The sequence below is a fragment of the Nelumbo nucifera genome, chromosome 4 (genome assembly GCF_055504915.1).
Source record: "Nelumbo nucifera cultivar China Antique chromosome 4, China Antique-T2T, whole genome shotgun sequence".
Lineage (NCBI taxonomy): Eukaryota > Viridiplantae > Streptophyta > Magnoliopsida > Proteales > Nelumbonaceae > Nelumbo > Nelumbo nucifera.
The window spans coordinates 79,212,328-79,283,848 of NC_142652.1; the positions used below are offsets into that span (position 1 = coordinate 79,212,328).

The following is a 71,521-nucleotide window of genomic DNA, read 5'->3' on the forward strand; positions in this document are numbered from 1 at the left end:
TGAACATCCCCTTCTGTATTGTCATTTTGTTCGGCCAATTTGGTTTGCCTCAAGTTTGAACCTCAGAATGGATGGAAATAATCCAATAACTATAAAAAATTGGTTCCTTTCCTGGCTTGATAATAAAAGCCTATGCAAACAAGAGAAGAACTTGTTATGCTCTCAATTCTTCCTAATTTGCTAGGGCATTTGGCTTCGTAGGAACAGGTTTGTTTTTGAGAATATACTAACTGATATCCACCATTCTCTTGAATTCATAAAAAGCCTATGGAAGGAAATCCTGGAAACATAGCAGAAAGCGGAGAACCCTCCCAAGTCTCAAAGTCTTAAATCTTAAAGAGTTGGCATCACTAGAGGCTGCAATAGCGATGTGGCTTCTCTTTGGACAGGCGAAAGCTTTGTCACAGGGCATTGTGCAGGTTCTAGCAGCCTTATTATTGACTATTCTGGAAACTTCTTAGTAGCGAAGGCCTCAACAAGTCCATAGATCTCAGCCCTTTTTGCAGAAGCCAATGCTCTTTTAGAAGGTCTTCGACTAGCTACATCCCTCAATCTTACTTCTCTACAAGTTTTCTACGACTGCAAGCAATTGGTGAAGAGTTTAAGCAACCCCTATACTCCGTGTTCGAGTGACCTGTGGTTTATCAAGGAAGACATAAAGCAGGAATTAAATCCTTTTGATTTAGTTATCTGCTCTTTTGTTCCTAGAACTTTAAACTCGGTAGCCCATGCTCTTGCTAGCAGTGGTACTCCCATTGGCGAATGGGTGGGCACCCCCCAATTTGGTTGCTAGATGTTCTATCTGTTTTTGTTGGAAATTTAGATCACCTGCCCTATAATGTTTTGCCTATTATAATGAAGTAATCTTGTTTATTACCAAAAAAAAAAAAAATGGGAAAGAGGGAGGGGGGAACGACAACACCTCTAACCAGAACAAGGAGAGAGGGTGAAATGGCGGCACCCCAGTACCCATTTTGGATCAATGATGGATGCGGTGCACCCCAGTAATAGTAGTCTAATATCGGGCATGTCTAAGAACCTTTTCAAAATTTGTACAGACGGTAATAGCAGTTGTAAAATTTGCAAAATTGTTTTTAACTAAAAAGGGCACCAGGTTTAGTGTACTGAATAAGATGATAAATATTGACAAGCTCATAATAAAATGAGTGATTTTATGATCTAATCAAGATGTTTTCCAGAGATCAAGGGACTTCCTCCTATTCAAGTTCAAGATACTGGTTTTCATCCTTCATGATTTTCCTGGAACAACATGGCATGGGCAATCGCGATTCTATCATATAACTTAGAAGAGGAAATATTGGATGAAGCATAGCTTCATTTTAAGGATTGAAAATTCAAAACTTATTATTCTAATCAAGAACATGTCAAAAAAAGTTTCAGGTCATTATGAGTTTTTGACTAAAATAAGATGGGATTCACTTTATCCAATAAAATCCAAGGTTCTTTTGGAGCAAAAGAAAGAAACAATTATCTATTGCCTCTTAACTTAAACCAACCCTCCGCACAGTGATGATGTGCAATGCCAAGTTCGTCTTTGCAACCGCAACCAAGCATGATAAGATTTGAAACCTCGGCTGGGTGATCAGAACCTGAACTTAAGTGACAGATCCTGCAAACTTTCTCTCCTTCCCAATTTTCGCTACTCAGCTCTCCATCCCTGCATTGCATGCTTCTCCAGCTCAAGAGCTTTTGTTCTCCGTTCTTCTGGTGATACCTTACTTGTCGGCTCAAGCAGTCAACAAATGACCAGAATCCATGTGTAGTTATCACAGGAGATTATGTTTAGTGAATGAGATTTTCTTCATGGTTTTCAATAAAAAATTATTTGTTCATTTTTGTATTTCTACCGTTGACGTGAATACTTGAATCCATAACCAGCTTGATATCGGAGGTGGTTACTGTCTTACTGGTTAGAGATTAGATACCAATCATAAGAAAATTAGATGATAGGCGAAAGGCATTTTTATCCTTTTACATGATACTTCACGTCCGTTAACGGTATTGGACCAACTTGACACTTTTTGAAAATTTGGGTATTGTAATGACACGTTTGAAAGTTTGGGTACTAACTTGACACTACCCCCAAAGTTCAGAGTATTAAAGTGAAATTTTCCCTATTTTCAAATGATCGTAAACTTGTATTGGGTTTGCACATGTGTACAAGCTCACCTGAACAAGAATGAACAGACCCAAACATGGCAACGTATAAGAGAAATAGCTAATATGAACAACCTCCCATGGATGGTGACGCAGCGTGGAAGCAATGAGAACCGGAGCTGGCTATGCAAGCACCGGGCGTTCGCTAGCACCTAGCGAATAACACCGATTTCTCTAGGAGAGAGAAAAGGTGGCGAAAACTTAAAGAAGAGAACTCAAGAAAATCTGAAAATCTGAAATATGAATTGATGAATAACTTTGGGAAAATAGCAGTATTTATAATACATTTGGAAATTGTAAAAGAACTAGGAAATAATAACTAGGATAGATCTAAACATCTAATTTGATAGGATCGAACTCTCTTTGGTTTGATCTCGTCCGTCCGATCTCCCTAGATGCATGGATCTTGGACTATCTTGCTAATCTTGATGCTTCTTGGAGTCTTTCTTGATAATCTTGGAAGAGTCTTGTTCTATCTTGGAAGAGTCTTGCATTATCTTGCTAATCTTGGAAGAGTTTTGCTAATCCTGGATTCTTGGATCCCTTGCTTATCTTGAATTCTTGGATCTTAGTTAATTTATCCTTATCCTAGGAGCTGCCGCCCCTAGGGATGGGGTGGGCCTTGTGATGGGCCTCCATCAGATGGTGGTGGGAGACTTCAATGCTATTAGGTCCCCCAGAGACAAAGTAGGGGGAGGATAGTAACCCCAAGTCCCCAAGCCAAGTAGCAAGTTTCAACAATACGATTAAGGATTGTAACTTAGTTGAAATGGAGATGAGAGGTAACCATTTCACTTGGCCAAACAAACAAATCTATGAAAAACTGGACAGAATTTTCACTAATATAGAATGGACCACATCATTCTCATGTGCTTATGCTGAAGCACTCCCATAACTCAGACCACAACTCGATCCTAGTCAATATAGAAAATCAAGTAAATATTGGACTTACACCGTTCAAATTTGAAAGAATGTGGGGAGAGAATGAGGATCTCAGGACAAATTATAGAGAGGAACTGGAGGGTAAAAGACTAGGGGATCAAGGGAAATTTAATTCCTTCAAAAAACAGACAAGATGGCAAATGAGATTAAGCAATGGAACCAATCCGTATTTGGCAATGTAATACAAAAAAAAAAGAAAAAAAGAAAAAAAAACAGCCTACTGAATCTGCTAGGTGAAACCCAAGTCTAGCTATAACAGAACCCGTGGAGAAGGGACCTCGCCCATAATTATCCAACTTCCTTATGTAGGTCTAATATATTTTCACTGCCATAAAAGTTACGGAAAAATAGGGAGAGGCACAATGTAGATTTCTGAATTCCACTACAGAGGTATAAACATCCAAAATGTCAAAAACCTACACTTTATACATCAACGCCTGCCCGTTAATTGGCATTAATTCCGAGATCACACCCACCCTGACTGTACTTTGAGCCTAAAAATTCTAACCCTGGGCTGAACAGTCATTCTCCCAAGTTATCATGGATTTCACAGCCCATTACGCAGCCGTTACATTTAATTAATCTGAATTAAAAATATATTTAGCATGCACGTCAGTCCAAGGGCCTATCATACCATGTAATTTGCCTATAAACAACTAGTTTATCCCAAGGTTTTCGAACTGCCGTTGACCTGGATGGTCGGACCGTTTGGCCCAGGAATCGTCCAGGCAACCAGTTCCGTTTTACCTCAAACTCGGTTTTGGCTGAAAAATGTTGAAAAAGTCAACAACCCATTGGTATGGGCTGTCGAATCATCGACCTGTCAACCCGTTCAACAGTTTTTACCGTTTTTTATTTTTAATAATTTTTTTTTATTTTTTTAATTTATTTGTCAGAACAGGCCATCCATTCAAACCAGATGGTCGGACCGTCGACCCAAAAACCGGTGGCCAGAACAGTTCCATTTCCGGGTCATTTTTTAAAATGTTGGTTTATGCAACTCTTGTATTTTTATTTTTTTTCATCCTACATACGAGCAACTCTGTCCTATAGTTTGTCTTTTTATTGGGTTCCAAAATAATATTCCTTTCGTTTATTTGTAGGGCTGCAACTTGGGCTGGGTTAGCATAAACCTAACCCTAAAAAAGTCAGGTTAGGTTGGGTTGAGGCTTTGGCCAACTTAACCCATTTTAACTTCATATTTATATGCATAAGTATTATATAATATTTATTTATGTATGTAAACTCTTATGCATAGATATGTAAAAAGACATGCCTAGTATGCTTTTGAAAAAAAATTACCTTAAAATTGTTGACATACACATATACATACATGTATATAGATAAATACATACATAAATACCTACATTCATGCATTAACAGTTGTACAGTTGCGCATATACATATATACAACATGCATATATATGCCACATATATGTACATATGCATGTGATATATATATATGTATATATGTATGTATGTATGTATGCTAACAATTTTAAGTTTAAAGGCAAAATTTTTCAAAAGCATGATAATCATGTCCTTTTACATATATTCTAAAATATAGTTGTCCATGCCATGATCCTCAAATTGCTTCCCAACCACTTTATAATTTTGTGTTTTGTTTCAATTTTTTAAAATAAGAAATTAAATATGGGGCTGTTTAAGCTCACCACAACCAATTCAATTAAGAAATTGAATGTAACATGAGCAGCATTTTAGCACCAGCCCATACATTGTACGGGTCTCTTCTAATAATAATAATAAAAAAACTGAATTAATCTCAATCCTTTGACTATAGGAAATAAGAACATTTGGCAAAAAGAATTAGAGATTGGACCAACCCAAACCCAACCTAAACTCAAAACGATATCAACCAAACCTGAAAATTTTTGGTTGAGTTAGGGTTTAGGGCTCTAGAGCTTCGGTTGTGTTAGGATTGACCTCAACCTGAACTAACCCGGCTCGACTTGTACCCTTATTTGGTTTTGGTAATGTTGGGTCATGCCCTCCTTTTGGTGTTTAGCTCTTGGGGTAGTTCATATTTCATAATTCTGGTTTCTTTTATTTCTTTGGTTGTTTGCTCTAGTGTTTTTATGGATATTGGGCAACCACCTCTAGTTACTGATGAATCAGTTTTTCATGCTAAGTACATCGTTATTTGGTCTGCTTCTAAGTGGCCGATGACTCAGAGGCCGAAGTGGAGAACTTTTGCTGGATGAGGACCTGGATGACGGGTTGACCAGGTCAAGCTGGGGGGATATTAGGTGTCGAGCTGACTGAGCCGAGCTGGGCAGGCTAGGTGCCGAACTGACTGGGCCGAGCTGGGCAGGTTAGGTGTTGAACTGACTGGGCCGAGCAGGGCAGGTTAGGTGTCGAACTGACTGGGCCGAGCTAGGCATGTTAGGTGCCGAACTAACTGGGCCGCACTGGGCAGGTTAGGTGTCGAACTGACTGGGCCGAGCTGCCTATTAGGTGTCAAGCTGACTAGAGTGTCGGGCTACCTATTAGGTGCCGAGCTGACCAGAGTGTCGAGCTGCCTATTAGGTGCCGAGCTGACCAGAGTGCCGAGCTACCTATTAGGTGTTGAGCTGACCAGAGTGCCAAGCTGACTGGTGGCGAGCTGGTTTGATTGTTGAGCTTCGTAGTTCTTTAGAGACCTGTAAGGAATCAATGTTAGATGACTCAGAGTGGCTAACCTGGCGGGGTCGCTCCGATGATTAAGTCAGTACTCTCATAGTAGACTGCGAGCTAAAAATCACAAAAGTATGAGAGCTATAATATGCTTACTTGCCCCCTTCATGTCATTGGGGTTGGTGCCTTTATATAGGCATTGTTTGATGTGGGTTTCACACACCATATCCGAGATTTTCGAGAGGTCGCCTAAGTGGTCCGAGATTCTCGGAGGCAATCTCCATGCACGTTGACCACTCTCCAGATCATTCGGTACGGGGACCAACTTCCAAGGATCGTGGAAGTGTTGGGATATGCATGCTGAATTTTTCGACGAGCACGTCTCGCAGGTCGCCAGGTCGGCGCCTGTGCCAGGTCGCCAGGTCGGCCCTTGTGCTAGGACGCCAGTTTGGCAGCTATGCCAGGTCGCCAGGTCAGCGCCTGTGTCAGGTTGCCAGTTCGGCGCCTGTGCCAGGTCGCCAGGTTGGTGCCTACGCCAGATTGCTAGTTCGGCACCTGTGCCAAGTTGCCAGCTGGGACACCATCATCTTGGCTAAGGAAAGTTGTTGCCTAAGTGGTTCCGGATGTCACTTAGTTGTTCCGAGATGCCACATGTCACAATGTCATTGGAGGGCCAAATCCACCCTCATCAATTGCCCCCACTCTCGAGCTGAAAGTAACTCGGCGAAGGGAGTAGATTGCTCCTTTTGGCCTGGAATGACTAATTCGATGAGTTCGTAAGCGTTGATCCAATTTGTTTCTCAAGTTGGAAGAGTCCAAGTGTTTGCAGCCTTAGGGTCTGGGAGCGACTCACAGTCCACTCTCCTTACCCTTGATTTTGCCCATGCCGAAGAGGCGACTGGGTCTTATGTGGCGTCGAGGTCTTTTATTAGCTTGGTACTTTATCCCTTGGGCTCTGGGAGCGACTCGCAGTCCACTCTCCTTACCCTTGATTTTGCCCATACCGAAGAGGTGACTGGGTCTTATGTGGTGCCGAGGTCTTTTATCAGTTTGACACTTTAGCCCTTAGGCTCTGGGAGCGACTCGTAGTCCACACTCCTTGACTTTGCCCATGCTGAAGAGGCGACTGGGTCTTATGTGGTGCCGAGGTCTTTTATCAGTTCGGCACTTTAGAGCTACGGCTGCGCTGCATCAGCCTCGTTAGTGACGCCGGTCACCCACTCCTACAAGAAGCTACTGGGAGTTTGACCTACGGGGGCTGCACTACTAACTTTAGGTCATCAGCTTGCACGGGAGCCTTGGAAGGCTCGACCGGCAGGGGCGTCCGTGCAGTCCGTTGGCTGCCAATTCCCGCGGAAGCCACGAAGAGCTCATCTTGTAGAGGGTACCTCGCGAAGAGGACTGATGAGGCTTTATCCGAGTTGAAATAAAGTCGGCAGAGCTGCTTAGTCTGTTGGCCATAGACTTCCTACATAGTCTTTGAGTTCATAAAAATTGGAAACTAGAAAGTGATAGCTTTAGTTTCTAAAAGGTGAGAACTTAGCTTTCTGGAAGAAGAGGACTTAGCCTTTCAGAGGATGAGAACTTAGCTTTTTGTAGCGTTTCCCACAGACGACGCCAATTGATGAATCAATTTTTCGTGCTAAGTACCTCGTCATTTGTTCTGCTTCCAAGTGGCCAATGACTTAGAGGCCGAAGTGGAGAACTTTTGCTGGATGAGAACCTGGATGTCGGGTTGACCAGGCCGAGCTGGGGGCAGATTAGGTGCCGAGCTGACTGAGCCGAGCTGGGCAGGTTAGGTGCCGAATTGACTGGGCCAAGTTGGGCAGGTTAGGTGTCGAACTGACTGGGCTGAGCTACATATTAGGTGACGAGCTTACCAGAGGGCCGAGCTACCCATTAGGTGCCGAGCTGACCAGAGTGTCGGGCTACCTATTAGGTGTCGAGCTGACTAGAGGGCCGAGCTGCCTATTAGGTGCCAAACTGACCAGAGTGCTGAGCTGGATTGATTGTTGAGCTTCGTAGTTCTTTAGAGACCTGCAAGGAATCAATATCAGAGGACCTGTGGTGGCTAACCCGGCGAGGTCGCTCCGATGATTAAGTCAGTACTCTCATAGTAGACTGCGAGCTAAAATTCACATAAGTATGAGAGCTAGAATATGCTTACTTGCCCCCCCCCCTCATGTCATTGGGGTTGGTGCCTTTATATAGGCATTGTTTGGCGTGGGCTTCACGCACCATATCCGAGATTTTTGAGAGGTCGCCTAAGTGGTCCGAGATTCCTAGAGGCAACCGCCATGCACGTTGACCACCCTCCGGATCGTTCGGTACGTGGACCAACTTCCAAGGATCGTGAGAGTGTTAGGATATGCATGCCGAATTTGTTGGCGAGCACGTCTCGCAGGTCGCCAGGTCACTAGGTCGGTGCCTGTGCCAGGCTGCCAGGTCGGCACCTGTGCCAGGTCGCCAGGTCGGCGCCTATGCCAGGCTGCCAGTTCGGCGCCTGCGCCAGGCTGCCAGTTCGACGCCTGCTAGGTCGCCAGGTCGACGCCTGTGCTAGGTCGCCAGCTGGGACACCATCATCTTGGCTAAGGCAAGTTGTTGCCTAAGTAGTTCCAGATGTCACCTAATTGTTCCGAGATGCCACGTGTCACAATGTCATTGAAGGGCCAAATCCACCCTCATCAGTTACCAAAAAATGATTCTTTAAAAGAATGAGTTGAGTCCCTGAAGGCATGCGAAACACAACTTTCTTTCTTTTGTTAATAGAGTAGATGCCTGTGTCGTTTATTTCACCAATTGATGATGTTGGACAAGGTCGCCAGGTAAACCTTTTGTTTATAGGAATACCGATTACGCTGGGCTTGAACTTAAAGGAGAGATCAATCATCTATCCGTGAGCGTGACTATTCAAGCAATTCAAATTCAACGAACCAGCTTAGCTTGATTATGATTGGAATACCAATTGGTAATTACTGCATACCTGGGTCACACTTGTATGTTGTATGTGTTTGACCATGGGCCCCCTGGCCCAGCCCGAGCCCTACAATGATCAAAGAAAGCATAATAATATGATGGGAGAATTCTCGATTAGTATCCTATATATTTTGGATCTAGTGCCATTTCCATCTCCAAACTTTAAAACATGACAATTCAGTAATTGAACTTTCATAATGTGTCAATTTAGTATTTACCATTAATCAGCTACTAAATAGCATTTGAAAAGATATAAATGTTCTTTGAGTGTCATCAAATTTTCTTTATCAATCATCCAAAAGTTGATAAAAAAATGAACAATCCCAAATCTTTGCTTCTTCTATTCAAGAAAGTTGGGGCTACTAAAATATCCACTGAAATGTGACCCCAACTTTCTTAAATAGAAGAGGCAAGGATTTAGGACTATTTATGTTTTATCAATGTTTGGATGATTGATCAAGAGAATTACATGACACTCAAAGGACATTTATATATTTTCATTAATGGTAGGTACTGAATTGACACATTTTGAAAGATTGATTATTAATTATCAAATTTTAAAGTTGAAAAATCAAAGTGAAAGTGACACTAGGTCCAAAATATATGATACTAAAAGAGAATTTTCCCTAATAACCAACGTGGACTCACATCACATGACATGAGGTCATGACTCATGAGCCAAACCAACGGTACATATAGCTGATGTTAACAATATAAAAATAGGTTGAAGATGCATCTTTTGTCATGTTTCTAAATTTTCTAATAATAGGATTTGCCTTGAAACTTGAAAGGGAATTCTATGTTTTGTTATGTATAAAAAAGAGAAGCCAATCAGGCAGCCCATGGAATGTATGGCACTATAGAATGAGAAACCCTACAAATAGGCAACTTTGAATCAACTACTATATTCGCTTCATTCCACGTCAGACGCCACAACTAACATTATTTTGACATATATAAATAGATAGATTTTCAGAAATCGGACTGGACGTGAAGGCTACGTTACATGCTTTTGAGATTTAAATTGCACCAAAAAGTAAAAAGTTAGGCCCAACAATGGATTGGATTGGATTGGAACTGGGCCAACTGGGTCGTTTTTTTTTTTTTTTTTTCCTTTTTCTTTTCGTATTAGTAAGAAAAATGAGTTAAATCGAAGAGTACAACAGCTGAACAGGTGGTGATGCGTGAGTCGTGACGCAACTTCCTAGTCCTAATTCGGCACTGATACAGACACGCTCACACGACGGGACGAGCAGGAGCTCCGTTTCGCGGCGTTTCCTTTCGAAGCCGTGACACGTGTCCTCTTCCCACCCGTGGGATCGACCTCTCCATCGAATTTCTTGCCATCTCCTCCGGCCAGCTCCATGAACATCTTCTGAAGGTCCTCAAAGCTGTCTTCCTGCGGTTGATACAAATAACTGAATAAGAATAAAACTTCAAATCCCCAATTATGTCCTCGCACTCGGCAGACGGCAGTTATTATTTCTTTCTTTTTATAATAATAATAATAATAATAATAATAATAATAATAATAATAATAATAAATTTAATTTAAATAAAAAAAGAAATATACCTCGGCCCTCACATCCTCCATCATGGATAACATCTCTTGCATAAAATCACAAAACCCCTGTTTCCAATTTTGCCCAAATTCAAATAATTTAACGAAATTATGAATTAAAATTAAAAAGAAAGTTTTTAGTGTTATAACAGCTAACAGGAGACAATAGGAGCCAAAGCAGAGGGGTTAAATTTGTGAATTATGAAGGGTAAAAGAAGGAAGTTAAACGCACTTGGTCCTCCTCTTCCAACGGATCGTACAGTCCGGCATCGTACATTGACCTCTTCCCTTTATCAGACAAGACTGCAATCCAAAACACCGTCCACGGACGTTATTTTCTCAACAGCAATAGCAACGCTTAAAACGTTGACCTTCAGAGGTCGGCCATGCCTTACCGGAATACGCCTCTTGTATTTGCTGAAACCGCCGTTTTGCTTCACCGGCGGCCGTTGGGTTTTTGGTCCACCTGTCAGGATGCCATTTCTTGATTCACACACCCAAGACCAAGAGGATCAATCAGCTCATAGAATTAGAGAAGTTGTAATTGAACAATTGACCAGGAAGAGAAGAGAGGAGATTAGAAGAACAGAGACCGACCAGAGCAAGTTTTCGATATGCGCCACGGATATCAGAGAAGGAAGCGTCCCTAGGGATCCCGAGAACGGAATAGTAACAGAAAGTGTCGGATCCTCCCGTCCGATCCATAAATATTAAATACGGCGATGACAAAATGAAATGAAATCGGGAGGGAAACTTAGAGCATTAATAAGGAAGGCGCCCCTGCAACAGAGAGGACGAACAAGACAAGAAGAGATGGTTTGTTAACAACAAATCCGAAAATAGGGATAAGAGAAGAAGATATGTAAGTTGAGAGAGTTGGGAGTGAAAGAACAAAAAGGCAAAGATAGAGCTGAAGGGATATTATATATGCTAAAGTCATTATTGGTCCTCATCTCCATGGGTCTCTGAAAAATATCACTCCACTTGTTGGACATGAGGAAACTTCGAGAGATATCAATCAGCAAGATATTTTCTTGCTTCGCATACATGTGCCATCATTCACGTATATTATTACAAGTCCCACAGAGGCTATGTTTGAAAGGAGTCCCAGTATATATACACTATATATATTTGTATTTGTACTTCTATCAAACTCATATTAACCAGGCTTGGATCTGCTACCCACTGTTTATTCCCACATCTTAACCCACAGCCTAGGGGTGTTAATTGGATTGGATTCGGTCCAATCCGATCCAGTCTAATGTGAGTCCATTATAAATGGACCAGGTCCAATCCAATCCAATGAATGTTTTGGATCGGTCCAATTCAATGTCTGGGTCGTTTAATCTGTTCAAATTCATTTTGATTTAGACTGCTTTCAATCTAAACTCGGTTCGTTGACACATATATTCTTATCTTATATTGATGGATTAGATATTGGCTTGATCAAACCCAATCCAATATAATTTGTTACGGACGGACCAGGTCCAATCCAATCTAATAAATATTTTGGACCGAATTGGTCCAATCCAATATGTTTTGTTGGTCCATCCAAATTGACTTTGGACTGGACAGGGTCCAATCCAATACCGGTCCATTGACACCCTTACGCACAGGATATAACAGTTGTGCGTTGGGAATGAGATCAGCTTCTATCAGGGAAAATCTATGCCCACACCATTCTAACAGCATTTTGCAACTTTGCATTGGGAATATCTCTCCATGAAATAAAACACACAAGTACGGAGATATTCTCAATGAAGACAATAAAGGCTGTTCGAATGGGCTTTGCCCTGACTGAAGCCGAATTCATTGCAAATATCAGTCTTTTTCATTCATAGGGAGATATTATCAATAGTTCAATACACAATGTGGTGTTCTGTGGATATAGATGTGGGAACAAGTAGTTGGTAGCAGATCTCAAATGTACATTCACCAGCAACCAACATGGCTTATATTTTTACTTTTTAGGCATCTTTTTGGGTTAATATAATGTTTATTTTTAGACATCTATAGATTATCTATCCTACATATTATATAGTCTGCGGTTTAGCTGCCCAATTGCCTATAAAGCCCTATATAAAATAATACAAAATATAAGGATTTATACTTTACATATCTGTATTTATACTCCTTCCAAATTGAGCATATTTGGAAAATGAAATGCAGGTTTTAGCTCTCCCTCTAATAATAAATTCATACAATCAAACTATGCATATAGAATACCCTTACCCCCTATGAGCACTAAGTTTTTAATTACAAAAAGAAGATAAATCCTTAAAATAAGGAATGTCAAATGCAACATAAATGTCCATATACGTGTTGAAAAATTATCATTTCGATCCTAAGGTTGTGTAGTTCTATAGAGAAATAAGTGTTAAGATGACATTATAGGATAATAAGATGACATTATATATATGTTTTACCCTCTACTACCATCCACTTACATGTCTGTAAATCTATACTACTTTAAAAAGCATGAATAGCCTTATGAATATTTTCTATATTTTTTGAGGACAAAATTTACCCTTTCATATTTAAATTTATTGATAAAAAATGAGGGCAAAAGAGTAATCAATTATTGATATTAAATGAGTTGAGAAGAGACAATTATAAGATATTCAATGCATTCAATTTCCTCTCCTAAAATCTAACAATTAAGGTGTTAATTTGCGCTCACCTTCATCGAATCATATATTTAAGGCATTTTATTTCTTCTCATCATTAAATTCTAATAATTAAATCCATTCATAATAAATTAATAATTCCAATAACATAAAAACATACTTTTAAAATCTACCTGAAAAAATAGTGTTTTCATCTAGGTGGTGGTAACAAATTAAATAATTTTAGGTTAAATGGGTCAATCCATGTTGCTACAATTAAATAATAAAATTCAAAATAGATAAAATGCAAAAAATATAGAAATTCAAAAAAATTGGTACATTTTTAACATCATATATTTGACATATTAAAAAATAATAAGTATGATAAATAAGAAATGTTTTTATTAATGATGGAAAGGGAATATAAAATTTAAAACCAATTATAAATAGAACTATTTTTCCATTCTCTCTCATTAAATCTCATACTAAAGTATATTCTCTCATTAAATCCACAAAATTAATTTTAATAGTATAAAAATAAATATTTTGAAAAATAATTTGAAAACAAATCTAATTTCTTCCCTCCCAGTGGTGGATAAGCAATTCAACCATTTGGGGTCAAATGGGATAATAAATAATGTCATAATTAAATAATAAAAAATAAAGTAGATAAAATATATATTACAAAAAATAAAAAGAATTTTATATATCTCTAATATTGTATATTCATTATATATATATATATATATATATATATATATATATATATATATATACACTAAATAAAAATACATATGAAATGTAATAAGTAATTTTGTTAATGATTAAAATGGAAAGCCAAATTTAAAATAAACCTAGAAATGAAATGAAGTCATAGTCAAGTAATAAAATTTTTAAAAATTGAAAATTTAAAGAATAACAAAAAGAAAAAAAGAAAAAAATTGGGCACATATCTAATGTTATATATTCATAAAAATAAATATTAGGTACATCTCTAGTATTACACATTCATTATATTGAACAAAAATAAGTATTATACATAAGAAATAATTTTATCAATGATGGAAATGTAATACAAAATTTAGTGCTAATATAGAAATCAAACTATTTTCCTTTTTGGGTTGTGGGTTAGTGATATGGGTCAAATGGATTTATCGATGATATGATATGATAGTTAAATAATAAATCTTTAAAAAAAAGTACAAGTAATCAAAAGAATATAAAAAAATTACATATTAATTATATCAAGCAAAAATTAAGTGTGATAAGTAAAAATTATTTATATAATGTATATGAGATATAATTTAAAACAGATCCTAAAGCAAAGCTATTTTCTTATCTAGATGGTGAGTCAATGATCCAACTTTTCAAAAAAAAATCATGATGTCATAATTGAATAATAAATATTTAAAAAAGATAGAACACAAACAATGAAAAAGTATAGAATTTTGTTGCATTTGAGAACATTTATAATGTTTTATATTCATCATAATAAATAAAAATCATTGTTAAAATAAAAAATGCTTTTATTTATGACAAAAATGGAATACAAAATTTAATAATAATAATAATAATAATAATAATTCTTATTATTATTTAAAATTTCCACATGCAATGCACATGCACATTTACTACAAGCATTTGAGTTTATTTTTAATCATATTGTTACTTTTGTTAATTTTCAATTTTTATCTTAACTATGATATATCTAAAATTTAAGTAATTAATATAAAAAAAAATTCTCATGTGCAATGCACGTGCTTAATTACTAGTGCCCATATAAGTGAGAATACAGGATAACCATCACAGATTGCCTTATGACCTCGGATCTATTACCTACGAGATGTTCCCACACCTCTACCCACTAGACATGACAGCTACACATGGGGAATATCTCCCTCTAGAGGTGTAAACCGTGTCGTGCCGCCTGTGGCCTGACACAACCCGACACGGCGGTCCGTGGGCCATGACACCCGTGGTACGACCCAACACGCCCCATATATATTATTTATATATTTATATATTATATATAATATATTATATAAATTATAATTATATAATAATGTATAGTATATAATATATTAATAAAATAAACAATTGTTTTCAATTTTATTATACTAATTTATTTAATTATTGTATATATAAGCAACTTGATGGTGTGCGATCCGGTCGGTCTTAGCTGCCGGTAACCTTGCCTCTGACAGAGCTGAAGATGCCTGAAACAGGGGAGAAACTGGAGGTTTCCGGGGAGAAACCCGGTGGGAATAGTCCGAAGCTCAAGTAAATACTCTTTGAGAAGGCAAGGGAAAATAGGGGATTTCAAGACCAGAAAGCACAGAAATCGCATACCTCTTTCTTTGGGGGGAAGAAGGCCTTTTATAGTCACCTGGTGCACTTACTTCCAAGTTCTACCAAGTCAGGTATAACCGCCTCTATGGGGGGCAGGCATAACCGCCATTGTCCTCTCTGTCAGGGCTGTCTCTGCCACAGCTAAGATGGCAGTGGTAGGTGGCTGTTACAGCGTGATTGCCATCTGTCAGACCCAGACCAGTCAGACGTGCTGCCTCAGAGTACGGAGCCGTCAGATATGGTTTCACAGTTGTGCGACATGGAGTCGAGGTGCCGGAGTGATGCACGAGGTGAAGTCTTGAGTTCAGATGAGAGTGTCCTCAGCTCGCGTCACTTTCCTTAGTTCGGTAGTGTTTCCCTTGGTGAGTCCCCTTAGCCTTTTCAATTTCCTTTCCTTTCCTTTTGTGATGTCTAGTTCGAGTAGCTCGGGTAGCTTAGATAATCTCTTAGAAGGGCATGAGGCGGAGACCTCTGGCCGGGTAGACTCTTTTGACAGCCTTCTGGATGAGCCCGAGGTAGGGCCTTCAACCCGGGTCACCCCAGGTAGCCTAGAGTCCACTTCTAGTCGGGTTCGGATGTCGGACACGTTCGGACCTTCCACTATGACGTCTGAGAGACTTCGGTCCCTTGTTCGTCAGTTCAACCTGCCTAGGGAGTATGCATATAGCTTACCTTCGGGCAACTTCCCTTGGGAGCACGGTCCAGATGAGATTGTGGTCTTCCGGGAGCAGCTCATTGCCGGGCTGCGCCTTCCTCTCCACCCCTTAATCATCGAAGTCTTGTACCACTTCGGCGTCTCAGTCAGTCAGCTTCATCCGAACTCTATTCGCAACATTGTCGGGACCATATCCCTCTGTTGTGAATATGTTATTCCTTTGGACTTAGAAATTTTTTCTGCTCTTCTTATGCTCAAAAAACAAGCGAGCTACCTTCCCGAGTACAGGCGGGCTAACTACCTGTCTCCTCGCCCAGGATTCAAACTTCTTCACAAACTCCCAAACAAGGACCCGGTGTGGAAGTGGGACTACTTCGTGGTCCGAAGTGCCATGGGGTGGCCGTTTCCTACTCATTGGAGGGCGGCTGTTCCTGATCCCGACGTCATGTTAGATAAAGACATGGCGGAGACCTTTCTGTCCTGGGCCCAGGTCGGGCTCGAGTGCGGAGAATTCCTCTCAGAAGCCAAGCTTATTCAGGCCGGTCTGAGTCCGGGTAGGCTTCTTTACTAAGTTTTTCTTCTTTCCTTTTTTTTTTACTGATGCCGAGCTCCTTTTGTAGGTATCATGGAGGCAGAGAAGACCCGCGGTGCCAACTTACTTGACGGAATGAAGAGGAGGAAACGGGTCACCAAGCGAGCTCGCGTGGAGTCTTCTCAGGCCATGGAGCCCGAAGTCCCAAGCCAGCCTCCAGTCATCAACCTGGACTCTCCCAGGGAACCCGAGGCGGCGGAGCCTATCCCTGAGATGGCAGCGGAACCCAGCGCTGCAGAGGCTCGGGAAGCTGAAACTACAGAGGCCTCTCGAACTCCAACAGTATTTTCCAGCTCGGGGAGCCAGGAGGGGGTCGGTAGTGTGCTGACTTCGAGCTGTGCTCTCCATAAGAGCCAGAAGGCTGTTTACCCAAGTGAGGTCGCGGCATGGTCCGAGCTCCCTCCCAGCCACATCGGCGCACGTGCTGCGTCTCACGTTATGGTGGTAAGTTGACGAAGTTTTCTCTTAGTGCTTTTTTCATTCATTCTTTTACTTTTTGCCGAACTCACTATTTGCTTGGCAGGCGAACTCCTCCATCCATGCCCTGATTATCCAGTCAGAGAGGAACCTGAAGCGGGCACAAACTGCCGAGGAGGCTTTGGGGTCAACTCAGGAGCGGGCCCAAACTGTCGAAGAGGCTCTGGGATTAGTTCGGGAGCAGGTCCATCGTCTTGAGGGTGAGACTTCGGCTCAGAGGAGTGAATTGGAGAGAGTTCAGAGGGAGAATGGCGCCCTGAGACTCGTCGTGAAGCACCTCGCGACCTCAAAAGGTGGCCTGGAGCACGAGGTGGAATACCTCAAGGCCGACATCAAGGAGAAGTCCGAGATATTCTTCCAGGCCCTTGAGGATACCAAGGTGAAGGTTGTCGATGACTATATAGCGTCGGAGCGCTTCGACGACCTGATGGTGGGCTCATACTGGAGGGGCTTCAAACTGAGCCGGTGGATGATAAGGCACGCCTACCCCGAACTTGATATTCGTGCCATTACCACCTCGCGTATTACTCCGGAGATGGCTGTTGCGGCTGATGAAGATCTGGACTCTGACGACGAGGTTGACCCCCCAAAGTGATGTATATCGGGCCTGTGAGCCCGAAGTGATATGTATCGAGCCTGCGAGCTCATTTTCCTCCTTTTTTCTTTTTTGAACACTGTAAAGCAAACATTAGTAATGAAGTACTTTTTTTTCTGCTCAAGTGTTGTGCAATTATTCTTTTTTTTTCGAAGTGACTATATTGTCGAGCTGCATAGAATTAGGTCCCTGAAACGAGGGATTTCCTTCAGGCGGGTTAACATAGTAGGGTTATATGCCTGATCTGTTCTCCGCCTAGGTAAAGGAAACATCAGTTCAGTAGGCCTAGCTTGGAGCGAGCTTTACACCCCGAGTTTCATACCCATGCTGCCTGCTCTCTTGGCACTAACACAGCCTGATGAGGTCCCGAGGTCATCCTCAGCTCGGCGCTTTAGCCCTTAGGATATTTTCCTAGGTTTTTTGCCCCTGCCGGAGAGGCAACTGGGTCTTGTGGTGTCGAGGTCTTTGTTACCTCGGCATTCTGGCCCTTGGGCTCTTGGGGACGGCTCACAATCCGCCCAGTTCAATAACTTAGAGGTAATATCGCTTTAGGTTGACGATGTTCCAAGCTCGGGGTATTTGCCTACCCTCCAGGGTCTCGAGTGGATCGATCCAGCTCGGCTCTGCTTGGGCGACAGAAGCGACCTCCTCTGCCCCCCTGAGAATGCTAGGCCGAGGTAAGTCCTCTATGTACACAGTTCTCATGGTGTTGTCCCTAGTGCTGGCTAATCGGGACAGGGCATCGGCCTCAGCGTTTTTTGACCTCGGGATTTGCTCGATGAAGTGTAATTGGAAGTTAAGCAGAGCCTCCTTTACTTTTGCCAAGTAGGCGATCATAGTTGGCTCGCGAGCTTCGTATTCGCCTGTAACCTAGTTGACCACAAGCTGGGAATCGTTGCAGATAACTATGTGTTTTGCTTTTACCTCTTGCGTCAGGGCAAGCCCGGCTATCAACGCCTCGTATTCCGCCTCATTGTTGGATGCCGCGAACTCGAAGCATAGTGCGTACTCCAGTTTTGTGCCACTTGGGCCATGAAGAACTATCCCGGCTCTGCTGCCTTGCTGATTTGAGGAGCCATCTACGTGAAGGATCCATGGCTCTTCATCCCAGTCCGCGCTTGGCCTAACCAGGAGAGATACCGAACTGGGTGTGACCTCACAGTGCTCGGTCTCAACCGGCCTAGGAGCACCGAGCTCACCCGAACTAGGAGCCTCGTGCTCAACTGGGCTAAGGACCTCGGAGCTAAATGTGCATTCTACAACAAAATCCGCCAAGGCTTGGGCTTTGATAGCAGTTCGTGGCTTGTACTGGAGGTCATACTCACTGAGTTCGATGGCCCATTTCATCAATCGACCAGAGACCTCGGGTCTGAACAATGCTTGCCTCAAGGGTTTGTCGGTGAGGACGATAATGGTATGGGCTTGGAAGTACGGACGAAGTGGACCCGATCTACTTTTATAAGTACCGAACTGACCACTTCGTCGCTTGCCGAGAGGTACAATTCTAAAACATCGCCTTCTTCGGGCCGGGTCAAAACTGGGATACTGGCGAGGTATCTTTTGAGCTCGTCGAACGCGAGCTGGCATCTCGGGTTCCACTTGAACCCTTTGCTTTTCATTGCCTTGAAGAAGGGTAGGCAGTGGTCTGCCGATTTAGACATAAAACGACTCAAAGCGGCTATTCTGCCATTTAACCTCTGAATCTCTTTTACCTTTCGGGGTGGTCTCATATCTAGGATGGCCTTTATTTTGTCCGGGTTGGCCTCAATACCGCGTTGGTTGACGATGTACCCTAGGAACTTACCTGAGGTGACACCGAAGACACACTTGTTTGGGTTTAGTTTCATGTTAAATTGACACAAAATTTGAAAGACAGAATGCAAATCTTGTATTAATTCATGGGAAAACTGTGTCTTGACGACCATGTCGTCTACATAATATTCTATCTTTGTGCCAATTAAGGGTTGAAACAGCCTATTCACAAGCCTTTGAAAGGTTTCCCCAGCATTTTTCAGTCCGAAGGGCATAACCTTGTAGTAGTACAGGCCGAACTCGGTTATGAAGGCGGTTTTTTCCTCATCGACCGGGTCCATCCTGATTTGGTTGTAGCCCGAGTAGGCGTCCAGGAAGCTTAGCAACTCGTGTCCTGAGGTTGCGTCCACTAGGCGGTCGATCCTAGGGAGGGGGAAGCAATCTTTCGGGCAAGCTCGGTTCAGGTTGGTGTAGTCGACGCACATGCGCCACTTGCCGTTCGCCTTTTTTTACCAGGACGGGGTTGGCTACCCAGCTCGGGTAATGAACTTCCCTTATGAAGTCTGCTGCGAGGAGCTTCTCGACCTCCTCATCGACCGCCCTCCAGCTTTCTAGGGCTAAGTTGCGTTTCTTTTGTCTAATGGGCCTAACTACAGGGTCAATATTGAGCTTGTGAGTTATGAGGTTAGGGTCTATGCCGGGCATTTCTGCTACGGACCAAGCGAAGACATCTAAGTTACTGAGTAAGAAGCGTACCAGTTTGGATTGCAAGGGCTCTTCTAGGGAAGCACCGACCTGAAGTGATCTGGTTGGGTCCTCTGTCGAGATAGGGATGGGAACAGTCTCCTTCGTGGGTGCAACTCACTCCTCGTTCTGTTCCACCGGTCGCTCTAGTTTGAGGTCGCTGGTTACCTTGGCTTTTCCCTTGAGGGCGGCGACGTAGCACTTGCGGGACACAAGCTGGTCGCCTCGCACTACCCCAATGTCGAAGTTCGTGGGGAACATCATAGCTAAATAGTAAGTGGACACCACGGCCTTTAAGGCGTGGGTGATCAGCCGACCTACTATGGCATTGTAGGGGGAGAGGGTCGCAACCACCAAGAAGTCGTGCCTAAGTCTTACCGTGTTAGGCCACGTGCCGACCAGCGGGGTGTTCGCGGGTTTCAAGTCACTCTATCGGAACTAGAGTTTGTCGAAGGTCGCTTTAAAAAGGATGTCTGTCAAACTGCCGGAGTCGACGAGTACGCGTCGGACTTCGAAGTCATTGATTTTTACCTTTATAACAAGTGCGTCGTCGTGGGGGTAGTTAACCCCGCGCGCGTCGTCCTCGGTGAAGAATATGGGGTCTTCCGTCCTAGGCCGCTTTGGGGGATTTTGTTCTTCTCATGCGACCTCACGGGTTGATGCCCGAGTTGCTGCTGAGGTGCATCCTTCTACAATCGATCCTCCAACGATCAAGTGGATTGTTCCCCGAACTGGCGTTTCCCCCGGGGGCTGCTTTTGCGATTGTTCTGCTGGCCGGCTGCTGGACTTGGGAGCATCTCTGTTGTGCTCCCCCTGCCGACTTGTCTTATTATTATTATTATTATTATTATTATTATTATTATTATTATTATTATTATTATTGTTGTTGTTGTTGTTGTTGTTGTTATTATTATTATTATTATTATTATTATTATTATTATTATTATTATGTACAAAATTTTTTAGGTACCCGCGATGGATAAGTTCCTCTATCTCATCACGGAGATTATTACAATGTTCGGTGCTATGACCGTGGTCTCTATGAAAACTGCAGTACAAGTTTTTATTCCTCTCGTTCAGGTTCCCTTTCAGACGCGGTGGCCACTTCACGTACGGGGCGTCTTTGATCGTCATCAGGATCTCAGCCCGCTTCGTGTTTAAGGGCGTGTAGTCTGCCAGACCTGCTATGGGGGCTCGGAACGGCTGACTTGGCTTCGTCCCCCGAGCTGAGTCTTTCTTTCTCCTATCATCTTGGTTGGAGGGTTCGCCTTCCCTCTTCCTTTTTTCATACCCGCTTTCAGTCCTTTGGTTGATCTCCTCCTCTGTTCTTATGAATCTGTCCGCGAACTTGAGGAATTCCGCTATGGTTGCGGGCTGGTTGACCACCATGTGCCACTTGAACTCCTTGTGCGTCACACCCCTCTTGGCTGCCGCGAGCTGTACTGTAGGGTCTAGGCGTGGTATCTGCAAGCACGCGTCATTGAACCGCTTGACATAGCTTCAGATGGACTCTCCTTCCCTCTGGACTATCCCGAGGAGGCTCTCCTCGGTTCGGGGGCACCGCTTGCTGGTGACAAAGTGCGCGGTGAAGACTTGCACAAACTGGGTCCAGCTCCTTATCGACCTGGGGGCCAGGTTCCTGTACTAGGTGCGCGCCACTCCCCTGAAGGTGGTAGTGAAGGCCACACACATGCAGGACTCACTAGCCCTCGCCAGGTGCATTTGGGACTAGAAAGCATCGATATGGTCATTGGGGTCAAAGGACCCATCATACTTGTCTAGTGGAGGGAGCTTGAAATCTTTGGGCATGGGAACCGCGAGGAGTTCTGATGACAGGGGGGATGGGACTGAAAGAATAGGGGTAACTTTTACCTCGTCCGAGCTTGCTTCTTCCTTACCTCGGAGCTCGGGCAGGACGCGGGTGGTAGTTCGGTGACTTCGTCGGCGCCTCCGCTGCTGCTTGGAAGGCTCGGTATTGGCGGTGCTTGTCTCGGTGTTGCCGAGCTCAATGGGCTCGGACTGCTGGTGGTAGTCTGCGGCTAGGACGCCGAGGTGCTGACTTGATTGGCTGGGAGGTTCCTGATCTGCCGGCGAGCTGCGAGACGGGGGTAGTTAATCTTTCCCTCCTGTCAGGGGATGAGGCTTGACTTTTGGAGGGGTTCTAAGGCTAGGAAGCTTCCCTTCAGTGAAGGCACCCGCCTTGAGGAGAGGGCTTGACCGGCTTGTCAGCAGGGTGTCGAGGTGGGAGCTGCGGTTGGTTCTGAGGCAGTTGGGGGAACTGCTGTTGGTAGTGGTACTGAGAAATGCGGTGTAGTACTTGTTGCTGATGGAGTTGGTGTTGCTGAAACTGTTGCATTTGGGCTTGCATGGCCCGCATGCATTGCATCAAGTCATCAAGCTTATTCTGGCTGGTCGCCAGAGGGACAACGGTCGGTTCGGCGAAGGTTGTCTCAATCAGGAGGGGAAGGGGGACATTCACAGGTGCCACTGTGCTTGGTGCATTAAGGCTTGGGATTCCGTCCGCCGAGAGGGGGACGGTGAACTGTCCGATGCATACAATGGCGGGCTGGGGGTGTTCCCCTACAACATTCAGGTCGGCGTTGTGCTTGTCACTGCTGGAGGAAGCCATGGATGCTAAGTTTTCTTTGGGAGAGAGATAAAGGTTAGAGAAGGCTTTTTGAAATTTTCCCACATACGGCGCCAAATGATGGTGCGCGATCTGGTTGGTCCTAGCTGTCGGTAACCTTGCCACTGACGGAGCTGAAGATGCCTGAAACAGGGGAGAAATGGAGGTTTCCGAGGAGGAACCCGGTGGGAATACTCCGAAGATCAAGTTAATACTCTTTGAGAAGGCAAGGGAAAATAGGGGATTTCAAGACCAGAAAGCACAGAAATCACATACCTCTTTCTTTGGGGGAAGAAGGCCTTTTATAGTCACTTGGTGCACTTACTTCCAAGTTTTGCCAAGTCAAGTATAACTGCCTCTGTGGGGGGCAGGAATAACCGCCACTGTCCTCTCTGTCAGGGCCGTCTCTACCACAGCTGAGATGGCGGTGGCAGGTAGCCGTTACGGCGTGATTGCCATCTGTTAGACCCAGACCAGTCAGGCGTGCTGCCTTAGAGTACAGACCCGTCAGATATGGTTTCACAGTTGCGCGACCTGGAGCCGAGGTGCCGGAGTGATGCACGAGGTGAAGTCTTGAGTTCGGATGAGAGTGTCCTACTATCCCGAGGTGCTGATATATGGCCCGGACTGACCCGAGGTGGGCTTGTCCGTGCTTTGCCCCTCGAGGGCTTCGTTGTTAGCCTCGGAGTTCTTTAGGGAGAGCTTGGGTTTCACCTTCCAGTGTGGGTTCCTTTTGGGGAGCTCGGGCCTCTTCTTGGGGAGCTCGGGAGCTCGGGCCTCTTTGGGATATGACCGTGCTATGCCACAGTGACGAGCTGGCGTTCCTGCCAGGTCACCCCATCTTCTTCCATGTGTCACACAGCCAAGGGGTCGGGCCAAATCTACCTCCATCACAATTGTATACATCAAAATTCATATAAAATTAAAATTTTAATTTTTTCAATTTTTTAAATAAATAGCTATGGCCCGGTCCACGTCCCGACTTGGCCCATGGACCAGCCAGCCCGTAGCACGGCAAGACACAGCACGGGCCTGCACGGGCTTGAGCCATACTGGGATGACCTCCAAATTATCCCAAAGGAAGGCAACACAGCCTGAGACGACCCATGGGCCAGCATGGCACGACCCGCTCTTTGCACGAGCCACCCCCGTCTTACACCTCTATTTCCTTTGCCATTCATGGGGAGATATTCCTAGTACATGTTGGCAGTGCTCTATGGTCTAGATGTCGGTACAACTTGGTAACAAATCTCGAGTCCTACCTTGTTGCCTTGGTGGAAGTTATTGGGTCGGGCCAATATCTTGCTAAACCTATCACAAACTCAACTATGGGCCTCATAATTGAGACCACTATGACTTTGGGCCGACTGGACATGGCCCAGCTAAGCCTGAGTTGAGTTGCATCCAACTTAGCGTCCTGCTATTGGTCTTGCCATCTGCTAATTCCATATTGGGTTGCTACTTCCTTTTGTTGTGAAATGGTGTCAGCAGCATTATTATCAATATCAATATTACCACATCGGTATATATATATATATATATATATATACATTTTTCATTGAAATTTCTCAAATTACAACAAACAAACGTTAGGAAAAGGTATACTATATATCTTATATGCCACCGGTTTGTGAGTTGATGGTTCGATAGTCTAGTTCGAACGGACGGCTCGTTCTGACAACAAAAATTATGGAATCGTTCTGGCCATTTGCTTTCAGGTCAATAGTTCGACTGTCCGGTTCGAACGGGCGGCCCATTCTGACAACAAAAATTATAAAAAAAAAATTGAGTGTGTGAGGTCCAATAAGTAGTATCATACGTGTTATGTCATTCGAGCATGTGATTCATACGACCCAAAACGGAACTGTTCTGGCCACCGGTTTTTGGGTCGACGGTTCGACTGTCTAGTTTGAACGGATGGCCCATTCTGATAACAAAAATAAAAAAAAAATAAAAAAAAACGGCCAAAAACCATTGAACGTGTCGACGGTTCAACCACTCGGGTCAATGGATCATTAACCGATTCAATGTTTTTTGGCCAAGGACTAGGATTGGGGTAAAGTGGAACTGGTTACCTAGATGCTTCCTAATTCAAAAAATAAAAAAACGGTGGTTCAAGTATAAACGGAACTGGTTGCCTAGATCCTTCAAAATTGAGTGTGTGAGGTCCATTAAGCAATATCATGTGTTATGTCATTTGAGCGTGTGACTCATACGACTTGAAAACAGAACCATTCTGGCCACTGGTTTTCAGGTCGATGGTTTGACCGTCCAGTTCAAATGGATGGCCGTTCTAACAACAAAAATTAAAAAAAATAAAAAATGGCCAAAACTATTGAATTGGTCAACAAGTTGACGGTTCGACTGCCTGGGTCAATGGGTCATTGATCGATTCAATGGTTTTTGGCCAGGGACCGGGATTGGGATAAAACAAAACCGGTTGCATGGACGGTTCCCAATTAAAAAATTAAAAAAATGGCCAAAAACCATTGAACAAGTCAACGGGTTGATGGTTCGACCTCCCGTGTCAATGGGTCTTTGACTAATTCAACAGTTTTTGGCCAGGGATTGGGATTGGGGTAAAACGAAACCGGTTGCTTGGATGGTTCCCGAGCTGAAATGTCCATCCATCTGGATCAACGGCGGTTTGAAATCCATAGTTTTTTTTTATGCTTTTGGATTTTCACTATTCAAATGTTTCTTCTACTGTAGGCTTTATTCGAGCATGCGCGGTATGCTCTTTTTTTTTCATTTTCATTTTCTGCTTTTGTTTTTTTTTTGTGTTTGATCTTCTTCAAGTTCCTCCAAAATGGTCTAGGGTTTACCGCCATTTTATTTCCTCCCTTTTGTTTTGATTGCATTTGATTCGCGCGACGTGGATGAGTCAAATATTCCTATTTTTTCATATTCATTTCGAGAGATATGATGTGATGAGACAGGAGACAGGATATTCTCCCACCTCTGCAATGGTCCGAACTCTAACCACCTTTCATCTCCGACAAGGTTTACGACCTCCGATAAGTACTCACATCCCCTTTTACGCTATTTGGTGTTTTATTCCACCAAAAATACCCTTCTCTTCCTTCATCAATTTCGACCTCAAATCTCAGATGACAAGGAGATAGGATATTGTCTTCGTCTTCTCCCACAAAGGTATCCTTGTCTTTGTCTTCTCAGACGGCAAGGAGACAGGATTCCGTTTCACACATCACTCATGTTTTTTTTTTTTTTTGCATTTTTTTTTATCAAGAACGTTTTTCCTTCCATGTGTTTCAAGTGCTTAGCGGACAAGGATCATGGGTTTGTCTCTAGAGACTGGAGTTCTCATCCTCATCTTCTACAAAGGTTAGTTTTCATCCTCACCTTCTTCCCATATCTTCTCCATTTGCTATTGGGTTGCTAGATCTAAAACCCTTTTTTTTATTGCCATAAACCTCTATTCATAGTATAGATATACTAAACCGAAAGTGTTTTGTTACATATCTAACATGAATTTAATTTTTCATTATTTATTTATCCTAACAAATGCATATCTGCTCTGGGATCTGCCAACTCTCATCAATCAAACGCTGGAAGCAGATTCTGTAGGATAGTGGGTCTCAACAAACAAACATAATGACCAGAAATGAGAATAAAACTTTCCTTTCTCATCCCATCCCTTTTCATCCCACTATTTCTTGGCAACCAAACAAACCATTAAACATGGCGAGTATGGGAAAGAATGGATTTTGGAAGACTCTAGAATTTTGAATAAAACAACAGTACAAAATTAGAATCATGGTTTTTAAAACCGACCCAGAGACCGAACCGGTCAGGGGTTTGGTTATCGGGTCGAACGATCGGCCCGTTCTAACAAAAAAATCAAAAAATTAAAAAATTAAAAAATAAAAACAGTCAAAACCGTTCGAACGGTTAACTACCCGATTCAACAGTTTGTTGACCAAAATCAACGTTTTTTTGAGAAAATTCGATTTTGGAGGGAAATGGAACCATTCACCTGACCGGTTCCCGATTTTTTCGGTCCGACCGTCTGGTCCTGTCCGATTTTGAAAACCATGATTGGAATGAATAAAAAATGGCAATGATGTCACCAATTTATACTGTCATTATATAATTTTGTTATTAATTTGAAATCTATTATAATTATTTTAACTTTTTAAATTTATTACATAATTTCATTATTTTAAATACTTAAAATTTAGTTATGTTAAATATTTATAATATTATTTAGTTATAAATTGAATAATCTGTAAAATTATAATTTCTATTTTTATTACATAATTTTGTTATGAATTTCATAAAAATACAAAATTAGTAATAATTTGAATATTATTAAATATTATATTTTTATTTTTAATAAATATTTTAAAAACTTGTTACATAATTTAGTTACAATATTTAAATAGTTCTTAACTTTTTTTAATTCAAACTTTCGTTAGACAAATATAAATGAGAGGTATTAGAGATAACTTTGGAGAAAATAATGGATGTGTTTTTTTTTATGAGACAATTTCTTAAATCAATGCCTGTTTTATGGGAAAGTGCAAGAGAAAATAGAAGGGAATTCGTAATTGGAGTGGGACTCTAATAAAGGGGATCTTGGTGCCATGTGGCTAAATGTTCAGATCAACCTCCTCCTTCATTTTCACACAAGTGGTTTATTTATTTTCAAATTAAAATATAAAAAAGTATATAACGAGTCATGATAAAAACGATTTTATGTTTTAGCTTTTCTAGAAAAATCCATTATTACTCTCTTTAGTTAATAGGGTCTCATTTGTTTTTCAATAAATAGGGGAGGGTAAGTTGGTTAAGATGAGAAGTGATTAATTTACTCTCTAGTTAATAGTATTACCTTTTACTCACTTGGTAAGCAACATTTCCGCCTATGGGGAAAATTGCTAACACAGGATCAGATAACATTGTTGCTTCAATAGTGACATTTTTGTGGATGAAACCAGGTTTTAACAACCGACTCAGAAATGGAACTGGTGTAGCGCGATCTGGTCACTCTTAGCTGGCACTCACGTGGCTCCTGAGAGGTACCTGAAACGAGGAGGAAGAAGAAGTATCCCCGGGGGGTTTGCCCGGTGGGAACGCTCTGACGATTAAGTCAATATTCTGTGTGAGAAGCAAAGGGAAGACAAAGGCTAAGAGTGCAAATTGCGCAAGTGGTCCGAAAGATACCTTGTTCCTTGAGAATAAGCCCCTTATAACAGAATTCCGTTACATTAGGCCCTCTGGCTTCTGACAGGGTAGGTATAACCGCCGCTGTCAACTTGCCACAGCCGTTACAGGCAAGGTTGAGGTGGCATGCGCAGGGCCGTCGTCGCAGGGTACGTGTCTGTCAAGTGTAAGGCACCTTCTAAAGGTGGCAAGCGCGACGATGTCTGACGAGGGACATGGTTGCTGTCCCCAAGTTTTGTCGGGTACGGTGGTCGGGCAGGAGATCTTTCGGCGGTATGCCAAACTACCCTTCCGTGAGTTACCCTGTGCTGGGCTATCCCATAGGCGGCGAGCTGCCTGTGGCAAGCTATGCCGAGTTGTCTGGCCCGAAGTGTTTTCACCCCGGGGTGTCTAGAGGTGGGTCGGTGAGCTCCCGTCGGGGAGTGGCCCGAAGTCCATCGGGAGGAGCTCGGGTATCGAGAAAGGTCAGGGTACCTCGACCTCGGGGCACCCCAAAGTGCCTTAACCCCAGGGAGGAGATGTAGGCAAGACAGCTTCTGGCGAGTAGTTTATCCGCCCAGTTGCCAAGCTCAACTCGGTGAGACCCTCCCCCCGAGTTGTGGTTATGTCAGCTGCGCTGTCACGCTGAGTCACTGTTTGAGCAAGGTCACGCCCACGTGTACGCGTGCTGCGAGGTCGGGCCAAATCACCCTCCATCAATTGCCCCCACTCCCTACGCTGGCAGCGATGACCCAGCGCGGGGAGGTCATGACGGGCCGGGTGGATTTGGCATCGGTATTTATGCCGCTTTGTCGTGCTCTCCGTTCAGCTGGACCGGCCTAGCACCTGGTTCGATCGAAAAAAGACTCAAGTCGCGTCCAGATCATGCACGGACTTCACGCGACTTGGACTTCGCGGCCGTAAAAAACGCTCAAAATCGTTTTTGCCTCGATGAACCCGTAGCTGTGGCTATAAATAGGGGGACCCTTGGCCATTTTCTTCGCCACAAAGCTTTCGTCGTTAGCGTTTGAACTCGCGCCAGAGGTCTCTTAGCTCGGGTCTTCCAGTTCGTCCTGTTCACCCAGTCCGGTTACATTCCTTTGGTGAGTCCTCCCGAGCTTCCTTTTCCCTTCTAATTTGTTTCTTTCCCTTCAGTCCGCTATGTCGTCTAGCGTAGACAGCCTCATCGACGAGCCCGAGGTGGGTACCTCGGCTCGGGGTGTCCCTTCTGCCGCCCTGCCATCCAATGTATGAGTGGCTTCGGGTCATCTGGCATCCACTTCCCACCGAGGTCGGGTGCCAGATTAGTTCGGCCCTTCCACCATAACTGTGGAGAGACTCCAGGACCTCATACAGAAGTTCCATCTTCCTGGGGGGTACTCTAACAGTCCTCCTACCGGCAGTTTCCCATGGGAGCACGGTCCTGATGAGATCATGGTCTTCAAGGAACAATTAGTAATCGGGCTCTGACTTCCTCTCCACCACTTAATTTATGAGGTGCTGATGCACTTCAACATAACCTTGGACCAACTTCACCCGAATTCCATACGGAATATAGTTGGGACCATTTCTCTTTGCTCCGACTGTTCTCTTCCTATTGACCTAGACATCCTTAGCACCATTTTGGCCATAAAGAAGAGTGCTTCGGGCACTCTCCCCGGGCACAGACAGTCTTACTACCTGTCTCCCCGCCCGGGGTTCAAGCTAATGCACAAACTCCCGAGTAAAGTCTTGGCCTGGAAGCGGGACTACTTTGTAGTTTGGAGAAGCACGGGGTGGTCCTTCCCTACTGACTAGAGGGTGGCTGTTCAAGACCCCAGTGTCATCTTAGATGGGAAGACCAAGAAGGCACTCCAGATGTTGGCTCAGCTCGGGTTAAATTATAAAGACTTCACATCCGAAGAGAAGCTCATCCAGGCCAGCTTGAGCTCGGGTAAATTTTGCTTTACTTCGGCCTTTTGCACGTATGCTTACTTCAGATTGCTAATGTCGTGTCTTGCTGCAGGTCCCATGGAGGCAGAGAGAATAGATAACCGGAAACTCTTCCGCCAGATGAAGAGAAAGAAATGCGTAGCCAAGAAGGCGCGCGTTGAGTCTCCGCAAGCCTCAACCGAGGCCCAACCTCCGTAGACTTCAGCTCCGGGGCCCGAGGTGCTAACGGAGCCTGTCATCGACTTGGAAGGAGGGGCTGTGCCCCAAGGGCCCGAGGTTGTAGCGGAGCCTGTCGTTAGGCCCACCGAACCTGCTGCCAAGCCCATTGAATTTGCTGCTGAGAGCGATGCCGAGGCTTGTGCTGTAGGGGCTGCTACTGGGGCTCATCCTGCCGAAGCTACCGCTGAGGCCTCTGAGAGTTCCACTCGCGATGTAGAGATGACGGCGTCTAGCTCGGAGGGTCAGGGGAGTCAAACCGTCCTGAACCCCCAGTGCAGCCTGGAGAAGAGCAAGCTGGCTACATACTCGGGGGAGGTTAGCGAGTGGAATGATCTCACTCCTGGTCAGCTCGGTGCCCGAGCTGCCACCCATACTATGGTGGTGAGTCTTCTCTTTTTTTTTTTGGTTTCCCTCTTGACTGGTTTCCCTTTTGCAGGTGAACACTGCCATTCACGCCTTGACCCTTCAATCAGATCGGCACCTGAGGCGGGCTCTAGAGGCTGAGAAGTCATCCCGCGCAGCCCATACTGAGTTGAGGGCAGCTCGCTGTCAGGTCCACCGCCTGGAGAGTGACGCCTCAGCTCAGAAGAGCTTCATCGAGGTGTTAATGGCTGAGAAGGGGGAGCTGTCCCGAGACAAAGATAAGCTGAGGGTTGAGGTAAACAGGCTCAAGGTCAGTCAAGAGGCCTTAGGGCTTGAGGTGAACAGCCTCAAGTCTGAGTGGGATGCCCTGAAGCTCGAGATGCAAGGCCTCAAGGAGGCAAAGGGGAAGCTGGAGCACGAGGTGGAGTACCTCCAAGAAGATATAAGAGAGAAGACCGCGATCTTCGAGGGTGCTCTCAAGGAGGCCAAGACTTAGGCCGTCATCGACTATGTCAAATCTTCAAGGTTTGACGGCGTGATGACCGAGGCCTACCGCAAGGGCTTCAAGCTCAGCCAGTGGCTAATCAGGCACCTCTACCTCGACCTGGATACGAGCGCCATCACCACTTCACGGATCACTGACGACATCGTGCGTCAGACAAAAGATGATCCAGATTCTGAAGATGAGGGTGTCGAAGATGAAGCAGAGGATGCTGGCCCAGTTACTGCCCCCGAGGAGGTCCCTAATAGAGGCAACGAGCTTCCGAAGTAGTTTGCTCCCTGTATTTGTAAACTTAATCTTCTCCCTTTTTCTTTCTTGTAATCAAAACGTTCTTAATGGAATTCGTGTAATGAATCTTTTGAACTTCCGAAGCTGTTAACCTATCGAGTTGAACTTCCGAAGTGGGTGTTCCTTAATGGCCATCGTGGCCCCAAACTGTTTAGTAGGGGTAACCTTGTGTACGTCGGGGTGAGGGACATAGTAGAGCGCATGCCCGACCTGTCTGCACCCGAGGTAGGTTGTCGTCTGTTATCCTTAACGGGTCCAACCCTTGCATGCCAGGGCGGGCTATTTTTTGTAAGGTTCGTGCCCGAGCCGCCTGCACCTCAGGCGCTGTGAGTACTTAGTTCATGCTGATGGGGCAACTTAGTTTTGTATGCTGCCGAGGTTTCTTCATTAGCTTGGCGTTTCAGCCCTTAGGCTGGAGGAGTGGCTCGTGGCCCACTCTCGGAGTCTGCCCATGCCATAGAGGCGACTGGGTTCTGTTGTGCCGAGGTCATATTAGCTCGGTATTCTGGCCCTTAGGCTTTGGGAGTGGCTCGTGGCCTACTCAATTCTTATAGATAGTATTGTCTTAGGTTGACAATATTCCATGCCCGAGGTACTTGTTTCCCTTCGAGGGTCTCGAGCTCGTACGTTCCTTCCCCAAGCACTCACTTCACTTGGTAGGGACCTTCCCAGTTGGACCCGAGCTTGCCAGCGCCGGGCTCAGGTGCCATAACTTTGCGAAGGACCAGGTCGCCAACGCGGAGGTTCCGCCTCTTGACCCTGGCGTTATAGTACCGAGCTACTCTCTGCTAATAGGCTGCGGTCCTGATGTACACGAGGTCACTTACCTCGTCGAGTAGATCGAGGTTGGTATGTAGCTCATCTTCGTTTGTCTGATCATTGTATGCTTCTAGTCACAGCGTAGGTACTTCGATCTCTGCGGGGATCACTGCTTCGGTGTCGTAGGTGAGATTGAAGGGTGTTTCTCCCATGGCGGTCTTCTTCGCGGTCCGGTATGCCCATAGAACACTGGGTAGTTCATCTGCTCACAATCCTTTAGCTTGGTCCAATCGTGCCTTTAATCCGCGGAGGATGGCTCCGTTCGTGACTTCTGCCTGACCGTTTGCTTGAGGGTGTGCGACTGAAGTAAAATTCTGTCAGATTCCCATGTCTTGGCACCAGTCTTGAAATTTGATGTCCTCGAACTGCTTGCCATTGTCGGAAATCAATACCCGTGGTAATCCGAAGCGGCACACGATGTTCTCCGAAAAGAAGTTTTGAACATTTCGGGATGTGATCGTTATGAGAGGTTCGGCTTCTACCCACTTGGTAAAGTAGTTCATTGTGCTACTACTAAGAACTTCCTTCCACCCGTTGCTGGCGGGAATGGCCCGAGTAGATTGATGCCCCACTATGCAAAGGGCCACGGGCTGGTGAGATACTTGAGGTCGGCAGCGGGTTGGTGGTGAATATTGGCATGTCTCTGGCATTTGTCACATTTTCTAACGAGCTCAATAGCGTCTATCTTCATTGTTGGCCAATAATACCCTTGTCGAAGTGCCTTTTGGGTGAGGGCCCTACCCCCCAAGTGTTCGCCGCACAGACCCTCATGAGTGTCACGGAGTACGAGCTCAGTTTCGGTAGGTTGCAAGCAACGCAGGTAGGGGAGCGTGTAGGATCTCCAGTATAGCCGTTCGTCTATCATGACGTATTTGGCGGCCTAGCGTTGTACCCTTCTGGCTGCATTGCGATCTGCAGGGAGGGTCCCGTTTAGCAAGAAGCTCGCGAGCAGGTCAATCCAGCTCGGCTCTGGTTGAACGACGGGAGCGACCTCCTCTACCCCCCCGAGAATGCTAGGCCGAGGCAGGTCCTCTATGTACACGGTTCTCATGGTGAGGTCGCTGGTGCTGGCTAACTTGGACAAGGCGTCGGCCTCGGCGTTCTCCAACCTAGGGATTTGTCTGATGAAGTGTAACTGGAAGTTGAGCAGGGTCTCTCTGACTTTGGCTAAGTAGGCGACCATGGTCGGCTCGCGAGCTTCGTACTCGCCAGTGACCTGGTTGACCACGAGCTGGGAGTCGCTGCAAATAACGATGTGCTTGGCTTTTACTTCTCTGGCTAAGGCTAGTCCAGATATCAACGCCTCGTACTCTGCTTCATTGTTAGATGCCGCGAACTCGAAGCGTAGCGCGTACTCCAGTTTTGTGCCACTTGGGCCGTGCAGAACTATTTCGGCTCCGCTGCCCTGTTGGTCGAGGAGTCATCTACATGAAGGATCCAGGGCTCCTCATCCCAGCTCACGCTTGGCCTAGTTAGGAGAGATGCCACACTGGCTACTACCTCACGGGGCTCGGACTGAACCGGCCTGGGAGCTTCGGGCTCACCCGAACTGGGGACCTCGTGCTCAATCGGCCTGGGAACTTCAGAGCTGAATGTGCACTCAGCGATGAAATCTGCTAAGGTTTGAGCCTTAATGGCAGTTCGCGGCTTGTACCAGAGGTCGTACCCGCTGAGCTCAACGGCCCACTTCGTCAACCGACCAGAGACCTCGGGCTTAAGTAAGATTTGCCCCAGAGGTTTTTCGGTGAGGACGATAACAGTATGAGCTTGGAAGTGCGGGTGGAGCTTCCGAGCTGCAATTACTAGTGCGTATGCTAGCTTTTCTATCTCTGGGTATCTCGTCTCTACTCCCTGCAATACTTTACTAACATAATAGATGGGTCGTTGGACCCGATCTACTTCCTTTATTAGTACCGAACTGACCACTTTGTCGCTCGCCGAGGGGTACAACTCTAAAACATTGCCCTCCTCGGGCCGGGTTAAGATCGGCACGCTAGCGAGGTATTTCTTGAGCTCGTCAAACACGAGCTGGCAGTCTTGGGTCCATTCGAACCCTTTGCTCTTAATTGCCTTAAAGAATGGCAAACAGCGGTCCGCCAACTTGGACATGAAGCGGCTCAGGGCGGCTATTCGGCCATTCAACCTCTGAACCTCCTTCAAATTCCAGGGTGGTCTCATATCTAAAATGGTCTTAATCTTATCCGGGTTAGCCTCAATGCCGCACCGGTTAATGTTGTATCCTAGGAACTTGCCCGAGGTCACACTGAATACACACTTGTTTGGGTTCAGTCTCATATTAAACTTACACAGAATTTCAAAAACAGAATGCAAATCTTGTATTAATTCATGTGAGAATTGAGTTTTGACGAGCATGTCGTCTACGTAGCATTCTACTTTCCTGCCAATTAATGGCGCAAACAACTTATTTACAAGCCTTTGAAAGGTTGCCTCTGCGTTTTTCAACCTGAAGGGCATAACCTTGTATCAGTATAGACCGAACTCCGTGATGAAGGTAGTCTTTTCTTCGTCCGCCGGGTTCATCTTGATTTGGTTATAGCCCGAATAGGCATCCAGGAAACTTAGCAACTCATGCCCTGAGGTCGCGTCCACCAAGCGGTCAATTCTGGGGAGCGGGAAGCAGTCTTTTGGGCAAGCCCAGTTTAGGTCGGTGTAGTAGATGCACATGCGCCACTTGCCGTTGTCCTTCTTTACCAAGACGGGGTTGATTACCCAGCTCGGGTAATGGACTTCTCTTATGAAGTCAGCTGCGAGGAGCTTCTCGACCTCATCGTCGACCGCTTTCTACCTCCCCGGGGCTAGGTTGCGTTTCTTCTGTCTAGCGGGCCTAACTACAGGATCAGTATTCAACTTGCAAGTTATAAGGCCGGGGTCTATACCGGGCATCTCTGCCGCGGACCATGCAAAAATATTCAAATTTTGAAGTAAGAAACTTACCAGTTCAGATCGTAGAGGTTCCTGGACGGAAGCCCCAATCTGAAGCATCCGAGATGGGTCTGCAGCTGAGGTCAGAACTGTGACTGTTTCTTCTGTGGGCGCGGCATGTTCTTCGCCCTGCTCAGTAGGCCGCTCCAGTTCGAGGTCATCGGCCACCTTGGTCTTTCCCTTCAGGGTGGCGACATAGCACTTGCGAGACTCGAGCTGGTCGCCCCGCGCTACCCCCACACCGAAGTCTGTAGAGAACTTCATTGCCAAATGGTAAGTGGAGACCACCGCCCGTAGGATATGGGTGATCGGCCGACCTTTTATGGCATTGTATGGGGAGGAGGTCGCGACCACCAGGAAGTCGTGGCTGAGTCTGACTACGCAGGGTCATGTGCCAACTTCCACAGGTACTGTTATTTTCCCAAGGGGCCGGACTTCTTCTCTGCTGAAGCCCACCAAAGGAGTGTCCGCAAGTTTCAAGTCACTTTTCTGCAACTAAAGCTGGTCGAACGCAGCTTTGAAGAGGATATCTGTCGAGCTGCCCGAGTCAACGAGTACGCGCCTGACCTCGAAGTCGTTGATCCTCAGCTTTATCACAAGTGTGTCATTGTGGGGGTAGTGGACCCCTCGCGCGTCGTCTTCTGTGAAGAAAATTGGCTCTTCTGTCCTCGGCCGCTTCGGAGGATTTCGTTCTTCCTGGGCGGCTTCACAAACTGACGTATGAGTTTCTGCTGAAGAGCAACCCGCGACGATCGAACCTCCCACTATAATGTGGATGGTGCCCCGGACCGGCCTCTCTTCCGGAGGCTGCCTCTGTGACTGCTCGGCCGGCCTGCTGCTGGGCTCGGGAGCATCCTTACCGTGCTCTCCTTGCCAACCTGCTTTATTATTATTATTGTTGTTTTGTACAAAGTTCCTTAAATATCTGCGACGGATGAGTTCTTCAATCTCGTCACGGAGATTTTTACAATTTTCGGTACTATGACCGTGATCTTTGTGAAAGCTACAATATAGATTCTTATTTCTCTCATTGGGATTTCCCCTCAAACGGGGTGGCCACTTCACATACGGAGCGTCCTTGATCGCCATCAGGATTTCTGCCCGCTTCGTGTTCAGTGGGGTGTAGTCGGTTCGGTCCGCTACAGGAGCTCGGAACGACTGACCTGGCTTTCCCCCCCGAGCTGCATCCTTTTTCTTTCAGCTGTCCCCTTGGCTGGAAGACTCTCCTTCCCTCTTCCTCTTTTCGGGCGCGCTCCCGCCCTTCTGGTTGATCTCCTCTTCGGTGGCTATGAACTTGTCCGCGAGCTTAAGAAATTCAATTATGGTCGCTGGTTGGTTGACGATCATGTGCCATTTGAACTCTTTGTGCATCACGCCTTTCTTAGCTACTGCGAGGCGCACGACGGGGTCCAGGCGCCATTGAACTGCTTGACGTAGCCCCGAATGGATTCTCCTTCTCTCTGCACTATGTTGAGGAGGCTTTCTTCAGTTTGCGGGCACCGCTTACTGGTAACAAAGTTGGACGTGAAAGCCTGCGCGAACTGCGCCCAACTTCTTATTGATCCGGGCGCCAGGTTTCGGTACCATGTGCAGACTACTCCTCTGAAAGTGGTGGAGAAGGCCACGCACATGCACGACTCACTTGCTCTTGCTAGGTGCATTTGCAACTGGAAGGCATCTATGTGATCATTTGGGTCGAACGACCCATCGTACTTATCAATTGGGGGGAGCTTGAAATCTTTAGGCATTGGGATTGCCAGGAGCTCGGGAGATAGGGGGATTGAACTGAAAGGATGGGTGTCTTGACCTCGCCCGAGCTTACCTCTTCTTTGCCTCTGAGCTCGGGTAGGTCATGGGTGGCAGACCGACGAGCTCGGCAACGGCGTCTCTGCTTCTTGGCGGGCTCGGCATTCGTGCTGCTCACTTTTGTACTGTTAGGAATGGTGTGTGTAGGAAGCAGCTCAGGCCGCTGGTGATGGCTACGGACAGAGGGCTCCTGCTTGGAGCCTGCGGCCAGGATTTCGAATCGGTTTTCTAGGAACGGGGTACCAGTCTTTGAGGGCTGAGGCGACGTGGGCCTGGAGAGCTGAGGTCCTCCCGACCTGACTGCCCGTGGCGAGGTCAAAGCGGCCGGTCTTTCTTGTCTGTCGCAGGAGGAGGCCTAGCTCCTTGGAGGGTTCTGGGGGGCCCTCCTTGGCGAGATGGGTGCTCCTCCTGACGGCGAGACCTAGCTCGCTGCGAGACTGGGTGCCGAGGGGGAAGATGCGATTGTTGAAGTTGAGGTTGAGGTAATTGGGGAAACTACTGCTAATATTGATACTGGGAGACCTGGTGCAACATAGGTTGTTGATAGAGCTGAAATTATTGGAACTGTTGCATTTGGGCCTGCATGGCCCGCATGCACTGCATCAAGTCCCCCAGTTGACTCGAGCTGGCCGCCGGGGGCACGACCGAAGGTTCGGTGAAGGTCGCTCCGACTATAGTAGGGAGCGGCGCGACAACGGGTGCCACTGCAAGAGGCACATTCAAGCTGGGGATTCCGTCTGCCGAGAGGGGGACGGTGAACTATCCAATGCAGACAGTAGGAAGCTGGGGTTGTTCCCTAGAATTATCCATCTCCGTGCTTCGTCCGATGTTGCTAGAGAAAGCCATGAGTGTTGAGTTTCTAGAGAGTAAAGAGACGTGAAAGTTTGGAGAATGGCTTTTCGAAGCGTTTCCCACAGACGGCGCCAAATGATGTAGTGCGATTCGGTCACTCCTAGCTGGCACTCACGTGGCTCCTGAGAGGTACCCGAAATGAGGAGGAAGAAGAAGTATCCCCGGGGGGTTTGCCTAGCGGGAACGCTCCGACGATTAAGTCAGTATTCTGTGTGAGAAGCAAAGGGAAGACAAAGGTTAAGAGTGCAGATTGCGTAAGTGGTTCGAAAGATACCTTGTTCCTTGAGAATAAGCCCCTTATAACAGAATTCCGTTGCATCAAGCCCTCTGGCTTCTGACAGGGCAGGTATAACCGCCACTGTCAGCCTGCCACAGCCGTTACAGGCAAGGCTGAGGTGGCACGCGCGGGACCGTCGTCGCAGGGTACGTGCCTGTCAGGTGTAAGGCACCTTCTAAAGGTGGCAGGCACGACGATGTCTGACGAGGGACATGGCTGCTGTCCTCATGTTTTGTCGGGTACGGTGGTCGGGCAGGAGATCTTTCGGCGGTACGCCGAACTACCCTTCCTCAAGTTACCCTGTGCCGGGCTATCCCATAGACGGCGAGCTACCTATGGCAAGCTATGCCGAGCTGTCTGGCCCGAACTGTTTTCACCCCGGGGTGTCTAGAGGTGGGTCGGTTGCTCCCGTCATGGAGTGGCCCGAAGTCCATCGGGAGGAGCTCGGGTATTGAGAAAGGTCAGGGTGCCCCGAGGTGAAGTGCCTTAACCCCGGGGAGGAGATGCCGGCAAGACGGCTTCTAGCGAGTAGTTTATCCGCCCAGTTACCGAGCTCAACTCGGTGAGACCCTCCCCCCGAGTTGTGGTTATGTCAGTTGCACTGTCACGCTGAGTCACTGTTTAAGCAAGGTCACACCCATGTGTACCCGTGCTGCGAGGTTGGGCCAAATCACCCTCCATCAGGAACCGTTATAATTACTGGTTTCTGGGTTAGTGGTTCAACCGTTCGAGTAAATATGTTTTTTCCTCCTTTCTTTTTTCCTCCTTTTTTCCTCCTTTCTTTTTTTCCTCCTTTATATATTAGAGTAAATATGTTTTCATATAAAAGTTTTACTTGAGAATGGAGAAGAGATTGTGGAGTTGTTGGCTGTGAAAGGAAAAAAGAAAGGAGGAAAAAAAGAAAGAAAGAAAGAAAGGAAGGAGAGCAAGGAAAAAAAATAGAAAAGGAGAGAAAGGAAAGAAAGGAAGGAGGAAATGAAGAAGGAAGAGGAGGAGGAGAATTTGATGCTCAATAGCGGCAATAATGGTGATGGCGACGGTGAGGCGGTGGCAACAAACACAGATCTCAGATATGAGGTTTGAGATCTGAGATTGATTTCTCTCCAACCTCTTCTTCTTCTTCTTCTTCTTCTTCTTCTGTTGGATCTCAGATCTGAGTTCATGTCTCACTTTCTCCCCTTTCTATCATCTCTGTGACTTTCTTAAACTACGAACCGCTGTCTGGGTCAAATGAGTCGATGGTTCGACTGCTCGAATCAACGGTTTTTGACCTAGAAACGGGTTAAGGGTGAAATGGAACCAGTTGTTTGGACAGTCCGACCATCCAGGTCAACAACAGTTCAAAAACATTAAATGAAATGGTTATCGTTCAACTTTACCAATGAAAAAAAAAACAATGGTAAATACACTTATCCGGATAAATGTTTTCTAATAAACATTTGTCCAAACATTTACCCATGTAAATAACTTCTCGGAAAATAAGCATTTATACATAAATTTACCTTGAGGCTTGAAAAAATTAATAAATAAATAAAGGTATAAATTAGATGGATTGAGTAAGATCATGGGGCAACCCAATACCAAACCTAACATGGATCATTACCTTCACCTAAGTTGAGACCAAAACTCGAAATTTTGCAACTTCAACCTAACCAAAACTCTTATAAAGTGGCAGCAGGTTTTCGTTTTAATTTCACAAATTGACAAGCATAGAAATGACATCATAAAAGATTTCCTTAAACTTCTTCCCCTCTTCCCCCAGGACCCCACCAAACACTTAGCACCTTATGAAGGGCGGGATCCATTTGCTTAAATACATCTTTGATAGTAGATCCTATAGGAAAATAAAACCGGTCAGCCAATTCAAATGGCAGGAATAAAAGAAATGGGAAAGAGAGACAAAATGCAAATTCTGAAAGTATAATTGATCGGTGACATGGAATAACAATTGAAAGTAGGTAGGAAATAAGGAAATTAAAAGATTGAGTTTGTGTGTCCTTTAGAGTGGCAATTGGGCAGGTTTGGGTGTTAATGAACCATTTAAGTAAAAGGAAATGGGTTGGGTTCAACCCAAATTCACCTTGACCCAACATAACCTGCCTACCCATTAACCATGTAACAATTTCAGTTTTATGAAAATTTCTTAAGTAATAACCAATTCCCTTTTGACAACTTAGAGAGTGTTTGGTTTTATTTACATTTATTCAATAAACATTTTGTATTTGTTTGATTGTAAAATTGAGAAATACATTTAATGAGGGTGTTTATGATATATAGGCACCACATCAGCAAAATGCTAATAAATGCCTATCCAGTTCAAAAAGCTCTAAAATGAAGTTTTTTGAAATGGGAGAGGCGCATAGAAACTGAAGTTTATTTTTGCAAACTTTGATACACACAAATACAATTAATGAGGCATTTGCTGTTGGGGTACTGATGTGGCACCGTCAATAAACATTTACTCAATAAATATAAAAAGAACCAAACATATACTTAGTTAAACATAGTTAAATGATTGTCTTTCACATAAGTGTACAAGGTTCAAATCATGTTACATGCACATTTTTTACATGGAAAATCTAAAACTGGGTTCAGGTTTCAAATATGACTAACCTCTCGGATTCATATCACATCAAACCGGCCCAAATCATCTAGTCAGGTTGTATTTGGGTCGATTGGATCAGATGAGTTTAAACATTTTGGTTTAGATTGGATGACTGATCAAGCCAAATCGGATTGAGTTGAGCTGACAAGGTTCGGGTTACTTTGCACCAATAGCGGATGAAACTATTTGGATCCAAGTTGAACCGGGTCAAACCAGCTTTACCTGTCATTGCCTAGGTTGCTTTGGGCCAGACATAGTTGGGCCATTTAGACCCGGATCAAGCCAAGTTGATTCAATTGGGATGAAGTTAAATGTATATGAATTGTTTTGGGCTGGGAGCAATTGGGTCGTTGGGCCAACTGGTTAGGTTTGGGTTAAGTAGGGCTACTCAAATTAGAAGTCATTGAACTATTTAACTAGAATTATGTTCATGTGGATATAGGTGAACTGTGTTGACCTGAATCAGAAATAATTTTGGTCAATAATTATTTTCAATAATGAATTAAAAATTAATGCGTTAATTATGAATTATATTTGTGAGTTGATTTGAATGAAGAAAATTAATAAAAAACGGTTAGGCATTTCACACTGGTATCATTTGCAACTAACTCAATGGGTATCCCCAACTTGGCTCAATCCAATCCAACCCATTTAAATTGGTTCAATGAGTGATTCAACCTATTTTCAACCATTTAAATTGATTCAACCTATTTTCAACAGGTTGGGTTTTAAATTGCCGCCCCTATAAAGAGCAAGGTTTAGCTGTGGAACTAATGATAAGGTTCTATGCCAGTATTTAAAATTTTTACATTGGGGCCTATGAATTTATTACTGACATAAAACCATATCATTGATTTTACAACCCGCTAAACAGCTAAAGCGTTCAGCCGATCCGAATTCTACTTTTAGGGAAATAAAAAGCCTCCTCCATAAGAAATCTTTGAAAACAGTTAGAGAAAAAAAAAGTACTCTTAGAATGCAAATAATAGTTAGCCAGCTCTAGACGGTATTTTCTTGTTTCATTTTCATTCCTAGAATAGAATAGGATCCAAATAACACATTTACAATTAAGAACTTGTTTTCCATACTTTTTGTTTTAGGAAACAATATATTTTAAAATCAAATGGTTTTAACTTGTTTTTGGAACTCATAACAAGAAATACAATTCATATTGAAGAGCACCCCCATATAGCTATTATATTACGAAAAGGGCCCTTGGGTTCGAGTGGCCCTCCATATATATAGAGGCATGGAGCTAGAGGAGAGTTTTGGAGCCTGACCTCCCCACTTTGAGGTGCTTGTATCCTACCTATTGTTATACAAAGCTACATATCAAAGAGATTTCTGGTATAGGAAATTCTCCGTTTACTTCTAAGTATAAAATAGATGAGAAAATATTGAAGGGATGGTGAGATAAATACTACCAAGATGATTGTCAAAGGGAATCAAGAGAAGTTATTAATCTTTAAATTTTTGGAAAATCCATAGTGCATGTACTACACTGTGCAAGAAAAGACGGATGAGTTGAATATGATGGTAAGTAAACATTATTAAACATAAATTAAACGTTAATCAATGAAAAGTAGGTATATATATTTTTAAAAAGAGTATTTTTTGGTAAATAAAAAATATCAAAAGAGTAATTCTTTTCACTTTCCAATAGGGAAAGTCTACTTTTTTTCAGATATGCCCAACTCTTTGAAAAAAATTTGCGATGCTGGAAATATCTGATACTGGAAAGGCAAGGTTTTAAAACCAGACCGGACATGGGACCATTATGGGGTCCGGTTCCTGTGTCGAATGGTCCAACCATGCTGTTCGAATGAACAACCTATTCTGATTTAAAAAATAAATAAAAATGACCAAAAATTATTGTTTATGTCAAAGGTTCGACTGCCCGAATCAATAGATTACTGAACAAATCAACGATTTTTAGCTCAAAAGCAGTTTTATGGTGAAACAGAACCAGAGTTCCTGAGTTTTCCGGTTTAACCTAATTTTCAAAACCATATGAAAAGACTTTGACCAATCAGAACCCCCATGAATTTTGATGAAATTTTGTGGTGTTTGTTGATTGATTATGAGTTTTTCCAGTATCATTTTTTTTTTTGCATCATAGTCTAAAACCTAAAATGAGTTATTATTTACAAATAAAATCTGATTTCAACTCTTAAATAACAAATTTATATATCTAAAAATCTACAAATAATAACCATCATGAACATATAATATAAATAATGGAAATCAAACAAAACTGATCAAAATATTTAATCCTGTGCTTCGTAAGGAGTGATCATTTAGCAGTAAAGTGAAAGGTTTGTATTATAGATACCTAAAAATACATACAGATGAGATGAGGATAACTATGATCAGATGTATTTAAGATACTGCCACGTTTAATTATTTACCTACCTTTACCTGTAGGCCAAAAATCTGGAACCGTGATTGAGTGGGCCCTACCCAAGGGTAGCTAAAAATTAACGTAATCAGGCAAATTATAACCACTTGATTTGGGCATTATCTAAAGAATTCTTTTAAAAACTTTTTCCCGGTCCAATTTTCTACGGTTCGAACTTCTGATTTTGGGCAAACCGCTCTGCTACTCTGCCTGTTAGGGACTTGGGTAAGGGCCCCATTTGATCATGGATCCGAATGCTCGAAAGTCGAAACATAGGGGCACACGGCAGGCCCATTTAATCGGTTTTTGAATTTTTTCCGTCAGCGCTGGGTTCAAGACTCAAGAAGACAACGGTTTACTCCAATAACGGTAGGCCCAACCTTCTAGATACGTCCACATCCGTGGTAAATACAAAAAGGGTAAATTGCACAAACTTCCCTGAAGTTTGGTAATTGTAATCACTTCTTTTTTGAATTTGTTAATATAGTTGTAAATAGGTTTTTATAGTACAATTTTCTAGAAAATGTTTAAAATATTAATATAGTTATTTTTAATAAAAATTATATATTTTAAATTTTTTTGCAAGGTGTCACTCAGCTGGTTGGTAAGGTCTCTTACTAGTTAGGGGGTTATGGGTTGGGAGATGGGCTACTCTCTATTGTGAGTTCAGATCTTCTCCTCGTAGGGCCCATTCTTGTGTAGCCCTTCAAAAGAAATAAAAAATGTTTGTTTTCTAAATTTTGTCTTCATATGAATCACTATTCCAATCTCTTTTTTTAAAATTGATTTATTTTCTAAATTTGGCCTTCATATCAATCACTCAAAGATAAAGCTTCAACTTTAAATTCTCTTTATTTTTGTTGTTCATAAAGTTTATGTTATTTTTTTTTTCATGTGGAAACCAACCTCAATAATAATTACATAGGTAAAAATTTTGATGTCTTTTTTAGTATACTTTATCAAAGGGGATCTACTTGCAACCGAGTTAAAAAAGTTTAAGGGAGATGACTGCAATTACTAAATTTCAATGGAGGTTTTAGCAACAGTCATACTTTAGGCCAAGTTTCAGCAAGTTACCCTAAAAATACTATTACCAAAGCCATCTGATAATTATCTATAGGCTCATTTTAGTTTGTTGGTCATAAACCGTCAAAGTGAACAATATCGTATATCGAGATCGAGAGATCTATTAATAATCTAACCAACTCCCAACAATTTTTGTTTATTTTCTTTTTTGTTTGAAAATGCCCGAAGGCTAATCCATTCAACAATTACTCAATTACATCAGATTCCAAAGAAGAAATAAAAAAAATGTAGGTGCTACAAACCAAGTGTGCGCTGAAGAACAAGACAAAGCATGTTTAGCAAGTCTATGGGCAACCCTATTACAAAGCCGGGGAGCAAAAGTAATCGAATAGTCTTGAAGGTGGGATACGAATCTCTTGCAATCTATAAAAAAGAGTGTAGATATTCCATGGAGGGGTAAGGGTATCCTCTAACAAGAGATTAATCAAAAGTTGTGCATCACCTTCAATTACAACAATAGAAATACCAAGGGAAGAGACAAGTCAAAGGCTTTCCAAAAGAGCTAATGCTTCATTGAAGAGTGCTGAGGTGTTATAGGAATAGCATGTGTAAAAAGAAATGAGCCATTATTATACTGAATAATGATTCCAATGCTAGATTTATCAGTATTAGTGGCACCATCAAAATTGATTTTCTCACTACCTCTTAGTGGTGGGATCCAATGGATCACTGTAATTGGGGTCAAAGAATTATTCTCATTAGATACCACTAAAGAGTGATAAATAACTTCAGAATGCAACTGTCAATCCCCACGAGCCTTTTCTATAATGATTTTAGAGAATTGGTATTGATGATTGAAAATGAGGGTATTGCGGGTATTGATTGTTACTCAAATCAAGAAAAATCCATTCTGATAGGCTTCTCTCTAAATGGATTTTATGGGTAAAGCATTTTATAGAGCTACTTTTAATGGGTAAGGCATTTAAGACTCGCATTCTTGAGGCTCCGGAATTGACGCAAATAATGCTAGAAGCCATAAATTGATTTATAACATGATGTTTTAGTATAACATCCACGATGTATATCGGCTTCCAAATTAATTTGTTGGGCATTGTGTGAGCCTCTAAAGAAAGCCGAATGGAGGCAAAAGATTGAGCAGTAAGAAAGTTGAGATTGATTTCACAATTGGCCTTTCAGATACTCATATCTGTATATATATATAGAGGTTAAAAGTTTTATTTATTTTCAGATACTTATGTATTGTATATAGATTTATGTATTCCTATCAAATGTACCTTTTGCTTGATTGATAGTTGCCCTTTCCGGCGAGACCGGATCTGCTCTTCAGACGTTGCGCCTCACTGAGCATCTCTCTTATTAGTTTGATTGGTGGATGTGCATGTGAGGAGCAGCAGATCCCGTCGCCTTTCCGGCTCCTTTCCCACACCTTCGAATTCAAAATCAGTGGCATCGCTGTGAATATATTCCAGGCCGAGCCTATTTTGCTTTATTTTTTCTCCTCGCTTTCTGAAACTTTCTTTTTGTTTTTTATACGAAGCCACTATAAAAGATCTCTCTCCTCTCTCTCTCTCTCTCTCGTCTCGATCCAACTTCAAAAATCAAAAGCAAAAATACATAATAGTAGTACCCAACCCAAACCCTCCGCCGTGCCTCCTTGCCTGCCGTTGCTTCTTCGCTTCCTCCTCTCTCACACTCCCACTCCTCCAATCCTTCCCCCTGCTAACCCTCTCTGTCTCTCTTTCTCTCTCGCACCAGTAGGTTCATCCCTTATTCTCTTTCTGTTTCATCTTTTCTGTTTGATTTCGCTTCTCAGATTTCTTATGTTTTTTTGAATTACTTTTAGGGTTCATTTATCAGCAATAATGTCTCTGAGACCGGGCGCCAGGACAGAGATTCGTCGGAACCGATACAAGGTTGCCGTCGATGCCGAGGAAGGTCGGAGAAGGAGAGAAGACAACATGGTTGAGATCCGAAAGAACAGAAGAGAAGAGAGCTTGCTGAAGAAGAGGCGAGAAGGAATGCAAGCACAACAATTTCTCACCGCGGTTCATGCTTCGACCGTCGAGAAGAAGGTATGATTGATCGCTTTTCATTGAATTTAGTTATTTGTCGGATTCACCCGAAGATTGTCGTGGATTTGAAGTCTTGTTGGTTTCGCTTTTGATCCAAGGATTTGGGTTAGGGTTTTTAGATTCCGGTGTTGAGAGTTTTCTGTTTGTTTTCCGGTTTTGATCTCGTTGGTTGGATCTGTTTTCTTAGAATTTGGTTTTAGTATTCATATAGAACGTTCGGTCATCGGTGTAATTATGGAATGACTCAGGGCCTTCAAGTTTTGAATTTCTTATTACTACAATTGCAGTTAGAAAGTCTTCCCTCTATGGTCGCTGGGGTTTGGTCGGACGATGGTGGACTGCAGCTAGAGGCGACCACTCAGTTTCGCAAACTACTTTCAATAGGTATTAGCTAGTAATAGCAACATTTTTCTTATCTCTTTTCTTCCTTAGCATTAATTTTATTTGGTTGACTACAATTTTGTTCTTATTTTTCTACAGAGCGCAGTCCTCCGATTGAGGAAGTTATTCAATCCGGTGTTGTCCCTCGTTTTGTTGAGTTCCTTTTGAGGGAGGACTTTCCGCAGCTTCAGGTTCAAAGAAATATTATTCTACAGTTATTGTTACCCCTCTCCCGTGGTTTTTATTATGTATCTTTTTCCCTAATATCATATCAACTTGCATAGTTCGAGGCGGCTTGGGCTCTCACCAACATTGCTTCTGGAACCTCGGAGAATACCAAAGTTGTAATTGATCACGGGGCCGTACCAATTTTTGTAAAGCTATTAGGCTCCCCGAGTGATGATGTCCGGGAACAGGTATACATAGAACCTGATTCTAAATTGCTTTGAAGCTGCATTCGTTCAGTTTTTATTCTTGTATTTACAAAGTGGCCTCTAAGTTTATTCTCTTTGAGCATCTAAGGAATCTGAGGCTTATGATGGATATCTTTCTAAAACTGTAGGCTGTGTGGGCATTGGGGAATGTTGCTGGTGACTCTCCGAGATGCAGGGACCTTGTTCTAGGCCATGGAGCATTGATTCCTCTGCTTGCACAGTTAAATGAACATGCCAAGCTTTCTATGCTGAGAAACGCCACTTGGACTCTATCGAATTTTTGCAGGGGCAAGCCACAGCCACCTTTTGAGCAGGTGGGGGTTTGACTTTCTTGCTGCAACTCGGCAATTTTCTGCTGGTTGCATTTTTATATTCTTAAATTGTTGAAATTCCTTTTGCAGACAAAGCCTGCACTCCCAGCTCTGGAGCGCCTAATTCATTCAAATGATGAAGAAGTTCTGACAGATGCATGCTGGGCCCTTTCATATTTGTCTGATGGCACAAATGATAAAATTCAAGCTGTTATTGAAGCGGGGGTTTGCCCTCGACTTGTTGAACTATTGCTGTGAGTGTTTTAGTTTATTTTCATCTGATTGTGTTGTGTAATATGATTTCCAAGTCTGGAGGTCTTAACTCCTTGTTTGTTGTTTTCAGCCACCCATCTCCTTCAGTTCTCATTCCTGCCCTTCGTACCGTTGGAAATATTGTTACTGGAGATGATATCCAGACTCAGGTACAAATCTGAGGTGCCTTCAGTATGTAATATGTTCATGACAGTTAGTAATTTTGTCATTGCAATGATACTTTTTTTTCTTTGTAATTGCAGCCATTCTTTTTCTGTGAATGAAACAATGTCTACTGATAGATTATGTGGCACTCAAGATTTTATATCAACCATAATTTCTGTGTGAATATTTATAACAAAACACAAGCTTGTTTTTTTGAATGCATTTTAGAGTAGTTATAAATAATTGTTGCAAGTGTTGCTCCATACATTTGCTGGATTTCTTGAGAAACTATTTGTGAGTTCCATTTCCTGCCCTTCGTACCGTTGGAAATATTGTTACTGGAGATGATATCCAGACTCAGGTACAAATCTGAGGTGCCTTCAGTATGTAATACGTTCATTGACAGTTAGTAATTTTGTCATTGCAATGATACTCTTTTTTTTCCTTTGTAATTGCAGCCATTCTTTTTCTGTGAATGAAACAATGTCTACTGATAGATTATGTGGCACTCAAGATTTTATATCAATCATAATTTCTGTGTGAATATTAATAACAAAACACAAGCTTGTTTTTTGAATGCATTTTAGAGTAGTTATAAATAATTGTTTCAAGTGTTGCTCCATACATTTGCTGTCTTTCTTGAGAAACTATTTGTGAGTTCCATTTTTCTATTCATTGTGTGGGAACATTTCTGAGTAATTTTTTTTGGACCTTTGTAATGGTGTCTATTCTTCCATATCAACACTTCTTTCTTAAATTTTGGCCATATTTACTGTTTGTCGGCAAACTCCTAGCATTTTATTGTGGCATTGGCTACGATTAATGTAAAAGTGGCTAATAGCCTACTTTCCATCTTGAATTTTAGGGTTATATTTTTTTTGGACTTGTTAACATTCAGTATTATTGTTTTTTTGATAAGCAACATTCAGTATTATTGTTCATAAATTGGCTTCAAGTAATGTGAAAGCGTCTTGTGTTGGTTAGGACTTTGATGTTGGATCATTCATTATTGTGAACCTCTCATATTAAACATTTTGCAGATTTTAGAATTTACATTGTATGTTCAGTTTTGAGTATACCATGTTTTGCCCTGAGGTATTGATGTTGATATTCAAATTGTTCTCTATCCAGTATATCATCAATCATCAGGCACTTCCTTGCCTTTTGAACTTGTTGAACCACAATCATAAAAAGAGCATCAAAAAGGAAGCTTGCTGGACCATCTCAAACATAACGGCTGGAAATAAGGATCAGATACAAGTAAGGAGAATATCCCTTTTGCATATGGAATTATGGTTGAAATTTCAAGACTTGTAATTGTGACTGATGTTCTTGATTTCATGCTTTCTGAAACTCGATTTGTCTTGCCCATCACTCCGGTTTTTATTTCTGATTAGTTGCGTAAGTGATAATTGAGGATCTGTAAGTTTTTTTTTTTTTTTTTTAAATTTTTTTTGCAACGCTTGAAATTTGCTTAGGCTGTTATTGATGCTCAAATAATTGGTCCGCTGGTCCAATTACTTCATACTGCTGAGTTTGATATCAAGAAAGAGGCTGCATGGGCAATTTCTAATGCAACGTCTGGTGGTAGCCATGATCAGATCAAGTATGTTTCTCAGCTTTTCCATGTGAATATATTATTTGCATGCTTAAATTTGTATCTGAGGTTGTTTTCTTCTTTCTGACAGGTACCTGGTGAACCAAGGCTGTATTAAGCCGTTATGTGATCTTCTTGTGTGCCCTGACCCAAGGATTGTTACGGTCTGTTTAGAAGGACTAGAGAACATCTTGAAGGTTGGAGAATCTGAGAAGAACTTGGGGAACACTGGAGGAGTGAACGTCTATGCCCAATTGATTGATGAAGCTGAAGGATTAGATAAGATTGAAAACCTGCAGATCCATGACAACTCTGAGATTTATGAGAAGGCAGTGAAGATTCTTGAAACATATTGGTTGGAGGAACAGGATGAGATATTGGCTCCAGCTGATGCTTCCCAACCTGGGTTCCAATTTGGTGGTAGTGAACTCCAAGTTCCTTCTGGAGGATTTAACTTCAGTTGAAGGTGAGCTTCCTTCTTAGTAATCCAAGTGTCTATATTTTGTGCATGCATCAGAAAACAAATCTTGTCGCTGCTCTTTTTATAGGTTTGAATTAGTTCAGTGTTTTATAGTTTAGTGGATTCGGATTACATAAATCAGAAGATTGATGATTCAGTTCCTGCTGAAATCCAGTTTATCTTAAGAAAAAAAAGAATTATTATTAGCTATGAACTCCCCTATATGAATAACTCTCCAATTTCTACACATTAAAGTTCCCAAACTGTCCAAGTAAATATACTTGCATGCTTTTTTTTTCTTCAATTGTTGATGAAGAAACTAACTCTTTGAATTGATTAATGGGTTTAATTTAAAAAAAGAAATGATTAATGGACATTGAGTGATGAAGAAACTAACCCTTTTTTGTTTTTGCATTTTAATAACTTTTTTGGTAGATGATTGTTTAGGAAGATTGGACACTTGCTGAGTTTTCTTGCTTTAAAATATGACTAGGCATGTATGTACCGAAAAAATGACTGGGTGTGACGGCCATTGGTTTGCATGCCAAGAATGATTTCGGTTGTATTTTAAATCTTTTGTTGATTCGCATATGTAACAATCATCTATCGATGGGAATAGTGTGATAGTCTGAACTTCATCTAGTGAGTTCTGAGCCAACATACCATCTAAAGAATTCATTTATTGTTTCTCATCCAATTGATGACGTTTTCTTCTAAAACTCTTGTAGGGTTTTTCACTTGGTGATGTGATACAATTGAAGTTGAGGGCGACGGGATGTATGTGTTGGAGTCAGGTCGAGTGTCTCGTCGTCTTGTTTGGGTTCTGTCTGGTCCGATCTCGGTCGTGGTTGTGGTGCCGAGGTGGAGTTTTGGCTCCTTCTACGGTGGTCGAAAAAAGGAGCACTGGTTTTTGGAAGGAGACATTTACGGACCGAGTAATGTGGCCGATATAGTTTTGCTTTTTGCATCAAGAGTTTTTGCGGTGAGGAAAGGAGCAACCGGGGCCTTTACTGTCTTGAGCAGGGCCCCTATATGCAGTTTGGAGTGGTTTCTTATTTTATTTTATTTTTTCAAATTCTTTTGTAGTGTGTAGCAGTTTTGATGCGGTCAGTCCTGGTATTGTTGGGGCGGGCAGATCTTTTGTAATCCAAATCTATCTTGCCTGCTGCATAGCTGGGAGAAAGAAAAGTAAGAAGAAAATGGGTTTTGTCATGGGAGGATGATCCATTAATTACACTATTATTCTTGAAAAGTCAATTTGGGTTGTACTTCAAGTTTGTTCCTATTTTCAGGTCTCCCCCTCTCCTTCTCTCCCTTTCAATTGCAATTACCGTGTATCCAAACTCCAACGAAGAAAAGTTGCGGCTTCGACTCTGATACTGGAAAGGCATGAGTTTTTCGGGGGGGGAATAGGTGTTATGATCTATCTACCTACATTATCGACTCTGATATCTACCCACATGATCTATATCTGTTTGTTTTGAAGGAAAAGATGGGGAAAGAAAGGGTTATGAGTTGGAGTGTCGATGTTATTCAAAAATTCGATTTTGAATTCGAGGTTTGACATAATCGAATTGAATTTAAATAATTTTAATATTTAATCAGTCGAATTTGGATATTTTATTTGCATTTAATAGTTAATCAGACTCGGATTTAGTTATGATTTGATTTGATTTGATCGATTATTTAATTTTTATGTATAATATATAGAATATTTAAATGTTATAAAATTTTGATTCGATTGGATGGTCCATGTTAGCAAGTCTCTCCTTTGAGAGAACCTATTTATCTATTCTCTTTTTTTTTTTCATTTTTCTATTTCTTTTTTTGTTTTAAAAATATATAAAGGTAATCATTTGTTTATCTTGATTGGATTAATAAAGTTACACACTATTATAGAGAGAGACTTTTAGTTTTTCCAAGGCTTATAGGGTATTATTTTAATGCATGTTATTATTAGTAATAATAATAATATTTTTTTTTATAATTAATAGTATTTATTAATTAACAGTATTTTTAATAATTATTGTATTTTTAAATAATTACCAGTATTTATTCAATAATAATATTAAGTAATGCATTTATTAATTAATGAAAAGTAAGTTATATTTTATTAAAAATAGTATTAATAATTACTGTATTTATTAATTAACAGTATTAACTGTATTTTTAATTATTACAATATTTTTAATAATTACAGTATTATTAATTAATTAAAAGTATTTATTGAAATACTGAATTTATTAATTAATCATATTTTTAATTAAAATAGTACTTTTAATAAATACAACATTTTTAATAATTACAACATTCTTTTATAAACAATATTTTAATAATTACAATATTAACAATTAAGCATATTTTACAGTATTTTCAATAATTATAGTATTATTAATTATAATATTTATTAATTAACAGTGTTTATTAAATTATATTTGAAACTATAAGTATTGTAATTAAAAGTAATTATATTTAAATGAACAGAAATTAGCCAAGAAAATAACCAAAATTAAAGTATCAATAATTTTGTCATAATTACCAAACATCGATTAATATGATTTCTAATAAATATGAAAAATTACTAAAAATTAAAAAATTTAGCCATTAAAATTAATTTTTGAGAGAACCTATTTATCTATTTTCTCAAAATTTGCATTTTTCCTATTTTTTTTTTTAAATATAAAAATGTAATCATTACTTATCTTGATTAGATTAATAAAGTTGCACACTATTAGAGGGAGTCCTTGGGATTTTCTAAGATCTCTTATTTAATGCATGTTATTATTTCATTTAAGAGAGAGAGAGAGAGAGAGTAGTAATTATAATTACTGTATTTTAAAATTTACAGTCTTAATAATAATTATACTATTTTTAACAATTAACAGTATTTAGCATATTTATTAAAAATAATGTATTTATTCATTAATAGTATTTTTAATAATTATAGTATTTTTAAATAATTACCAGTGTTTATTGAAAAAAAACAGTATTAAATAATGTATTTATTTATTAATATAATGTAAGCTATAATTTATTAAAAACAGTATTAACATTTATAGTATTTATTAATTAACAGTAATTAAATAATTATGGTATTTTATTAATTAACAGTATTAAATGTACTTTTAATTAATACATTTATTAATTAATATAGTACTTTTAATAATTACAACATTTTTAATAATTATAGTATTTTAATTGATTAACATTATTTATTAAAAATAATGTATTTTTCATTAATAGTATTTTTAATAATTATAGTATTAATAACTAACCCTATTGTATAGTATTTTCAATAATTGCAGCATTGTTAATTACAGAATATATAAATTGATGAGGGCAGATTTGGCCCTCCAGTGAAATTGCGACAAGTTGTTACAGTTCAGCACAGGCTTAGCCTTGCCTATTCTTTGAGGAGGGGTGGTCGACCTCCTTGGGTGCCTAACCTTGGCACTCCTAGACCTTCATCCCCTTGCGGGGTGGTCCTGATTAACGGCTAGCATGGCTACCAGGGTTCCTCATGGGCGCACACTTGCTCATGGGGACATTGTTGGACCGGCACTGCGCTACCGATACTCAAGGGAGGCTTGGCATGCGGGCCTGGCTCAAGCATGTCCTTTCACTTCGCCAGCCCCTTGCCCAAGCTGATTGAGCTATCCCGTTGCCCTTAGCGCACGGGTGTGTTCCGGCCCAAGCGGTTGCCTATCATCATGGCACACAGGTGCCTGTCATCATCGGCATACAGGAGACCCTTCACAACAGTGCCAAGTCACCTCATCGGCGCATGGTCGCCTTCCATGATGGTTGTCCCCCTTTAGCACGTAAGTGGCGCCTCCCATGGACCAGTCTGAGCCAGGAGAGTGCCCCGGCCATTGGACTTGAGGTCATGATCCAGTGCTACTGACTTTGGTGGAGCTATCCCATCGGGCAACTCTTAGCCTCTAAGCGCATAAAGGCTTGTCCTGTCCTGCCTTGGCCAGGACATCGCACGGGTATCTTCCGCTGTAGAACTACCCCCATGACAACGTGGCACCTCGTGACAACTAGGCAAGCACCCAGGCAACAACTTACCAAGTTGGTGTCCCCCCCCGGGCACCGGTCTGTCTGGCCTGGCGTGACCTGCACGCGGCCTACGGGTGGCCTGCACGCGGCCTGCCCGCGGCCTGGCGCGGTCTGCACGTGGCCTGCGCGCGACCTGCACGCGACCTGGCGCGGCCTGCGCGCGACCTACGCACGGCCTGCGCGACCTGTTCGGATCAGCCTGCCACAGGCACCGACTTGGCAACCTGGCCCGGACACCGATCCGTCGACTGACACAGGCGCCGACCTGACAACCTGGCCCGGACACCGGCGCCGACTTGGCAACCTGGCCCGGACACCGACCCGCCGACTGACACAGGCGTCGACTTGACAACCTGGCCCGGACACAGGCGCCGACCTGGCAACCTGGCCTGGACACCGACCCGCCGACAGACACAGGCGCTGGCCTAGCAACCTGGCCCGGACACCGACCCGCCGACTGACACAGGCACCGACCAGACAACCTGGCCCAGGCGCCGACCTGGCCACCTGACACAAGCGCCAGCCTGACAACCTCGAGGAGTTCATCACCGTACCCCGGTTTTGACGGGATATGACGTCTTACCGTTTGAAGGCTTTTCTCCCACCTAACCCGCGAGGCCACCACTATATAAGGACTCCGACCCCCAAAGCCAAAGGGGAGAAAAAAGGATGGTAACCCCCGCTCTCTAGCTCTCTCATTTCTCTCCAAGCCCTCTATAATCAGAATGCTAACTTAGGCATCGGAGAGTCCCCGCCGGGAAAATACCCCCAGGTCCTCTGATTCAGTTTTCGCAGGTCCCTCAGCTCCTGCCCTCTACAAAGGAGAGAAAATCACCTCACGCGGAGGGTAGTCGGGTTTCGCTGCACTAGGGAGCTCCACCATCCTCTGAGTTGCAGACCGCCTAGGAGCAAGTCAAGTGACGAGTTCGCCATCAAGCAGTTCGCCATCAGGCAGTTCGCCACCAGGGAGTTCACCACCAGGCAGTTTACCATCGGGCAGTTCGCCACCAGGGAGTTCTCCACCAGGCAGTTCACCCCCAGGCAGTTCACCCCCAAGCAGTTCGCCACCAGGCAGTTTGCCCCCAGGAATTTCGCCACCAGGGAGTTCGCCACCAGGCAGTTCGCCCCCAGGCAGTTCGCCACCAGGGAGCACCACCAGGCAGTTCACCACCAAGCAGTTCGCCACCCGGCAGTTCGTCACCAAGTAGCTCTCCACCAGGGAGCTCGCCACCAGGCAGTTCGCCCTCAGGCAGTTCGCCACCAGGGAGCACCACCAGGCATCTTGCCATTAGGCAGTTCACCCCCAGGCAGTTCGCCAACAGGCAGCTCGCCACCAGGCAGTTCGCCACCAGGCAGCTCGCCACCAGGCAGTTCGCCACCAGGCAGCTCGCCACCAGGCAGTTCGCCATCAGGCAGTTCGCCACCAAGGAGTTCACCACTAGGCAATTCGCCATCAGGCAGTTTGCCACCAGGCAGTTCGCCACCAGGCAGTTCGCCCCCAGGCAGTTCTCCCCCAGGCAGTTCTCCCCCAGGGAGTTCGCCACCAAGTAGTTCGCCCCCAGGCAGTTCACCACCAGGGAGTTTGCCACTAGGCAGTTCGTCCCCAGGCAATTCGCCACCAGGGAGCATCACCAGGCAGTTCGCCACCAAGCAGTTCGCCACCCGGCAGTTCGTTACCAAGTAGCTCTCCACAAGGGAGATCGCTACTGGGTAGTTCGCCACCAAGCAGTTCTCTCCCAGGGAGTTCGCCACCAAGTAGCTCATCACCAAGGCACGTCACCACCGGGTTAAACAACAAGGTACTTAGCCAAAAAATTTATACATCACAAAAAATGGTACGTGACAAAAAACAGTTACATCAATTGGCGCCATCTGTGGGAAACGCTACGAAAAGCTAAGTTCTCATCCTACAAAAGCTAAGTTCTCATCTTACCAAAGCTAAGTCCTCACTTTTTTGAAGCTATCACTTTATAGTTTACATTTTTTATGAACTCAAAAACTATGCAGGGGGCTAACAGACTAAGTAGCTCTACCAACCTTACTTTCAATTCAGATAATGCCTCATCAGTCCTCTCTGCAAGGTCCCCCCTACAAAGATGAGCTCTTCGTGGCTTCCGCGGGAGTTGACGGCCAACGGACTACATAGACGCCCTTACCGGTTGAGCCTTCCAAGGCTCCTGTGTGAGCTGGCAACCTAAAGTTAGTAGTGCTGCCCCCGAAGGTCGAGCTCCTAGTAGCTTCTTGTAGGAGTGGGTGATCGGCATTACGAAGCTGATGCAGCACAATCATAGCTCAACACCTCACAAGCAAAGCCTACGGGCCACATTACTGCTTAAGACCCGGTTGCCTCTCTGGCACGGGCAAAAAAGAGTAGACTACGAGTCACTCCCAAAAGCCTACGGGCCACATTACTGCTTAAGACCCGGTCGCCTCTCCGGCACGGGCAAAGTCAAAAAAGAGTAGACTACGAGTCACTCCCAAAAGCCTACGGGCCACATTACTGCTTAAGACCCGATCGCCTCTCCGACACGGGCAAAAGTAAAAAAAGAGTAGACTACGAGTTACTCCCAAAAGCCTACAGGCCACATTACTGCTTAAGACCCGGTCGCCTCTCCGACACGGGCAAAAGTCAAAAAAGAGTAGGCTACGAGTCACTCCCAAAAAGCCTACGGGCCACATTACTGCTTAAGACCCGGTCACCTCTCCAGCACGGGAAAGTCAAAAAAGAGTAGACTACGAGTCACTCCCAAAGCCTACGGGCCACATTATTGCTTAAGACCCGGTTGCCTCTCCGGCACGAGCAAAAGTAAAAAAAGAGTAGACTACGAGTCACTCCCAAAGCCTACGGGCCACACTATTGCTAAATATCCAGTCGTTTTCTCAGCAAGAACAAAATCAGCAAAAGTGAACTATAAGTTGCCCCAGAGCCTAAGGGCTACACTATTGAACTGGCGGAGACCCCCTCGTCTCACTGGCTGCTCGCCACATACAGGCAGCTCCCAAAGCCTATGGAATTGGATCAAAACTTACTAGCTCGTCGACTTACGGGCCAAAAGAAATCTACTCCCTTCGCTGAGTTACTCTCAGCTCGGGAGGGGGGCAATTGATGAGGGCAGATTTGGCCCTCCAGTGAAATTGCGACACGTGGCACCTCGTGACAACTAGGCAAGCACCCAGGCAACAACTTACCAAGTTGGTGTCCCCCTCCGGGCACCGGTTTGGCTGGCCTGGCGTGACTTGCACGCGGCCTACAGGCAGCCTGCACGCGGCCTGGTGCGGCCTGCGCGCGACCTGCGCACAACCTACGCGACCTGTCTGGATCAGCCTACCACAGGCGTCGACCTGGCAACTTGGCCAGGACACCGACCCGCCGACTGACACAGGCGCCGACCTGACATCCTGGCTCGGACACAGGCGCCGACCTGGCAACCTGGCTCGGACACCGACCCGCCGACTGACACAGGCGCCGACCTGACAACCTGTCTCGGACACAGGCGCCGACCTGGCAACCTGGCCCGAACACCGACCCGCCGACAGACACAAGCGCCGGCCTGGCAACCTGGCTGGGACACCGACCCGCCGACTGACACAGGTGCCGACCAGACAACCTGGCCTAGGCGCCGACCTGGCCGCCTAACACAAGCGCCAGCCTGACAACCTCGGGAGTTCATCACCGTACCCCGGTTCTGACGGGATATGACGTCTTACCGTTTGAAGGCTTTTCTCCCACCTAACCCACGAGGGCACCACTATATAAGGACTCCGACCCCCAAAGCCAAAGGGGAGAAAAAAGGATGGTAACCCCGCTCTCTAGCTCTCTCATTTCTCTCCAAGCCCTCTGTAATCAGAATGCTAACTTAGGCATCGGAGAGTCCCCGCCGGGAAAATACCCCCGGGTCCTCTGATTCATCTCGCAGGTCCCTCAGCTCCCGCCATCTACAAAGGAGAGAAAATCACCTCATGCGGTGGGTAGTCGGGTTGCGCTGCACCAGGGAGCTCCACCATCCTCTGAGTTGCAGACCGCCTAGGAGCAAGTCAAGTGACGAGTTCGCCATCAGGCAGTTCACCCCCAGGGAGTTCACCACCAGGCAGTTCGCCATAAGGCAGTTCGCCACCAGGGAGTTCGCCACCAGGCAGTCGCCCCCAGGCAGTTCGCCACCAGGCAATTCGCCCCCAGGAAGTTCGCCACCAGGGAGTTCACCACCAGGCAGTTCGCCACCAGGGAGCACCACCAGGCAGTTCACCACCAAGCAGTTTGCCACTCGACAGTTCGTCACCAAGTAGCTCTCCACCAGGGAGCTCGCCACCAAGCAGTTCGCCCCCAGGCAGTTCGCCACCAGGGAACACCACCAGGCAGTTCGCCATCAGGCAGTTCGCCACCAGGGAGTTCGCCACCCGGCAGTTCGCCCCTAGGCAGTTCGCCACCAGGCAGTTCGCCCCCAGGCAGTTCGCCACCAGGGAGTTCGCCACCAAGCAGTTCTCCCCCAGGCAGTTCGCCACCAGGGAGCACCACCAGGCAGTTCGCCACCAAGCAGTTCGCCACTCGGCAGTTCGTCACCAAGTACCTCTCCACCAGGGAGCTCGCCACTGGGTAGTTCGCCACCAAGCAGTTCCTCACCAAGCAATTCTCCCCCAGGGAGTTCGCCACCAAGTAGCTCATCACCAAGGCACGTCACCACCGGGTTAAACAACGAGGTACTTAGCCAAAAAATTTATACATCACAAAAAATGGTACGTGACCAAAAACGGTTACATCATAAATTAATAGTGTTTATTAAAATACTGTAGTTATTAAAAATATTAATATTTTTATTAATTTGAAACTGTAAGTAATATAATTAAATTTTAATCTATAATTCAAAGTAATTATATTTAAATTAAATTTAAGCTATAAATAACAGAAATTACATTTGATGAACAGAAATTAGCCAAGAAAATAACCAAAAATAAAGTACCAATAATTTTGTCAAAATTACCAAAATTTTTCCAAGAAATTACAAAAAAATGATTAACATGATTTTTAATAAACATCCTAAATTATCAAAAGTTATATATATATCAGTAATCTTCAAGAAATGTAATTAGTTCATAGTGTATTTAATATACATTTGTTCTTTCGTATAAATTATAAATTATATAATTTAAATATTATAATCCTAGCCTATGATGATATTAGTTCATAGTGTTACAATGGAAAATAGAAAAAAAATGTGTTTACTATTTTGTGTTTCCATTATTTCACTTTCACTCAACAAAGCCTCTGCATCGTATGGGTCCCCGCTAGTTAAATTATTTAAATAATTTTATATATTTATATACTTTATATAAATAAAATATTTATTAATTACCTAAAATAATTAACTGTTTGAATTCAAATTAAACTGAATATTAGAATGCTTAATCAAATTTGAATTCAAATATTGATTTTCAATTCCGTCACATATCCAATCAAATTTGGATATTGCCTGATTCGATTCGATTCGTATTCGATCGGTTTAGACCCCTAGTTATGAACCAATCACTTGATCTTTTTCCTTAAACCAAACACAATGTAATCAACCAATGTATTTCTGGATATCATACCAAGGATGGTTTGGATTAATAGATAGGTTTTGATGCAAGGGGCTTAGTTCTTGTTTCGGAATTTTAATTTATATGTAACTGTTCATGAATGTTAGGTGAAAAAACACTTATTTCAAAGAGGGGTAATATGGATATTTTCAAAATAACATGTCAGGCCAAGACGCGCAAAAAAGTAAATAATCACTTAAAAGTAAGTTCAAAAATTGGGTTTTTTTTTTTTCATTACCAATACCAATTACCATATATTCTAGCTTATTTCTCAAATATAAATAAGTGACTACTTATTTGAATAAAGATAAGCACTCCCAAATATGGACTTAATTTTAGCACTCAGTGCACCAAACAAACAAACCCAATCAGATTTCTGTACTCTTACATGGATGGGCTATTGTCATTACTCATTGTTTAGGCCATCTTCTCTCAACGTAAATGATGAATAAATGATGTAGAGTAAAAAAAAAAAACTATATATTAAAAGAATAATAGAACGTCTAGCGCTATGTTTGTTTGAAGGAAAAAGTAGGGAAAGAAAAGGAAATGAAACTTTTACAAATCAAACATAGCCTAAAATTTTAAAATTTCACTACTATCATTTTGATTTACCAAACCTAGTCAACCCTAACTCTAACCCAACCCAACCTTTGGGCTCGGGTTGGTTCAATCTAACTTTTCTCATCTTTTTGAAATATCATAAAATGTTTCGAATTGTCTTAATTTTTGACCTAGAGACCTACTCTGAGCTTTTATGACCGGTGGCTGATCATATTTTTATTTGTTGGTATTTACTTCTTTGATGTTTTTATTATTATTTTAGTATAGAAGTGAAAAAAAGGGAACGTTTCAAATGATTAAAGCAATGTTTTAAAAAATGATCTGAAATTAGAATCGTTTGGGCCACTGGTTTCTGGCTTGATAGTTTAATCATCCAGTCTGAATGGATGGTCTATTCTGACAAAATAAATTAAAAAATGGCAAAAAACCGTTGAATAAATTGAACGGATTGATGGTTCAATCACGCAGGTCAATGGTTCGTTGACTGATTCAATAATTTTTGGTTAGTGACCAAGTTTGAGGTAAAACGGAACCGATTGTTTAGACAGTTCCCAGGCCGGATGGTCAAATCGTCCAGGTCAATGACGCTTCAACAACCATGGATTAAAATCTATTATGAATTATAACAGATCTTCCATTTATATAAAAAAAATGTTAAATTGAAAACCTAAAATCATGAAATTAATAATAATAAAACATAATATTATGGAACGAAAAACACTAACGACTTGTCATTATTGTTGGGGCTTAAGAGTTAAAAAGCATTGATATGATTGTGTGTATCACGTAACAGGATAATAATACATATGTACAATACCAGAGTGAGGTTCGGGTTGCCAAGGGACCACTCGATCCCAACCCAATGTGAAATCGGGTTGCAAAGTCTAATCCCAACCCGGCCCAAGTTGCAGTCCTACACATAATGAGATGCGAAGGTCTGAAACTGATGGAGGGCCTATTCTTGACGGTGGAAAATGGATAATCAATAAAAATTTGGTCTATTTCGAATCTTTCCGGAGTCAATCACCTGCTCACAGAGAGGTAGAGAAGTAGACAAATGGAGGCCCAAATACCAACCTGCCAAGTAGGCTTACAACTTGGGTGGGCTCACGAATCTATGGGCTCGGCCCAAGGACCCGTTCCTAAAACAGTGTAAAATGTCAATTCGGATACCCAATACGTACGACTCTCTAATCTCTCAAGTTTCAAGCCTGTGGTGTAATCAAGTCATAATGCCTAATATATTCTTGATCGACGGTAACTAAATACTTTTAGAGTTGACCTCTAACCTCCATTAGGCTGTGTTTGATTATAATATAAATAAATTTGCATTGATGCAAAACTAAGGCAGTGTAAATGATTTGAGTGTAAAATCTGATCTATTTTTGTTTCAAAATTTAATTTATTTTGTTTGATTGCAGTATAAAAGAAGTAAATTATGACATGAAACGGAATAATGTAAAATCCAAAACAAAATTAAACAATAATTTACAATTGCACCCATGCAGCAAATAAATTTGCACTATAACCAAACACAGCCTTAGTCTTTAGTCTTCACTGCCAGGAATTACGTCACTAAGCGGAGCCCCGCTACCTCCGGATCGGTTGACGAAAAACAAACGTACGTATGAATCTGCGGTTTTCATGGCGAAATATGGTCACTTCCACCTTATAAAAATATCAGTTTCCTTCCATATTTCCAACATTTCTTTTTCCACAACAGAGACAGAGTTCAGACTGATCCCTCTTCGTTTTCTTTCTGTCTTTTATCTTTTCGTTTTCGTTTTTAATACTTGGCATTGCTATCATTATAACGTCATTCTTTTTCCCTCTTCCTTCCGGCGGACTACGGGTATCAGACACTGGTAGTAAATTTGTGGCATCAGTCTATCATTCTGGAAGAACATTTTCCGGCTGCCGATTTCTAACGAGGTGTGTTAAAGTTGTCGTATCAGTCTCGCTCTCTCTTTCGATGGTCGTTAACGACATTCTTTTTCCCTCTGTTCTATACTTTAGTTTTCTTTCTGGGCTTCAGTCCATCCAAATCGGCATTCCATGGATATGTTGACAATGTGATCCTTTTTGCTATTTAGTTACCATTTAATTCATTGGTTAATTTAGTTCCTTATTACTTGCACAAACTTGTATAAATGAAATAATTCTTCTCTTTTTAATGTTTTTGAAGTGGTATTTCTTGATGATTTGCAGTGTAACTGTAATATGCTTTGTTATGCTCTGAATATATGGTTAACATGGACCGAGGTAAACTACTGGGTTATTAAAACAGTTACCATAATAGCAAATCGCCATTGTCCTATATTTGTCTTTCTTGTATAGTGGATCAAGTAATCTGTACTAATCTGAATGCAGTCCAGACGGCTAAGAGGGGTACAAATCTCCATATGAATCAGTAACATTCAAGGATTTTCTCCAGTTGGGTCTTCTTGATTTTGAGTTCACCAATCATTTGCATTCATTTTCATGATTGACATGAACGCAAATTCTTCTCTCTTGCTTATGTCTCTTCCGATTACTTAAATTGACTATGTATGGGATTTTGGTGCTTGATATAGACTCTGATATTCTACATTTAGTTCCTGACTATCTATATCACAATATGAATGTTCATCCAACCGCATTTTAGTGCGAAACTTAATTATGGTTAGTTCCTCAGATAGTAGTTGCAAATATTTGATATTAGTTCGCAATGAAGGTACTTCCGCAAAGTATATATCTTCTAGTTGAGGGTTTTCCTGAATTTTTCTGAATTGTGGATCAAACATGTTTATCCATTAACCTGCTTTGTTGACACAGTTATCCATATTGGGTGCAGGCTTTGCAAACATGGCAGATTGGCCTCGTCAACCATCTGTTACTCAGAAATTTGGTAGTCAGATCCTTCTTCGTTCCTGCAATTCCCAACATGTGCAGGCTCGAAACTGTAGCTTTTACAAGCCTTCCCATGAAAGGACACAAGCTTTCTCTATGCCCACCTCGAAGTCACCTGTATTTGTCCAAGCACCTTCTGAGAAAGGCCCCAGCGCATTCGTCGTTGATTTCCTGATGGGTGGAGTCTCTGCTGCTGTATCAAAAACTGCTGCTGCTCCTATTGAACGAGTAAAACTTTTGATTCAGAACCAAGACGAAATGATCAAGGCTGGTAGACTAACTGAACCCTACAAAGGAATTGGTGATTGTTTTGCTCGTACGATCAAGGATGAGGGATTTATCTCATTGTGGAGAGGGAACACCGCCAATGTCATTCGTTACTTCCCTACTCAGGTTTGTCTTTTCTGTACACTATCGTCTCCTTTGGATTTTTTTGTTCACCTCTGTTGTTTCAATCTTCCTCACTTTGTGTCATTTCTTTGATTATTCCTTAAAGAATGATCTCTTGGGCCTCTGTTCTGTAATCATGACAATTTGGTATGTGTCGAACCAGGCATTAAACTTTGCATTCAAGGATTACTTCAAGCGTATGTTTAACTTCAAGAAGGATAGAGATGGATACTGGAAATGGTTTGCGGGAAATTTGGCGTCAGGGGGTGCTGCTGGTGCTTCTTCCCTGTTCTTTGTTTACTCCCTGGACTACGCCCGAACCCGTCTGGCCAACGATGCAAAGGCAGCAAAGAAGGGAGGAGAGAGGCAATTCAATGGTTTGGTTGATGTGTACAGGAAAACTCTACAGACCGACGGAATAGCTGGACTCTACCGTGGGTTCAATATTTCGTGCGTCGGAATCATAGTCTACCGGGGTCTCTACTTTGGAATGTACGACTCTCTCAAGCCTGTGATTCTCGTTGGGAAGCTGCAGGTTTGTGAGTTGCTCATATTATCGATCGTTGGCTTAGAATGAGTTACATTACATCATGCATTATTAATTGGGAAATGGGTATCTATATATATCTCACAGTGAGTCTCTCTCTCCGGTGGTTTCAGGATAGCTTCTTTGCGAGCTTTGCGCTGGGTTGGGTGATCACAAACGGAGCCGGGCTTGCATCCTATCCAATCGACACAGTGCGTAGAAGAATGATGATGACATCCGGTGAAGCTGTCAAGTACAAGAGTTCAATGGATGCGTTTTCTCAGATCCTACAGAACGAAGGGATGAAATCATTGTTCAAGGGTGCAGGCGCAAACATCCTACGTGCGGTTGCCGGTGCCGGCGTGCTTGCCGGATATGACAAGTTACAGATGATCGTATTCGGGAAGAAGTATGGATCTGGTGGCGGTTAATTAATCTTTGGCATCCATAATGTTCACTTCATATCATTCTTCATTGTTAACTGAAGAAAAAACCTACTCTTAAATAATTAAATGTCAAGGAGGGTGGAGTCTCCTGTTAATATTTCTGGGATTTTTATCTCCATATATCTTTTCAAGGAGTTGTGGTATTCTCTCTAGCTACTACTGGTAATTGATGAGTCCATGAAGAATGAGTTTTGACTGAGTGATAGCGTAATAAGATGTTTTTTTTTTTTTTTTTTTCATCTTGCTCTTAGACATATTAGAGGACACAGAATCTCCATTGGAACTCACTGCAACACCAACTCTGAATCTATGCCCTTGGGCAAAATGTTTTTGACACCTGAAAAATGAATAGTAAGATACAGGTAGCGAGAGCCAAGCATTGGAAGCCCAACAAATGCGTCTATCAAGTTATCTACTACACTCCAAGTAACAGACCAAAGAGATGAGAAAAGAGTCATAGGGATTGAAATAGTTGTAGCTCCCTTTGGATAATTAACAGACATTCCCACCATTGATGAACAGGGTGGGTTTGAATCTAAAAACATTGATGATTGAACCGAACTTGGATCCATAGATTCAAGTACGTACCTTTTGGAATTAGGTCCAATTCCAAACTTAATTAGTAGCTAGCTAGATGTACACGGTAAAAACTCAAGTTTAGGAATGTTGGATTTATAGAAAGAAACAAGCGAATCCAGTACAGTTTTTCTCTTATTGTTTACCTCATTATCAGTATGCATCCAATACCGTTTGAGACTTTGAGTTTCAGGTTTTTTCCAGTAGTATTTTACCAATCTCCACAAACCAAATAGTTCCAATCATGTATTGATATTGGATCTAGAGCAACCTGTGTTGTAACTTGTAACCCAGATCAGGCCTGACAAGACCGAAACTTATGCATGAAATAGTGTCGTGGGTCTCAGTTACAAAGGATGATTGAGTTTCATTCTGTGAGGAAACCATTCTCTGGATTTCTTATTGGAAACGACAATTTTCACTTGAAGATGATGAATCTCAATTCTGATTCACAGAGAGGGCACTTACCACCGCAAACGGGGGCGTGCCGGTCTTTACTTGCAACAAAAAGGGTCCGATAATCTGTCATTGTTTTCTACTTTTCTATATCAATTCAAATGCCCAATGAACCTCTTTGCATTGTTGGTTATCAAACGAAATGGATGCATATGGGTCTGATAATCCGGTCCCCATTTGTATTCATCTAAACCACGGTGCCTGATTGATTTCCACCGCTACCAGACGGAAGGAATACAAATACAAATATATACAGTACAAATTTATACAAAATAATACAAAATATAAGGTTTTGTGCTCTATATATTTGTATTTGTACTCCTTCCAAATGGAGGATTTACTTTTGCATAACATATTTATATTTACACTCCCCTCAAAAAGAGATAATACAAAAGAAAGGATGCAAATTTTCACATATCAACGCATATATAAGTTCAACAGGTTATACAAAGATAACTAATACAGTAAAAAGAAAAATGGAAGATAGGAGGCTAGGAGCAGAGCTTGACAAAGGTGGTAGTACATTGCCTCAACACCTGTATGGTGTGTACCCTTCCATGTGCAGTTGTTATATATTGAATCAAAACACTCTTTTTAAGAAGTAAATTGTCCACGTGGTTCATGTTGGCACATTTTCTGCTCTTTTACTAAGGCTGTGTTTGTTTGCAATGCAAATAAATTTGTACTGATGCAAAATCATGATAATGCAAATGATTTAAGTGTAAATTCTGACTTATTTTTGTTTCAAATTTTAGCTTTTTTTTTTTTTTTTGAATTCAGTACAAATGAAGTAAATTAAGACATTAAGCAGAATAAAGTAAAATCCAAAACAAAATTACTAGAATTTACATTTTTTACATTTGCACCCCATGCATTTGTACTAGTGCAAATTACTGCAACCAATACATAAAAATACCAAATATCTTCTATTTCAAAAATTAAAGAAAACAAAAATTGCAAAGGGCATTTTCACAGGTTTAAAGATTTATGCATTATCTTCAGTAACCCTATTTTGAACCCAATTTCCACTGTAAGTCTGTATCATTAGCTTATTATAAATGTTGCTGCTTTTCATTAGGCTTAGTTTGGAAAAAGTACAAATACAAATATGTAGAGTGTAAAACCTTATATTTTGTATTATTTTGCATACATTTACACTGTACATATTTGTATTCGTAATCTTACCAAACTGAGCCTTAATACTTTGAGAAATCTTCCTTTTTTTGCCTATTGGATCTGAAACTGTCGTCCTTCTACATTCCAATGTTGCTGGGTTAGTCTTCTTCCCCACTTCATCTGTGTTAATAACTCTTTATATGGGTTGACAAACCACTAACCATTGGATGGAGTTTTAAGCAGGGTGCAACTTGGGCGGGCCCAATTTGAGCCCGAAAACATCTTCACATTGTTGCATGGCTGGGCTTGGATTTTTAGTCCGCGCACTGGGCCTAGGCTCAAAACCTTGGTTTTATTTTTTATCTTTTGGGTTGGATTCAAGACTAACCCGCCCAATCCTTAGGTGGCTCGAGCCTGGTTCAAACCTAGCCCGACCTTAGTATAACCTGAAACCAGCCTAATTAGACACACATACACACAGATACATTCGGCCTGACAGGCCCATTTGAGTCCAATTTAGCAACCCAATCCCGGCCTAGGCCCAATTTGAATATCACCATTTTCAGTTTTGGCTGGGCAGGGGCTGGAAAGATCGGGCTTGACCTTGGGCCTGGTGGAGGCTCAGGCCTTAGGCCCATTAAGTTGAGTAATTTATTATCTAGGTTATCATAATATATTAGTATATGATCCAAAGCTTATCATTATAATTTAAATTTTATAAATATTACCTTTTACATTGCTTATTATACAGATCCAAATATTAAAATTAAAACAAATGATCGAATGGCTTAAGTAACTCAATGGTCAAGTGAGACCATGGCCTTTGTAACCATGAGTTTTTGGGTTCAAATCTTCACCTCCTCAAAAGAATTTTGGGGTTTATTTCAAGGCAAGTTCAGTTCCACCAAGGCTAGTCAAGGCCAATTCATATGATTGGTTCGAGTAAGGTAAATCCCTAGAACCTGAAACCAGCCTATGGTTGGTAAATGGGTGTATTGTAGTTCAATCAATGCCTACTCTGCCTAATTGCCATCTTGATTTTGACCCCTCTTCCTAAGTCTTATTTCTCTTCACTTTGGGTCCACCTAGTTGTATATGGTTTGACCCAATGTTTTAGAAAACGACCCGGTAATAGAACTGTTATGGCCACCGACTTTTGGGTTGATGGTTCAACCGTCTGATCCAAATGGACAGACCATTTTGACTAAATAAATTAAAAAATAAAAAATAATTAAAATTTAAAAATGACAAAAAACAATTGAACGAGTTGATGGTTCAACCGCCCAAGTCAATAATTCGTTGATCGATTCAATGGTTTTTGGTCAAAGATCGGGTTTGGGGTAAAACGAAATCGATTGCCTGGATGATTCCCAAACAGAACGATCCGATCGTCCGGATCAACGACAGTTCAAAAACCATGATTTGATCCCCCAGTCCCCCACTTTCAATTTTTGACATCCATTGACCTCTTATTCTTTGCTAAGAATACATTTTTAGTAACCAGGATTAGTTTACTTGCCTTATGAATCTCTATATAATTTAGGGCAGCATGAATTATTTATTTATTATGATGCTAAGGAAATTATGCCAAACATTGCTTTCATAAAACAAAACACATTGACTATATAATATATAATATATTCTTCCTTGTTTGGTGTCTTCTTCTTTTTTTTTTTTTCAAAAGTGAAAGCAGAATGACTATTTTATACTTTTTGATTTCAATAGTGGGTTGATATTGTTTTTTATGAAGTCCGATTGGATGGATGTTAGTCAACCCAAGGCCTGGCTTGAATAAGCTAGGGATAAATAATATATACCCAATATTATGTATTATTTATTGATATTTCTATGCAGTATGCAGTACACACCTCATCTCTTATGTTGTACCTCTCATCTTAATTTAATCATAAACCATGCTAAATCTCAACTCTTTTATAGATATTTCATCCGTTACAAAGTATATCACTCAAAAACCAATTTCCCTTCATATGGTTCTATCATGGATTGGACCAGAAATATGAATTTGGGATGGGTACCTTGCGTCGAGTAATTTAAGCCTAATGTTTGAGTCCAGGCTTGGGGATAGGCTGATAATGAGCTAGAAGGGCCTTGCCTGATTGATGCCCAAGCCCATTTAAAATTGGGCTGATTGCAACTACAGGAACTTTACAAGTTATTTGGTCCATTGCCCACATAAATGGTACCTTATTGCAAGCCAAACTCATGCATGCATGCATGCATTGTCCATTTTAGGGGTGTAATCGAGCTGAGTCCAGTTGAGTTTTAGGAGGTTAGAGCTCTAACTGAACTCAAAAACTTTAAACATGAAACTTGACTCTAGTTGATGCTCGGAAACTATTTAGTTCGATTTGGCTCGAATCAATTATTAATAAATTTTTATTATAAATTATAAATAAATCAATGTTATAAATAAAAATATGTTATGAAGCCTAATTATAAATTTATTTATTTACATCATAAATAAATTTATATATTATATTAGAAATAAAAATATATTAAAGAAATAGTATTTTATTAGAAGCTTTATTAAACTTGCAAGTTACTTTTTAAGCCGAGTTTGAGTATTTAGTGAGCCGAGCCCGAATAGCTTATGAATTGGCACGGCTCACTGACACCCTTAATCCATTTGATCAAATATCAACGGTGATGATTTTTTTGATATGACTTGGACACAACCATTCTCTTTCCTCGCCCAAAGTTTCTCTTGTAGCTGAAGTTATCATCGAATGAATGAATGAACGAATTAACGAGGGTAGGTAAGTAGAAGGGCCTATTGGTGCTCAGCTGCATCTCTACTCACACCTGACGAGGTTTTTTTTTTTTTTAAAGTAGAACTTTCTACAGAACACCCTCCCTAGTCCCTTTTGCTGCATTATTTAAAGCATTAAAAACCAATATGGTGTAACCCCATCAAATGGAACGCATTAAAAAAAATCACTTATCAAAAGCAATTAATTGGGGTTTTGACATTGTGAGTGGTTTTGTTTTTCTAAACATAAACAACTGTCATTTCAGCAAAAACAATTGTAACCGTTGATGTTGTAGAAAATGAAGTTATGATTTTAGTATTATACATGCATGGCACACCAGAGGTCCCTGATTGGAGACACAAGGCTACATCGAATTGGATAATTTAAAATTGAAATATGGAAAACAACTATAAACAAATGGACTGAACGCCTCATAACAAATCTATATCTCCACTCTTGTATATTAATATAAGAGAAGTTTCAACTTGCTTTATTGAAGTCTTATTTTAATGCCTCGTTGTAATGGGGTTCTATCAAAGTTTCAAGATCTTTTATGATTTTACCGAATGAAAAATATATTAAAAATAAAATTCAGACTTTAGAGCAGTTGTCTCTTCTAAGAATGGCAATCGAGTGGGTTTTGGATGGGGACCATACTCCCTTTTCTTAATTTTAATTTTGAAACCAATTTCCATTCCTGACCCTGATCTCTGCCATGAATAAAAATAACCCTTTTATACATAAACATGTTCCCATCTCAATTCACATTCGCGCCCCACAAACACCTAGAGGTGTAAAGTGTGCCGTGCTATGGGTTGGGTTGGCCTATGGGCCGAACCTTGGGCTACGTCAGGCTGTGCATCGGGCCAAAGTTATTTATTTAAAAAACATGATAAAAAACTTAAAATTTTAATTTTATATAAATTTTGTATATAAAATTGCTTATATATAATAATTAAATAAATTAGTATAATAAAATTTAAAAAATATTTATTTTATTAATATATTATATACTATATATTATTATATAATTATAATTTATATAAATATTTATAAAAAATATATAAATAATATATATAGGTCGTGTCAGCCCGTGGACCTAAAACACCAGACCCAGCACGGCCCGCATGATCGAACCAGGCCTAGCACAGCCTACGGACCGTCATGCCGGGCCATGCCAAGCCAATCCAAGTTCATGCTGTGCCATGCCTAGCTGATCCAAGTTCATGCCGGACACGGCCTGATTTACATCTCTACAAACACCCCATAACATATCCCAAATCCCAACTGTGTATTGGTAACATCTTCCTCTGAATTTCTAAAAATCTTAAATTAAAATGATTTTTAAAATAAATTTATTTAAAATAAGAGATTTTTTAAAACATTAAAATATTTTGATATATAATATAAATAATATTATATATGTATATATTTGATAAATAACCGGGGCAGGTTAGGGCAATACAGGTCACTCCCCATCCCATCCCTGGCTGGGTATTGTATCACTATCAATCCCCATCCCGTCCCAGTCCCCATCAAGGCATCTCCTCCCGAACCTCAACTGGTTAATATCGGGGGGAACGGGAAAAATTGCCATCTCTACTGATGTTCTCTTTGAATTTTGAAACACTGACTTCTTTTCCTACCTTTTTATTCCTTCCTTTCAGCTATATAACTAAAATGAAGAGTTCAGATTTCATTTCAGGTGGCCCCAGAGAACAAACAAACATGAATTTCCTTCACAAATCACAATTCAGATTAGTGGTTCATATTAGTCCATGAATGGTGATATGGGTGGGTAGTTCTGGCCCATGTAGTAAGTAGCAACTGTCACTACCTACATGAATACTGAGAAGAAGAAACAAGGATAAATACTGGTTCATGAAGGGGAGAATGAGCCAAAACCAGAACCTACCAAAAAAGGAGAACGTGTGTAAAATGGAAACGATAATACCTAAAAACGTTCTATCAAAATCGAAGTTACAATTACGAATACTTAAAAATGTCGTAATATTTAATATATATGTAGGTTCCACCTAGCTTCCTCCTCACACTTGTACTCTGCATGTCGTTTGTTTATACGGGCATTTCCTGATTGCAGCGAAGCCGCTACAGTTGGCCGGCTCTGCTTAGATTAATGGTGCTACTCCAGTGTCAAAAAAACCAGAGGGAACAGACTACTGGGTAATGGGTACTCGCCTATACGAACCAACAGGGATGCCTCTACCGGTTTGTCGAGATCCGAATTTTTCATTCTTCATAAAATTCACAATTCGGATAAGCGAGCCACGACTCACATCACAAGGCCACTTGAGGCCAAGATGTGTCATGTACATTTTTATTTTTTTGTTAATTTTGTTCTTCATCTCTCTCTCTCTCTCTCTCGCAATTTACTTTACAGTAAAGTCTGTTATCTGTAATCCATCAAAGGAAATTCAGGAAATAATTCTCCTTATTATATATAGTTGTATGCATTATTAATACCAGGACATTCAATAAATACAGCGCAGGCTTCCAAGTAAACCCATCAAGAAAAAAATGCGGAACCCTCTCTCCCTCAGTGACGAAGATGAGAACG

General features: G+C 42.3%; 4 protein-coding genes across 5 annotated transcripts in view; 3 read left to right on the forward strand and 1 right to left on the reverse strand.

Annotated features, from left to right (window-relative positions):
- Positions 1-9,619: 9,619 nt before the first annotated feature.
- On the reverse strand, positions 9,620-11,295 carry LOC104605136 (uncharacterized). Of its 2 annotated transcripts, XM_010269767.3 has the most exons (5): positions 10,889-11,293; positions 10,687-10,774; positions 10,524-10,594; positions 10,304-10,360; positions 9,620-10,129 (listed from the first exon to the last, which is right to left on the reverse strand). In XM_010269767.3, the coding sequence occupies exons 1-5, from the start codon at positions 10,994-10,996 to the stop codon at positions 9,941-9,943; spliced, it is 513 nt and encodes a 170-aa protein (XP_010268069.1). In that variant the 5' UTR covers positions 10,997-11,293; the 3' UTR covers positions 9,620-9,940. The 2 variants fall into 2 exon arrangements, with proteins under 2 accessions (XP_010268069.1, XP_010268070.1); XM_010269768.3 differs by lacking the exon at positions 10,304-10,360 and having other exon boundaries at positions 10,889-11,295.
- A 33,839-nt stretch (positions 11,296-45,134) lies between these two features.
- Positions 45,135-50,861, forward strand: LOC104605137 (importin subunit alpha-1-like). The gene is made up of 12 exons (XM_010269769.3): positions 45,135-45,658; positions 45,748-45,976; positions 46,264-46,360; positions 46,457-46,548; positions 46,642-46,773; positions 46,920-47,105; positions 47,193-47,356; positions 47,446-47,524; positions 48,651-48,779; positions 48,998-49,125; positions 49,208-49,582; positions 50,305-50,861. The coding sequence occupies exons 2-11, from the start codon at positions 45,767-45,769 to the stop codon at positions 49,578-49,580; spliced, it is 1,590 nt and encodes a 529-aa protein (XP_010268071.1). The 5' UTR covers positions 45,135-45,658; positions 45,748-45,766; the 3' UTR covers positions 49,581-49,582; positions 50,305-50,861.
- A 10,612-nt stretch (positions 50,862-61,473) lies between these two features.
- Positions 61,474-64,176, forward strand: LOC104605138 (ADP/ATP translocase 1, mitochondrial-like). The gene is made up of 4 exons (XM_010269771.3): positions 61,474-61,705; positions 62,607-63,055; positions 63,216-63,587; positions 63,713-64,176. The coding sequence occupies exons 2-4, from the start codon at positions 62,618-62,620 to the stop codon at positions 64,007-64,009; spliced, it is 1,107 nt and encodes a 368-aa protein (XP_010268073.1). The 5' UTR covers positions 61,474-61,705; positions 62,607-62,617; the 3' UTR covers positions 64,010-64,176.
- A 7,152-nt stretch (positions 64,177-71,328) lies between these two features.
- The window catches only part of LOC104605139 (uncharacterized), a 4,711-nt gene continuing 4,518 nt past the window's right edge, over positions 71,329-71,521 (forward strand). Inside the window, exon 1 of the mRNA XM_010269772.3 lies at positions 71,329-71,521. This exon is cut by the window's right edge and continues 363 nt beyond it. Coding sequence (XP_010268074.1) covers positions 71,482-71,521 — 40 coding nt within the window. The 5' untranslated portion in view covers positions 71,329-71,481.

Excerpts from the sequence above, each read along its gene's own strand:
- LOC104605136 (XM_010269767.3), bottom strand. The coding sequence starts at position 10,996 with ATGGATCGGACGGGAGGATCCGACACTTTCTGTTACTATTCCGTTCTC. Across the intron at positions 10,595-10,686 it reads AATACAAGAGGCGTATTCCG|TCTTGTCTGATAAAGGGAAG; the intron begins GTAAGGCATGGC and ends TTTGGATTGCAG. Across the intron at positions 10,361-10,523 it reads CGTTGGAAGAGGAGGACCAA|GGGTTTTGTGATTTTATGCA; the intron begins GTGCGTTTAACT and ends AATTGGAAACAG.
- LOC104605137 (XM_010269769.3), top strand. The coding sequence starts at position 45,767 with ATGTCTCTGAGACCGGGCGCCAGGACAGAGATTCGTCGGAACCGATAC. Across the intron at positions 47,525-48,650 it reads GAGATGATATCCAGACTCAG|TATATCATCAATCATCAGGC; the intron begins GTACAAATCTGA and ends TTCTCTATCCAG. Across the intron at positions 49,126-49,207 it reads GGTAGCCATGATCAGATCAA|GTACCTGGTGAACCAAGGCT; the intron begins GTATGTTTCTCA and ends TCTTTCTGACAG.
- LOC104605138 (XM_010269771.3), top strand. The coding sequence starts at position 62,618 with ATGGCAGATTGGCCTCGTCAACCATCTGTTACTCAGAAATTTGGTAGT. Across the intron at positions 63,056-63,215 it reads TTCGTTACTTCCCTACTCAG|GCATTAAACTTTGCATTCAA; the intron begins GTTTGTCTTTTC and ends GTGTCGAACCAG. Across the intron at positions 63,588-63,712 it reads TTCTCGTTGGGAAGCTGCAG|GATAGCTTCTTTGCGAGCTT; the intron begins GTTTGTGAGTTG and ends CGGTGGTTTCAG.